The sequence below is a fragment of the Lissotriton helveticus genome, chromosome 4_1 (assembly GCF_964261635.1).
Source record: "Lissotriton helveticus chromosome 4_1, aLisHel1.1, whole genome shotgun sequence".
NCBI classification, from domain to species: Eukaryota; Metazoa; Chordata; class Amphibia; order Caudata; family Salamandridae; genus Lissotriton; species Lissotriton helveticus.
This window is the reverse complement of record NC_136063.1, coordinates 810,028,082-810,100,170: the sequence shown is the minus strand read 5'-3', so window position 1 is coordinate 810,100,170 and position 72,089 is coordinate 810,028,082.

Genomic DNA, 72,089 nt, shown 5'->3' with positions numbered 1-72,089 from the left:
ATGGCGCTGCCAAACGTGTAGTAGGCCCCCTAGTCCCTCACCCAAGATGGCGCCCAAAAAGCGTGAGTGTCTGAGTTGCTCTCAAAACAGCGGGTGGTGTAGTCAAGATTTTAAGATGCGGGTATGCGGACCGAGGTCAGATTATTTTAATGCTAAGTGCAAGGGTTTAAAAACAATTTCGATATTCCTAACACTTTTAAAATACAAATTCTGTTAAAATACACACAGCATTTTGGAAGACCTTCCTCTCCCCAATAGAGCTGTTAGCGCTGTGGTAAATTAAATTTACTTATTACCTCATTTCTGAATTTCTATGCTTAATAAATCATAATTTCTTGTCAATGCAAAGCGAGGAGTCCGTGGTGCTCAAATGAAGGAGGAGAAGACCAATAACTCGAGTTAAGGGGAGCGCTTCCAGCACCAAGCGGGCACAGGAGCAATCTCTCAAGTCCCTCTCTTGAAGTGGGGGGTGTCTTTATTTTCAACAGCAGAATATTTATACAGTCTTGGTCACGAGGCAAAATAGAGGAACAAACAGGTCGTGGCAGATAGAGGAACAAAGATCAGCAAGAGGAGCAGAGTGTGAAGAAATGGGGGCGTGTTTTAGGCTTCGTGAGGGGACTTGCGATGTGAAATAGTCTGACAGTTGGAAGGGGGAGGCTTCCTCATTTGGGGTTTGTGCTCGTGCTTCATGTCAGAAACATGAACCATCTCTGCGGGGGGGGGGCAGGAACTCATGTACTGGTTTCCCGGACTTGGCAGAAACCACAGAGACAGATGGTGAAAATGAGGAAGGCAAGGTGCAGGGGTGTCGTGCTCAGGGTCTTGGGACACCAAAGGGTGAATTAAAAACAAAATGGTGCCGGCTTTTAATGTGGGCAATTATTAATCGCGCAAAGGGGATCGCGCAAAGGGGCATAATTAGATCGCGCAGAGGGCAGCGAAGGGGCATAATTATAGATTTTATTTCCACATTCCCTCCTTGCCCCAGAGTGTACCTACATTATATCTCAATTTGCATGAGATCATTTATACATTCTTGTAACATGATTCTTTCCCTTTCTCTCTGCTGGACAAGTGGTTTAGGAATACATTTTGCAGCGCATAGACCGCACAGGGCAGGACCACATTGGATGCAAAGGCAGCATCCAGGTATTATCAGGAATATTATACCTGCTGCTGACAGCAGTTGCCATCCCCAGGACGATATTATCTTCCAGAACCAGTCAGACCACGTCCAAGTGCCAGGTTCTTGATGTAAACTTACGGCTATCTTGTGTAATTTTGTTATGGCCGTGTATACAGATGGGGAATTATCAGGAATAAATATACAGCAGCTAGAGCCTATAATTTTACAGGCTCCGCCTCTGTCAGCCAAGATGATGTCAAGGACAAGGCGATTTTGGAGAGTAACCAATCGTATGGCAGACTGCTCCTGGGTTAAGCTCCCCAGGGCAGACGCCGTCTGGTTTACAACAGCCTCTAAGGTCCTTGTCAACCTGCGTATAAGCTTGCTGTTCTGTACAGGGCCAACAAAGAAGAAGAAACCTTTGTTAAAATCTGTATACTGTTCCCATGAGGTTTCCGTTCGGTCAACCAAGGAGGTATCGATCGTTCTTTTATGTCTGACATGGGGCACTAGGAGGTCTCGGTGGTAAGTGGATGGGGCCACAAAGACAGGGGGTAACAGGAATGCTATATAGCAAGTTCCCCCCCAGTTCAAGGGCAGCTGCACATAGGCCGTTTGGCCACAGATGAAATAAGTATGGCGAGATGCTAGAAATGAGGACTTTCCTCTGTCTTCAAAACTTATAGTGGTATGACAGTCACTGTGTCCTAATGGAACAGAGCCATTTTTCTGGATGCACAGGTGTCCTTTTACTGGTGAGACCGAGATGGAAGCGGGACCAGCATTCTTTTTAGGTTTGGTATTTAACATCTTGTAGGACATGGTCATGTTCCCTTGCTTGTATTCTTCACTTTCTAGGACTGTACCGGTCGCCTGAGGATCTCCCTCCTTATTAGGGTAACAGGCAGTATTGAGTACCTTGTTTAAATCCCCCCAAGGCCACCCATTCTTGCATGAATTATTTCCGTCAGGGCAGGAGGTGGGGGTAGTATCGTCAGCTGTTATTAGGGCGAACCAGGCTTCACAAGTTCCATTATAAGAGAATGGGAAAGGAAAAAGAGGCATCCCTCCCTTTTTCTGATGAGGTGGGATGCGGCCACATATCCAACAATTGGTGTTATTACTGGCCTGCTGAATGTGGTGTAGCATCTGTATGAAGGTATTGTTTCGCAAGGCTAGTCTATGGGCTTGTTCATGAGGGGGTAGGTCGTGATAGGTGTGTTCCTGAGTGCTGTTGGGTATATGAGAGGTGTGTTGTGTTGGAGGAAAAACAGTGTGGAGAATCCAACCAAGACACGTCATAACTGCCATGAGGAAAAATAATACTGTCAAACATATAATAGGACCATTATGTCTTTTTCTAGAGTTCATTTTTTTTTCTCCCACATAGTCAAGGTGTTAAAATCCATTCCCATGCTCCAACCCCTTCACCACTGGACCGACGCCCAATGGACTTAATTAGCCAGAGTCCGAATGGCAGACCTTAACTTTGATTTGTAATCCTGTTGTGGGGTTAGTTCCAAAGGCAATAAAGATTGTTCAGTCACAATGTCAGTGGGATTGGCAGGGCCATCAGCAACAGTGTCTTTTTGTCCAAAATGTTTCCGGCAGTGGCTTGCGTGGAGCCAGCCCTTCCTGCCCTCGACCATCACTGCTGTCTGTGTTGTTAGTAGTACGAGTCTTGGCTTCTTCCACCTTGGCTGGAGGGGACTGGTCCGGTCGAAGTTCCTCACGAGGACCCAGTCCCCGGGTCGGATGGCGTGTTCTTCCGGGTTGGTTTTGTCAGGGAAGGTGGCAGCAACCTGAGAACGACAAGATTGGAGTGCAGACATCAAGGAAGCCAGGTAGTCAGTCAGCATAGTACTGTCAACATCAGTTATTCTTTTAGGCCTTGGCGTACCCCACATATTTGGTGGTCTGCCAAAGACCACTTCATATGGAGATAAGCCAGTTCTGGAATGGGCTACCATACGCATGTAGAAGAGGGCAACCGGTAAGGCTACCATCCAGTCCACGCCTTTGTCAGTGCATATCTTGGCCAATTTTGTCTTCAAAGTTTGGTTGTGCCTTTCTACTAGACCTGCTGCCTGAGGATGTCTTACACAGTGAAACTTCCAAGTGTACCCTAACAGAAGAGACACTTGCTTCATGAGTTCAGAGGAAAAAGGTTGGCCGTTATCTGAGTAGATGACACGGGGCAACCCGTACCTCGGGAAAAACTCTCTAACTAATTGTTTAGCAGTTGTCGTTGCAGTGTAATCTGGGACGGGATAGGCTTCTGTCCATCTGGTCAGAGCCCACACTACAACTAGCACATACTTGTGACCTCTACATCTCTCCATCTGGATATAGTCCATCTGGAGAACTTCAAATGGATGGTCAGGGGGTTGGAATCCTCCCTGTTCCACCTTTGTGCCTTTTCCTGGGTTGAACTGATTACAAATCATGCACGTTTTAACTTTTTGTTTGGCTGCAGCTCTCAAATGTTTGTTGTGCCATATATTCTGTATGCTGTCTAACATTGCTTTTTCTCCCAGATGTGCTGGTCCATGTATGGTGTTTACCATAACCTGTACCATGGCATCCGGTAGAAACCATACTGCTCTTTCAGGTGTCATCCAGCCTTGATCTGTAAGGACCCCTCCTTTTTCCTTCCATTCTAGCAGTTCCTGTGGTGTGGCGTGACTTTGGACATCCTGGATGCCAGAAAAGGGGTCTCGTATTGTATATTGGCAGTGTGGTATACTTAATTCTGTGTTTGCTGCTAACTTGGCTGCACTGTCTGCAGAATCATTTCCTTTTGATATTTCATCTGTTCCTTTTGTGTGCGCTTTACATTTGAGCACTGCGATTTTCTCTGGTAACTGACTGGCCTCTAAGAGGGCAGTGATGAGTGTAGCATGCTGTATTCTGGACCCATGTGATGTGAGAAATCCTCTCTCTTTCCATAATGTACCGAAGTTGTGTACAACTCCAAAGGCATATTGTGAATCAGTGTAGATGTTAACTGACTTTCCTTTTGCTAAGTGACATGCTCGTGTTAGGGCTATGAGTTCTGCTGCCTGTGCCGACAGTATCTCTATCTTGTGTGCTTCTAAAGTGTCTGTACCATTTGTGGCGGCATAGGCTGCTGCTAATTCTCCTGTGGGGAGTCTCATACATGAACCATCAACAAAGAGTGTCATTTCTGCCTTAGCAAGGGGAGTATCTTGTAAATCTGGTCTTGGTTTGGTCACTAAATCAATTATGTCAATACAATCGTGAATTTCTTCAGTAGGAGAGGTCAGTGGCAACAGTGTTGCTGGGTTTAAAATGTTGCAGCGTCTAATCTCAATGTGTGGCTGAAAAAGTGTCATCTCATATCCGGTGAGTCTGGCTATTGTCAGATGCTGTGTTTGTGTTCTGTTTAACAGAAGTTCTACAGCGTGTGGGACCTGAACTATCAGATGATGTCCCAATACAATAGAATCGCTTTGTCTAATAGCTTGTGCAGTAGCTGCTACTGATTTTAGACATGCAGGCAATGCTTGTGCTACTGGATCTAATGTGCTTGAAAAATAACCACATGGTTTATGTTTGTCTGCTTGAAGTTGGGTCAGAACTGATAGTGCTGTACCTGAGTTTTCTGTTACAAATAATGGAAAATCTTTGGTGTAATTAGGTGTTGCCAGCACTGGGGCTTGACACATAGCTTTTTTAAGAGACTGAAAGGCTTGCGTGTGTTCATCTGTCCAGGGTAATTGTGGAGTAGCGCCAGCTTCGAGTGTTGTCAGCTGCACTAACGGTTTGGAAATGAGTGCAAATTGTGGGATCCACTGTCTACAATATGAGGTGAGACCAACAAAGGCTCGAACTTATTTCTGTGTTGTTGGTTGTGGTATTTGTTGTATGAGTTGGATGCGTTCCTGTGTAAGCTGCCTACCCTCTTTGACAGCAAGTGCCCTAAGTATGCCACTTGCTGTAAACAAAATTGGAGCTTACCAGGGGAAACTTTATGGCCATTTGCAGCTAGGAATTCTAGTACTAGTAGTGATGCTTCAGCACATGCTGCGTCAGATCTGGCCGTAATGAGGATATCATCAACATATTGTAGTATGGCTGTATCCGTGGGCATTTGAACAGTATCTAGTTGTCTTTTTAATGCTTGGCTATATACGCTTGGACTCTCTGTGAAACCTTGAGGAGCTCTTGTGAATTGGAAACTTCGTCCTTGTAAGGAGAAGCCAAAAAGGTATTGACTGTCTGGGTGAATAGGTATGCTAAAGAATGCGTTTTTCAAGTCAATGACTGAAAAATGCGTTGCTTCCGCATCTATGGCTGTGAGTAGGGTGGAGATGTCTGGAATCACAGGGTGTTGTGGAACGACACATTAATTGAGCTCTCTCAAATCCACCGCTAGTCTGTAGACAGGTGGTGTTCCTGGTTCCACTTTTTTATGAACTGGTAAAACAGGGGAATTGCAAATGTTAGAAGTTGTTTCCTTAATCACACCTGACTGTATTAGGTCCTGAATAATTAACATTAATGCTTGTTCAGCCTGAGGTGGAATTTTGTATTGCCTTATGCGTGATAGTTGGGCTCCCTCTTTCAGTGTAACCTTGTGAGGTGTTATTTCCATACATCCTACTGTGGTGGAATCAGTGGCCCACAGGGTGTGTGGCAAATCTTTCAAACGCTCATCTAATTCTCTACTTGTGTAGTGGCCCTTGAAATCTCGCAGAAATAGTCTGACATCTGTAGGTGAGCAAACAATGACAGCTCCTAATTCTTTCAATGTTTTTATACCAAGCAAGTTTTCTGGACATGATTTAGTCAATATAAGATCTGTAGTTGTCATGAGGGGACCAACCTGCAAGGGCAGTGGCTTTGACGTGACGTTTGTCACAGGTTGTCCCGAGAAACCCAGAGAAATACTTTTTGAACCCGAGAGAGGGACCTCTTGATGGCTTATTGTTGTTTTACTGGCCCCAGTGTCTAGTAGAAACTTCCTATCCTCCCCAAGAAGTCGGACCTCTATAAATGGACCTGTCTGATCTACTGGAATGGGGATTAGGGGCAGTTTGTCATCTTCTCTCTCTGGGCAACATCATGAGAAATCTGGGTAATATTCAGTGTAGGCACGGTCTATAATATTCATTTGGGCCATTTGTGTTGTCAGTGGAACTGAAGGTGTTGAACTGTCTAGGGAACCCTTCTGTTTTGGCTGATATGGGCGTGGCTGGGTCTTACCAGTAGCCAAATTGTGCTTTAAGACAGGGCAATCTTTAACGAAGTGTCCCATCTTTTTGCAATAATTACAAGTGCTTTTTATATTTCTCTGGCTACTTGGTGTCTGTTGACGCCGGGGTGCAGTTTGGGCTACTAATGCTTTCATCTTTGTGTCTTTCATACGTTTCTTATCATTTTCTTCTTCATCCCTAATGCGATTCTGGTGATATTGTAGCATTTGTAACACCTGTGGAAGTGTATGTGCTTGCCAGGTACTTTCTACTTTTAGTACTCTGTCCTTAATGGCTGGCAAGGCGTTATCTACTAATTTGGAAACAAACAGATGCGGGTAAGCTTCACTTGTCGGCGTAAGGCCGCTATTTACCGCAAAACACTTTTCAAGTCTAGTGTAATAATCTCCTATGTCTTCACCATGTTTCTGTTTGCAGGAGGAAATGGCATCCCAGTCCTCCTTTTTCACTGTTAGTAACTGTGGTAGCACCTTTAAAATAGTGCCAGGAAGTGCTTTTAGTCTGTCTCCTATACCTTGACCTGCTACTCTAGTATTTTCGTCATTCTGAAGTTCAGTCCATCTAATGTGTTCACCTGCTACTTCCCAATCTTTTTCTCTTAGTTTGTCATATATATACCTGATGGCAACAATAATTTCAGAATTGCTGTGATATCAGAAAGAGTATATGTTCCCATCATTAATACATCTCCTAATTCCTTAATGAATCCAGCAGGATCCTTTGAGTGGGAGGGAACCATCTCTTTCATCCTTAGTAACTCAAGTTTTGTCAAGGGCACATAAATGAAGACGCGTTGTAGCGCTCCATTTGTGTCAGCTCTGGGGTGGACCTCTCTCATGGGGAACTGGCGTGTTTGAGGAAGTCTATTAGTTGATCCACACGTATTATGGGGAGATCTATATCCAGTCACTTTCTGGTATTTCTGTCTGAAATCTATAAATGTGTTGAGAAAACTGAACTATTGTGGAGGAACATGTTATCAGCGCAGTCAGACAGAAAATCTTCGAGTCTTGGATCATGTTTAAAATGAGTGTCATTGAGTGTGATGAGATGTTGCACCATGTAGAGACTTGGTAATCTTTGATATGAGCGTGGTAATGCTAGAAAAAGCTGGGCTATGAGATCATTGTCATATATCTTATATTGAGAGACCCATAGGGTCGCAGTTCTGGCTATTTCCTCCTCCTCTGGTGTAAGCGGAGGTTCCTGGTCTAACCAGTAGTCTAATGCATTGAATGTATTTTCAAATAACTCATCTGGAGATGACCGTTCAGAGTGACCTTGGAGGAATGTAGGCGGGGGTGTTCGTGAATTAGGGGCGGAAGAACGAACGGGTAGGACTTTTTCAGTAGGTTCAGTAATTTCCTCCTCAAGTTTCTTATTCTCTTCATTTGTTTGCAAGTTTTGTGGAATACGGGTCACATTACGGGTGAACCTGTCTAGTGCATCATTTATAAGTTCTAGACTAGTGTGGTCGGATGCGGAATCTAATAAGTCAAAAAGTGAAACTGGTACATTTCTTTCCTCTGCTTGTATGTGTTTTATGAAACAGCAAAGGAGGAACCTATACATGTGCATTTTTACAGGTTGTGATCTTCTTGTAGTCATAGCGTTAATGGCTCGTGAGTTCTCTCCAGTACGAAGAAACTCAGAGGCCGCTTGAAGAAACGTGTCAATTGCTGGTAGATGTCTTATTTCTTCCCAGGAGTCATGAAGTATTTTACTTATTCGGCCCACCTCCCCTGTGTTGCTGGGAGTCGGGTCATAGGGGCAGTCGGGAATTGTTTTACCTGGGTCTGGACCTACGGCACCCCCTTCTGGAGTGAGAGGTGATGCGTTATGTTGTGAAAGGGGTGGCGGAGGCAGAGGGTGTTGAATGACTGGAACTTCATAGGGTGGTGGAGTATCTAAGAGAAAATTAGTAAAAGTATCCTCTGGTAGTGGGGCTGTAGGCTGTGCTGATGCAATGTTAAGGTTTTCAGGTGCTGATGGCAATACAGGATAAAAACCAGTCGAAATGGCTGATTGTTCCCTTTTATTCCTTTCACTAACTACTTCTTTCCCTATTTCTTGTAACTGTTCTTTCTTGTCCTCCTCTGACATTCTCTTACCCTTTTCAACTTCATGCAATTCCTTCTGTTGCCTCCTATGGGCTTCTTTTCTCCATAATTCTACTGAGTCACTCTGTGACTGGCGGACTCTCTTTTTCTTCCATAACTGTTCCTCTAATTTCATAATACACTCCGTATCAAAACTACCATTTTCAGGCCATCTATATCTGAGTTCTAGGACTTTAGTATATTCTACCCATAGATCACAATAAATAAGTGCACCGACACCATGTTTTGCATACATGAAGTGTCCTGGAGTATCCCGAGGAGGAAGGGGAATTTCCTTCTCAAGAATATTCCTTTTGGTTGCCATCTTACGTATTTTCGAGAAAATAGGCATGATGGCAAGACTTTCAAAGATTTTAGAAGTGAGAAAAACACAAACAGAACAAATATCTTTACCGTACCCACGAAAGAGGTGAGTCCGTCTTTTATACTAGTTTAGTAGTCCTCACAAAATAAGTGAGAAACCAACAAAAAACATGTATCTTTACCGTGCCCACAAGGTAGTGAGTCCGTCTTTTATACTAGTTTTAGTAGTCCTCACCAAAGATAGGTGAGAAACCAACAAAACGCGTATCTTTACCGCCCCCACAAAAGCTGTGGGTTCGTTTTTATACTTTTCAGCAGTACTCACCGAAAAATAACTGGAAGGCCTCTTGAAGATTTTGGGAAAACGCGGCGCGCAGTTTCAAGGTGGGATTTGTAGAACCTCGGACTCGTCTGCTTCGCAGGTTGGGCTTTGGTTCAGGACGTTCCGCTATTTCCTCACCGCCTCGTGTGGATGCTGGGCCACAGTCGGTCCCCCTCTTCGCCTCGAGGGAGTTAGCGGGAATTCCCCGCGTTGTGCACTTTTGAAGTCCGTCAACGGTCAGGAGGGGACAGTACCGGGTCCAATATCGCCGGCGCATGGGGGAAAGGGAAGGTCCCTATTCCGGGCGCCAATTAATGTGGTAAATTAAATTAACTTATTACCTCATTTCTGAATTTCTATGCTTAATAAATCATAATTTCTTGTCAATGCAAAGCGAGGAGTCCGTGGTGCTCAAATGAAGGAGGAGAAGACCAATAACTCGAGTTAAGGGGAGCGCTTCCAGCACCAAGCGGGCACAGGAGCAATCTCTCAAGTCCCTCTCTTGAAGTGGGGGGTGTCTTTATTTTCAACAGCAGAATATTTATACAGTCTTGGTCACGAGGCAAAATAGAGGAACAAACAGGTTGTGGCAGATAGAGGAACAAAGATCAGCAAGAGGGGCAGAGTGTGAATAAATGGGGGCGTGTTTTAGGCTTCGTGAGGGGACTTGCGATGTGAAATAGTCTGACAGTTGGAAGGGGGAGGCTTCCTCATTTGGGGTTTGTGCTCGTGCTTCATGTCAGAAACATGAACCATCTCTGCGGGGGGGGGGGGCAGGAACTCATGTACTGGTTTCCCGGACTTGGCAGAAACCACAGAGACAGATGGTGAAAATGAGGAAGGCCAGGTGCAGGGGTGTCGTGCTCGTGCTCGGGGTCTTGGGACACCAAAGGGTGAATTAAAAACAAAATGGTGCCGGCTTTTAATGTGGGCAATTATTAATCGCGCAAAGGGGATCGCGCAAAGGGGCATGATTAGATCGCGCAGAGGGCAGCGAAGGGGCATAATTATATATTTTATTTCCACAGCGCGCTGTAATTACCAATCTATGTAGTGTAGAGTTACTGACATTTTCACTAGGTCCTAAGGAATTGCCGCTAGATCCACCTGACTAAAAGGCTAGAAACATGTTGACCACACGAGACTGAGCGCAACTCCCTGCAGCATTATTTCTGATAGTTGCCACTCCATTTTTTAACCAGGGTGGAAGGCAGGATCATTAAAATAATCTACCTGACTCTTTCATTTCCCTGCTTTAACTCACACGGTTGAGTTGACCAACACTCTTGTACTGCTACACTTTCCAAGGCCCCTTACACCCACCTCACCATACGGCAAGGAATAAAAGATCTCTGCCAAAGAGCCCCTGCATAGGGTGCCCATTGAGAATTGCAGCACCGACCTGACGAGGAGCATGCCCGATGATGAAGCATGACACCCAGTGGGCTGGATGTGTGAGGGCCCTCATTCCAAAAGGAAGGACATCCCGTTCCCTCTTTTCCTAGACACAATCTTTCTCTATTTTGGGATCTCGCCTGTCCCATTCCCTGCCTCTATTTCCCCTCCAAATAGGAACTGCATACTTATTTTTTTGTAGGCACTTTCTAAAAGTGCCATGCTAAAACAGTAATGTTAAATCCAACTTTATCATTAAAAAGGATTTATCTTTAGCATTCAAAAGATGTGTCACTATTCCTTTCTAATCAGGAACTACAGCTTAAAAGTGTATTAAGGAATTCCTAATACTTGCCTATGAGACGAGTAGGTCTCACAGTAGTGATAAACAAATGTGGCTGTTTGTCACTTCCAGGACATGTACAACTTAAAAGTAAATGTTCTACCTTTTATCTACACAGCTCCCTGCCCTAGGTCTACCTAGGACCTACCTTATGGGTGACTTATGTGTAATAAAAGGTAATTTTAAGGCTTGGCAAGTGGTTTTAAATGCCAAGTTGAAGTGGCAGTAAACTGCACACACAAACCAGTTTGAAAGGCTACTTGTATGCATGCCAAAACCAGTGCTTCAAGGCCCACTAGTAGCATTTAGATCACAGGCCCTGGGTATATAGTATACCACTTTTTAAGGGACTTTTAGGTAAATTAAATATGTCATTCATGTACACACCAATATCATCATGTTTAGAGGAGAAAGGCTAGATGTTGTAAAGTGCTCAGAGTCCTAAGGCCAACAAAAAGATTCAGCAAAAAGAGGAGGTAAGCAGGCAAAACATTTCTGGGAAGAACGTTCTAAGGATGACAGGTCTAACATGAGACCCCCCCCAGCTGAAAGTGGGGTGATCTACCAAACCTCTAGGAGTTCTCATCAGTAGGGGGGAAGAACCTAGATAGACCATCAACATGGGTGTGGTCTACCCCATGTCTATGTTCCACCCTGAAGTCCTTGCCATGTGGGGAAGTGGACCACCTCAACAATTCTGGATTTTCACCCCTAATTTGAATGAGCCTGCTGAGGGGCCTGTGGTCGATATAGAAAACAGTTGGTCCTAGACTCATTTACCATGCAGTTGAGTCATAGTTACGTTCCTGATTTGAAATACACATTCGATATGCATATGATTAGCATAAAGTCATAGGTACATACAAAGTTCTCAAATTTGCGCACCCTCAAAAAATGATGGCACCCATAACTTCTTTGAAAAGCTAACAGTTTTTATTTCACAGACACTTTTCGGCAAACAAATTACCATATTCTATAGCAAGATGAGAGGTTGCTCCAAAGGAGAGTGAAAAATGAAACGTGCTCATGTGTGAGACAGATAAGGTGAAAAAGAGGGGTATCAAAGTAAAGATACATTCAAGAATACTGATTGCAATTATTATACACAATGAAAAACTGGGTATAGGTAACATTAAGACCAGTTAATCAGGGCCTGCCCCTCATGGGTCATTCCTGTTGTGGTTTTATGATTTTTCAGAGAGATATCATCTGTAGGTTGGGTAGGGTAAGGGTGGTATTAGGTACAGGCCCACTTGGGAAATAATGTCCATGTTTTGACCCTGGCGCGTGAGGGTAAGTTATAGCCTCAGCTCACGGGTCTTCCTCAGGACAAGGGGAAGGGAGACAACCTATATGTAGCTGCCTGTGGGGTGGCCTGATCACAGTTCCCGATGGTGGGTAGTCGCACAATAGTTGCTGTGTAATGCAGGGTATCCCTTAACCTTGAATTATCAAGTCTGCCAAAATAACAGAGGAGAGTTGACTTCATCGCGGGTGAATCAATCACCCAAAAACGGTCTTGTTCCTAAAGTTTTCCGAGCAGCCCGGGGGAATGCATGCCTTAATCGAGGGGCCTGTGGTCAGTCAGAATTAGGAAATGAGTGCAAAAAACGTATGGCCTCAGCTTTTTCAGTGCCCAGACAACAGCAAAAGCTTCTCTTTCTATTGCACTTCACCTCTGTTTCCTGGGGAATAACCTGGAGATGAAGGCTGCAGGTTGTTCTAGGACACCCGTCTCATTTAGCTGTGATACAACTACCCCTATGCAATGTTCTGAAGCATATGTTTGAACAATAAACTCCTAGGAGAAGACAGGGGCCTTGAGCACAGGGGCTCTGCATTTGGCCTGCTAAAGGCTCTGACCAAATCACATTTCTAGGCTGATTTTTAGAAGTCGGCTCTGTCAAGCGGGCAATATTGGTGCCATATTCCTTGATATACATCCTGCAGTCCCTTACCCACAAGGTGTTGCAAGTACACAACAGATGCCTGCCCTGTCTGGTACTTACTGGCCTTTTAAGCCAGGCCTACCCATTGCAGAGCCTGAAACACTTCCTGGAGGTGAAAAACATGGTATTTCCAACTGCTACGAAAGACATCTATGTCAACCAGATAGATGGCTGAGTATGCATCCATACCAGCAAGGGCCTGGTTCACTGCTGCTGCAAGGTTGCAGGGGCATTTTTTATACCAAAGGGCATCACAAAAAATTGTTGGTTGCCCTCTGGAGTAGAGAAGACTGACATCCCTTGGCACCTTCTGTTAGGGCGATCTGTCAGTACCCTGATGTAAGATCAAAGGTACTTAAGTACTGGGCAGCTCCTAACCTGTCAGTAAGCTCATTAGCCTGGGGATTGGATGAGCATCTGTCTTTGTCACTGAGTTTAGCCCTCTGTAATCCACACAGAATCTCAGCTCTGGTGTTATAGCCTGGTGAGGCAGTTTTTGGTCCCAGAATCACAGTACTGGACCAGGGGCAACTGGAGGGTTTTATCAACCCCAACTTCAGTATTTTAGAGACTTCACTCTTAATGCTGCCCTCACCTTATCAGACAACCTGTATGATTTATTCTTCACATCCACATCATTGGGACACAGGTGGGTAGTCCCAGGAGTAAGGGAGAACAGAGAGGAGTACTATCTCAATACTTGATGGCAGTTTCTCTGCTGTTCAGGTGATATTAGACTGGGGAAGGATTACTCTCTCCACAGACCCATCTTTCTCCTTGGAGTCTAAGAGGTCAGGGAGAGGTTAACAATCTTCCTTCTCTTCTCCATCTGTTACCAAGAGCATGGTGAGCTCAGACCTTTCAAAGTGGGGTTTGAGGTGATTGATATGGAGCACCATGTGGGGTTGCCTGGGCGCCTTGAGTTCCACCAGGTAGGTGGCCTGAACCTTCCTCTCAATCACCTGATAGGGCCCAGTCCAATGGTCCTGGAGGGCCCTGGGTTCCATAGGTTCCATAACTCACACTTTCTACCCAGGCCGTGATTCCACAGTGGTAGAAGTTTGGTCAGACCAATCTTTCATCACAGCCTGACTGGCTTCTAAGTTGTCTGAAGCTTGCTTCCACAAGTTAGGCATTTGGCTCCTGACAGCCAGCATGTAGCTCACTATATCCTGGGGAATTTTCCCGGAAGCTTGCTCCCACCCTTCCTTGACCAAACGCAAAGGTCCTCTGACTGGGAGTCCATACAGAAGCTCAAACGGGCTGAAGCCCTCTCCCTTCTGTGGCACCTCTTTGTATGAAAATAACAGGCATGGCAGGAGAAAGTCCCACATATTCCTCAGGGCCTAGGCAAGTCTCTGTTATGCCCTTCAGAGTCTTGTTGAATCTGTCTACAAGCCCATTTGTTTGTGGATGGTAAGGAGTAGAGAACTTGTAGGTTACCCTACACTCTTTCCAAATTGACTGAATGTATGCAGACATGAAGTTTGTGCCACTGTCAGACACAAATTCCTTGGGAAAACCCACTCAGTTAAAAATCCCCATTCGGGACTTTGCCACTGCAAGTGCTGTCATGGCCCTCAAAGTGATTGCCTATGGGTACCTAGTGGCATGATCCACCAGAACCAGGATTAACCTATTGCCTGATGTAGTCTGGGGATCAATAGATCCATTAATGTTTAAAGGATGTGTAAAAAGTCAGGCAAGGGTTAAGGGAAGCGTTTAGCCTCTGCCATGACTTCCCACTGTCCTGGCAGGTTACATAAGTCCTACAGAATGCAACTGAGAAATTCTTGATTCTAGGCCAAGAAAAGTGTGGGCCACGCCTTGTAAAGGTCTTGTCTTGGTCCAGGTGTCCTAAAAGAGGAATATATTGAGCCAGCTCCAGTAGGAAGGCCCTGTAGTGTTGGAGGACCACCCGAGCCCTTGTTGTCCCATGCACAGCTGCCTTAGGCTCACTGTAAAGGAGGTTGTCCTCCCAGTAAATGTGATGACTACTAGAAGCGTCACCTGCTGCTTTGGCTTCAGCCTGTTGCCTCAGTCAGTGATGGACACTCCCTTTGTGCCCTATAGAACTCCTACTTGGTAGGTCCTCCTTCTATATGCCATCCAGCAACTGTACACAGGTCACCAAAGGAAGCAATGCCCTCCTCATAGACCTCCAGTGCAACCGCCACATTTTCCCCATACATACCACTGGTAATATATTCAGGGGATGCTTTTCCACACCCTCTGCCTTTCCCATTCTGAGAAGCTGGCTGAGCCATTATTCCAGGCTCCAGCCCTTTTGACTCCCATCCTGGCCAGTCATGGACCTTGTCACAGCACAGATCCAGTCAAGTAAGCCCAACATCTCCACGTGAGTCTTCGGCTCCACCTCCTTCTAGGTGGTGTGCTCAATGTCATTACCCAACAAACAGTCCATAGGCATGGCAGGTCTCAAAACAACCTGCAGTAGGCCTGACCCACTCAAATGGAACAAGGGCCACTAAATAGTGACCCTCTCTGTTGTCAGCCAGCACCACTTGGTTGAATGCATTGGGAATCACTTACACTGGGGACACCAGCTGGCACCTGTAACCATCAGAGCCTCAACACCATGCTCATTGATGGTGGCCCGTTGCCTTTACGTTTTAGTATTTGAGGGCAAATGGATCTTAGGAACCATCTCACTGTCGCCCAGGGCACTAGGGTGAACTCACTACCTCACTACCCCCTCCCCCAATTAACTGAAGCAAACTCTTCCCTCAGCACTTGTCCTAGCTAACCCTGGAGGAATATTTCCTCCAGTGGGAGGTGGACCCTTTTTGGACACTTGGGGTCCCCTTTGTAGTGCCCATATTCCAAGCACTCATAGCACTTGGGAGTCTTGGGCTGCTGACTTGTATCAGTGTAGTTTTTCTTCAGGTGGCAAGATTTGGAATGAGACCTTTTCCCCTGTGAGTCGCTGTGGGGGCCTTTAGAGAACTGTGTCTTTGAATCTCCACCTCTTCTAATGGTGGGAAGCAAGACCACCCTTTAGAAGGGCCCTCTAGATGCCTTTGTGGACACTCTTGTGCTGACCCAGATGTCCAGCTCCTCAGTAGGTATCCTGGGGTTGGTTAACTTGATATCAACTGGGTCTTGGTGCCGTTCTGAAAAGTAAATATGAAGTATATGCTTCTTTAAAATTAAGTTGTACAGCCCAGAATAATCATCAACCTTGCTACCTCTCAGCCAGTCCTTCAGTGCCTTGATGGCATCATCCAGGAAATGCATCCATGTTTGAGATGAGATCTTATGGCTGCCACTGAATCTGAGCCTATACCTCTCAGGGGTCAGTCCAAACGTTTTGACTAGGATGGCCTTCAATGCAGTGTGAACAGCAAAACAAACAAGATGATGGACGGAATGTTGCACAATGGCAAAACATTCACCCCCAGTCACAGATCTGGGTTTAATCCATCGTTATTTTGCTCACCAAGCCACCCCAGTTCAGACATGGCCATATGCAAATCCGTCTTGACCCTGTGCCTCATGAGAACAGTCCAGCTCGAACTGCCAAGCCATGTCTTCCTTGGACCGGAATCAAGCATCCTAGGACCGGTTTCTGGCTATCAGCAGTCTTCATCCAGGATAGCTTGACTCCAGTGGCCTAGTGAGCACGGGACCCACGTCTGGGCATACCCTTCCCACATAGGGTGAACAGCAAAACAAACAAGATGATGGACGGAATGTTGCACAATGGCAAAACATTCACCCCCAGTCACAGATCCGGGTTTAATCCATCGTTATTTTGCTCACCAAGCCACCCCAGTTCAGACATGGCCATATGCAAATCAGTCTTGACCCTGTGCCTCATGGGAACAGTCCAGCCCGAACTGCCAAGCCATGTCTTCCTTGGACCGGAATCAAGCATCCTAGGACCGGTTTCTGGCTATCAGCCGTCTTCAGCCAGGATAGCTTGACTCCAGTGGCCTAGTGAGCACGGGACCCACGTCTGGGCATACCCTTCCCACATAGGGTGAACAGCAAAACAAACAAGATCATGGACGGAATGTTGCACAATGGCAAAACATTCCCCCCCAGTCACAGATCTGGGTTTAATTCAACGTTATTTTGCTCACCAAGCCACCCCAGTTCAGACATGGCCATATGCAAATAAGTCTTGACCCTGTGCCTCATGGGAACAGTCCAGACCGAACTGCCAAGCCATGTCTTCCTTGGACCGAATCAAGCATCCTATGACCGGTTTCTGGCTATCAGCCATCTTCAGCCAGGATAGCTTGACTCCAGTGGCCTAGTGAGCACGGGACCCACGTCTGGGCATACCCTTCCCACATAGGGTGAACAGCAAAACAAACAAGATGATGGACGGAATGTTGCACAATGGCAAAACAATCACCCCCAGTCACAGATCTGGGTTTAATCCATTGTTATTTTGCTCACTAAGCCACCCCAGTTCAGACATGGCCAAAGGCAAATCAGTCTGGACCCTGTGCCTCATGGGAACAGTCCAGCCCGAACTGCCAGGCCATGTCTTCCTTGGACCGCAATCAAGCATCCTAGGACCAGTTTCTGGCTATCAGCCGTCTTTAGCCAGGATAGCTTGACTCCAGTGGCCTAGTGAGCACGGGACCCACGTCTGGGCATACCCTTCCCAAATAGGGTGAACAGCAAAACAAACAAGATGATGGACGGAATGTTGCACAATGGCAAAACATTCACCCCCAGTCACAGATCTGGGTTTAATCCTTCGTTATTTTGCTCACCAAGCCACCCCAGTTCAGACATGGTCATATGCAAATCAGTCTTGACCCTGTGCCTCATAGGAACAGTCCAGCCCGAACTGCCAAGCCATGTCATCCTTGGACCGGAATCAAGCATCCTAGGACCGGTTTCTGGCTATCCGCCGTCTTCAGCCAGGATAGCTTGAATCCAGTGGCCTAGTGAGCACGGGACGCACGTCTGGGCATACCCTTCCCACATAGGGTGAACAGCAAAACAAACAAGATGATGGACGGAATGTTGCACAATGGCAAAACTTTCACCCCCAGTCACAGATCTGGGTTTAATCCAACGTTATTTTGCTCACCAAGCCACCCCAGTTCAGACATGGCCATATGCAAATCAGTCTTGACCCTGTGCCTCATGGGAACAGTCCAGCCCGAACTGCCAAGCCATGTCCTCCTTGGACCGGAATCAAGCATCCTAGGACCAGTTTCTGGCTATCAGCCAGGATAGCTTGACTCCAATGGCCTAGTGAGCACGGGACCCACGTCTGGGCATACCCTTCCCACATAGGGTGAACAGCAAAAAAAACAAGATGATGGACGGAATGTTGCACAATGGCAAAACATTCACCCCCAGTCACAGATCTGGGTTTAATCCAACGTTACTTTGCTCACCAAGCCACCCCAGTTCAGACATGGCCATATGCAAATCAGTCTTGACCCTGTGCCTCATGGGAACAGTCCAGACCGAACTGCCAAGCCATGTCTTCCTTGGACCGGAATCAAGCATCCTATGACCGGTTTCTGGCTATCAGCCGTCTTCAGCCAGGATAGCTTGACTCCAGTGGCCTAGTGAGCACGGGACCCACGTCTGGGCAAACCCTTCCCACATCGGGTGAACAGCAAAACAAACAAGATGATGGACGGAATGTTGCACAATGGCAAAACAATCACCCCCTGTAACAGATCTGGGTTTAATCCATCATTATTTTGCTCACCTAGCCACCCCAGTTCAGACATGGCCATGTGCAAATCAGTCTTGACCCTGTGCCTCATGGGAACAGTCCAGCCCGAACTGCCAAGCCATGTCTTCCTTGGACCGGAATCAAGCATCCTAGGAACGGTTTCTGGCTATCAGCCGTCTTCAGCCAGGATAGCTTGACTTCAGTGGCCTAGTGAGCACGGGACCCACATCTGGGCATACCCTTCCCACATAGGGTGAACAGCAAAACAAACAAGATGATGGACGGAATGTTGCACAATGGCAAAACACCCCAGTCACAGATCTGGGTTTAATCCATCGTTATTCTGCTCACCAAGCCACCCCAGTTCAGACATGGCCATATGCAAATCAGTCTTGATCCTGTGCCTCATGGGAACAGTCCAGCCCGAACTGCCAAGCCATGTCGTCCTTGGACCGGAATCAAGCATCCTAGGACCGGTTTCTGGCTATCAGCCGTCTTCAGCCAGGATAGTTTGACTCCAGTGGCCTAGTGAGCACGGGACCCACGTCTGGGCATACCCTTCCCACATAGGGTGAACAGCATAACAAACAAGATGATGGACGGAATGTTGCACAATGGCAAAACATTCACCCCCAGTCACAGATCTGGGTTTAATCCATTGTTATTTTGCTCACCAAGCCACCCCAGTTCAGACATGGCCATGTGCAAATCAGTCTTGATCCTGTGCCTCATGGGAACAGTCCAGCCCGAACTGCCAAGCCATGTCTCACTTGGACCAGAATCAAGCATCCTAGGACCGGTTTCTGGCTATCAGCCGTCTTCAGCCAGGATAGCTTGACTCCAGTGGCCTAGTGAGCACGGGACCCTTGTCTGGGCATACCGTTCCCACATAGGGTGAACAGCAAAACCAACAAGATGATGGACGGAATGTTGCACAATGGCAAAACATTCACCCCAGTCACAGATCTGGGTTTAATCCCTCGTTATTTTGCTCACCAAGCCACCCCAGTTCAGACATGGCCATATGCAAATCAGCCTTGACCCTGTGCCTCATGGGAACAGTCCAGCCCGAACTGCCAAGCCATGTCTTCCTTGGACCGGAATCAAGCATCCTAGGACCGGTTTCTGGCTATCAGCCGTCTTCAGCCAGGATAGCTTGACTCCAGTGGCCTAGTGAGCACGGGACCCACGTCTGGGCATACCCTTCCCACATAGGGTGAACAGCAAAATAAACAAGATGATGGACGGAATGTTGCACAATGGCAAAACATTCACCCTCAGTCACAGATCTGGGTTTAATCCATCGTTATTTTGCTCACCAAGCCACCCCAGTTCAGACATGACCATATGCAAATCAGTCTTGACCCTGTGCCTCATGGGAACAGTCCAGCCCGAACTGCCAAGCCATGTCTTCCTTGGACCGGAATCGAGCATCCTAGGACCGGTTTCTGGCTATCTGCCGTCTTCAGCCAGGATAGCTTGACTCCAGTGGTCTAGTGAGCACAGGACTGTGAACAGCAAAGCAAACAAGATGATGGACGGAATGTTGCACAATGGCAAAACATTCACCCCCGGTCACAGATCTGGGTTTAATCCATCGTTATTTTGCTCACCAAGCCACCCCAGTTCAGACATGGCCATATGCAAATCAGTCTTGACCCTGTGCAGTGTAGCATGTGTGGTCCTCTACCTCTCGTGTAAGGAGTGTGTCCCTACTGACTGTGGGCTTAACCCTCCATAAACTACCACCCCAAAACTCCTCTGGTACTCTGTGAACTCACAGAGACATTTCATAGGCTGTGGACCTTTTATCTGTGTCATCTCCACCACATAACTGGGCACAAAAGCCTTGGGTATCAAGACTCTGGACTCACCAGTGGACACTGCAGGTATGTTGCCACCATTGCTCTTGCTAGGAGTTCTAACTTTACTACTCCTAAACTGAGAACAATCCTAACTTCAAGACTTTCGGTATTCACAGAAGGCATTTAGGAGTCCTAAAGATAGGAGTCCTAACTTCTGTGTATACAGAAATGAGTAAGTGCCTTCTGTGAATACCAACATGAGTAAGCGCCTTCTGTGAATACCAAAATGGTAGTACGTTTAGAATTTTGTCTTAAGTTAGTTCTGTGAATCGGGCCCAGAGTGTCTACTCCCAGTATAGGGAAGGGGAGATGGGAACTTGGCGAAGTGGGGTATTTGCCCGATTTGAGTAGCATGACTATTTGGGCTTCTCGCATGGACTTTGCAAGTATCTCCAGTAACCTTGGGAGCAGCGTTTCTGCAAATGTCTGATAATATTCTACTGGGAGGTCATCTGGCCCAGGGGCCTTACCAAGTCTCGCAGCGCTTCTTGGAAGTCTTCGACGCTAATCTCCCGACCCCAGAGTATTGCTCTGTTAGTCCGTGAGGCACGGTATGGGTATTCCATTCAAAAACTGCTCTATAGCCGCCCTTTCAGTCTTTTGGCCTCTTTTGTATAGGGCTGCCAGATGTGAGTGTAGCCCTGAGTTTATGGCGGTCTGTGTGTGGGTAAGGGACCCATTTGTCGGGCTTATCGCTAACATGATAGGGGGTGGGCGCTCCCTCTTAAGGAGCCATGCTACCAACTTACCGGACTTGTCACCTTCTCTATGTAGGAGCTGCCGGTATTCCAGTTTCACCAAGCTGTCCAGCCTGTCCCATATTTCTCCTACTCAGCGATAAGCGATCAGTAATTCCTTGTCTGCGGCTCCCGGATTGGGGCCTCTATTTTGTAAAGTGGTCAAGGTATTCTCAGCTGCCATAAGGTCTTTCTCCAATTGCTGTTTCATTCCACCCACCTTTGAAAAGCATTCTCCATGCAGCTACACTTTAAACGCATCCCACTCCATCCCTCAGGTGTCTGTGGACAACTCATTACTGTCGAGGTAGTTAGTGATTGAGACACAAGCCATCCATCTCTAGTCTGCGTATTTGAGGTAAGGCTGTCATGGTCTCCCCGCCAGAGCAGTCTTCGGATCAAAATCAGGTAACTGAACTGTTTCCCACCACTCACAGGGTAAACACATCATAAACAAACCGTGCTTTCCCAATCCGTTCCTAACATTTTAATACCCACTTAAAGATCAAAACTAAACTTATTGGACATACAGCCTACTAATCTAACAATATAAAGAATTGCCTCAAATGAATTATACAATACTCTTCCACTGCTTCTCTCAACATTCGCATTCACTCACAACCAGTCGCGCCACACTCACTCTACAACTATCCCTGCGAGAAAATGCAGGGGGGTGCCCCCACCGTCCACCGGTGGTGACCAGCCGGCACTCCCATGCATCTATCGCTGCTTCACTCACTCAATCACTCACATCACTATATCACACAATTCTCACCTAACAAAATGTCCCAATGTCCATACAAATCTTAGGAACTCAAAAGGTAAAAGAAATAGAGAACATTTTGAAAAAAAGGGGGGGAGAGGGGGACGGCGTGAGGGGGAAAATGGGTAGAGGATAAGACATATGAGCTGGGCACTTGTAGTGTAGGGCTGTAAGGGGAGAGTTAGGATGAGCAGATAGGAGAAAACAAGAGAGAGAAGGAATAGGGCGGCCCGCAAACCCCTGATTTCAGGCCAATATGCCGGGGTTGTGTGGCATTGCAAATCTGCACTAGGAATTCTAGGTGAGCATTAGGTGAATTTTCTGAGGGGGTTCTTCTTTGTTATGGGTCCTCAGATTTGTCTCCTTCGTCGGTCCGCCCCGTGAGCGCTATGTGGTTCTAGCTGGGATAACAGAGGCCTCCGGTCTGTGTAGAATATTCACATATTAGTGGTTTGGGGGTGTCTTCCCTTATGTCCCCAGTACTGGCTTCAAAACTGGCTGCTGTCACCACCCCCACCAGTGGTCTGGCCTCCTCTCGTTCCATCTGCAGCAGTGCTTGACTTACTCAGGCGGCTTGGCAACCCTCGCTGTCCGAGCCGGTATGTTCAAGGTCCAGTGAGCCGTCTTGTTGCACCACCACTCTTTGGGTGGACTGTGAGGTTTGTTTATTTCAGGGACCATGCTTCTGTGGCTTGCACATTGCCCAAGGCTCCGGAGGTAGTCTGCTGGAGCCCCTTGAGGCTGGTATCCGGTCATCTTATCTCCCCTCCAGCCAGACCCGGGCTGCCTCAGGAGTATTGAAGTAGTTGGCTTTTACTTGGTGAATTACTCTTAATTTGGCAGGGTATAGCAACATATACTGCAGGTTCATTGCCCTAAGTTTCTGCTTCATGCCTCCAAAGGAGATTCTTAGTTGCTGCGCCATACACGAGTAGTCTGGAAAAATTTGGATGGTGTGGATTCAAAGGTCAGATCACCCCTACGTCTAGCCTCTCAAAGGATGTGATCACGGTACCTATAATAGAGGATCTTAGCAATGAGGTTGCGAGGTGCGGCTCCCGCCAGTGGAGGGGGACCCAGCACCTGGTGCACCCAAGCTATTAGAAAGCAGGGTGAGAGTGGCTTTGAAGGAGCACTGTCTTGATCCAGTTTTCCAGGAATTGTTCAAGCTTAGAGCCCTCCACGCCCTCCTGGAAGCCCACGAAGTGTAAGTTACATCTGCGGGAGCAACCCTCTCTGTCCTCGGCTTTAAGCTCCAGCATGGGTGTTTTTGAGGTTAATTCCACTAGAGCTGCTTTTAGAGAGGAGACCTCTGTCTCCAGCGTCTACACCTTTTGGTCTGTGGCTAGGGACCTTTCCGCCAATGCTCACAGGTCGACCTGGACAAGGCCCACATCCAATGATACTGCCTCTATCTTCAATGGAACCAGTAGGCTGAAGGCCACTATAGCAACGAGGATCTGGGTGCCGAGGGCTCACCAGCGGGGCCTGCCGTCGTGGGAGTGGATGCCCCCGGAAGCTCTGAGAGTATTGTTGGGACCTGGGCCATAAATTGGTCCAGTTTGTGTGCTGGACCCCTCTCTGAGGCCTACTTTTCCATATGCTTGTGTTCCTCTGTTGCAGGATTGTGGGCTCAGGTCCCCCTGAGTCTATTTCTTTTCCAGTTTCCAACTCCCAGAGTTAGCACGTTGAACTCGCTGACTATTGTGGCCAGTGCTTGTCGAAAGTTAATGCTCACAGAGGGTGAGCCGCACGCAATCTCTGCGAGACGGTGTCAGGCCCGCCACCCACCCGGGCTGCTAATCCAGAGCTCCCAGCCCATCACCCGGGCCACCATCTTACCCTGAGGGACCCAGAGGTTGTCAGCCTGCCACACATGTTCACCCGTGACAAGAGGGCTCAGGGGGCTACGGGTCTTTCGTCCCTGCCTGCAGGCTCAGCCGTCTCCTCCAAATGTCCGCAGTGAAATGTCCCCAGATATGATCATCTGGGGGGACCGCTTTGGACTAATCTCCTGAAATGACCAGGTGGGCAAGGAGGGGGAGCACGAATGTCATTCTGCCCACCTAACGGCCGGCCCTCTTAATTCATATACGCTGCCCGGGGGCTGCCGCTCCCATATTGTCCAACTGTCTCGGGTGTCCTTACCCACACTTCTTGCCTGGCGCAGCACTCCCTCCACTCGCCGCCCAGGACCAAGCGGTCACATGAGCCACATCAAGGGGCACTCTTCAACTCTATTTCTGTGCTGTCTGTCGTCTGGTGAGGCCAGCCCCCGGCGGGTCCACACTTTAGTCTGCTGACTCAGGGGCCTCCATCGTCCACGTTGAGTGCCTCAGGCCCGACACATGCTGTTGCTTCCACCTACTGGTGGTGGGTGGATGGTCATCTCCGGTGGGGGGGAGGAGCACCAGGGCCCCCCATCGCCATCCGGTTCACTCCTGAGGGCGTCTTTCACCACTGTAGACTCAGGGCCCCACAGTTCTACCAGCTGCTTTGCCCCCTTTACCCCCACAGCACTGCTCCCTCCTGGGGCTTGCAGGTCACAGCCCACTTGCTTCCGCTGTCCTTCTGCCAGCATCCCCCAACTCACTCTTGGCGTCCTTTTGCCCATCGCCACCCTAGACCTTTGCAGTTTGACGTGCGCAGCCCCTGATCAGGCCCATGGCCTCAACGCTTGGCGCCGGTGAGGCTGGTCTGCCGCATGGCCCAAGCTCGCAGGCCCCTCAGATCCCGGCAAGATGCCCAACCCAGGGCTGTAGTCTCTGGTCCACCGGACCGCTCAACATGTGCTCTATCACCACTTGCCCCTCACTGACCTACTGTTTCGGGCACAGGCTTCGGCTGCGTCCGTCAAACACCAGGGCGCCGGCCGTTGCAATCAACTGCAGGCCCTCTGTACAAATAACCGGCCTCTCCTCCACTGTCTTCCACTATGGGCCACTCTGAGTGCTCATTCAGGGTTCTGCTGGGCCAGTATCTACCCCCGATGTCCACAACACAAACTAGCAGCACCCGGGTTCAGATTAAAATGGATGTCAGGCAGGCCCGCCACAGAGCTCGTTACGAAGCGTCCGTCGCAGCCGCCATCTTGACCATGCCCCCAAGGACCTCTGAAACACAAGCATGCACAGGAAAGTCCACTGATGCAGAACTTTGAAATTGCCTATTTAAAGAGCTTGATGATGTCTTTGGCACTTCATCATCCAGGAAACCCATATTACTTTTGAGATGGGCAATTAAGTCAGGCAAACTTTCCTTCAAAAATATTGTCACCCTGATATCCTCTGCACTTACAACTTCCACCTCACAGTCAGAAGAGACATAGTACAAAAGAGGGTGCTTATCATGCCTTTTTCCTTTACCAGGGGGAAGCTCAACCAGGGCTTCCTTAATAAGGTGATTGATCCGAGCCTCCTCCCCCGCTTTGCATCTCTTGAAAGGTGGGCAGGAAGAAGAAGACTGTGATGAGGAAGAGGGCGCAACGTGATGCCTCCTCCTTGAATTATTTCCCATGTTGAAGCATTCAATAAACAGAACAACAGGGATCCAGCTGCTCGACACAGCAATCTACTGAATAATACAAAAGCACAAGTGCACACAGCCAAAGAAATTCGCTATGTGGACTACTACTCTCAGTTCTCTCACAAACTGCCGGGAGAAACCGAGAACAGCTGACGCATGCACATCAAAAACCCAAGCCGTGCACGCACTGTGGCACCTCGAACCAGGAAGGAGTAATGGCGCCTTTCCTCTGTGTCCTCCTTTCACTGCCTTCCCCGTCTCCCTCCAAGTCCTACAGGCAGGGAGACAGATTTCCGAACTGGTCGGTTCACCCCACCCTGCTGGAAAAAACAGCCTGCATGAACACACTGGCAACTCGAGACCCACAGGAGCCACCCTTCACTTCCTCGTCTTTTGCATCACTGTGGGAGACAGAAAAAAGAGCAGATTGGATGCTGGGTAGGTTGTGCCTATGTAATCCCCAGCAGGAGAGGGAGAGACGATAACTACGGGCATTTCTCTGTTCTTTTTTCTGTATAGGAGATGGTAACATCTCAATAGTGATGTGGAGGACGAGGGCAAGGGGGATCTGGGGTAATGTTATGTTTTAGAAAAGGAACAGTTGTCCATTGCTTAGCTGAGAAGGTGACACACTTACGATGCTTACCTCCTGGTACTAATAAACTACTTTTTCAAAACTTTTTAAATGTTTCCAAATGATTAAAAGGTTAACCAGTAAAGGCAAAACAGTAGTCTTTTTAAGGTCAGTCAACACAAAATGCAAGATCAGCATATGACCTCATTGGCGTAAAATAATCCCTTATTAGCATGAAATCTTGGTGGTCATCTAAAAACCAGGTATCTAGCTACAGACTTGAATGTCAAAGCAAATGCAAAGTGCCGAGGGGATAAGCTGGCACACTTATGATGCTTGTCCATGGATAATAATAAACTACAGGTTATACCTGAACTTCATCTTCATTGATCTTGCCAAGACTGTTGCCCATTACAAGTTTTTTCAAGGATTAAGGGAGAAGCTTGAAACAGAAGGGCAAGGAGGTAGAGGAATAACTAAATGCTCAAAACTGAATTAACTAAACTGGTAATGGACAAAGCAAAGTGATATGCATAAAGGACATCAGGAGGAATCTGATGAGGAATTTATGTTACAGAGGTCGTGGAGTAAATAGCACTTCACCAATTATTTAACTAACAGGCTATTGGGAATATATACACAATGCCAAGTTCACCAGTGTCTTGGTACCTAGGACAAATGGAAATATTCAATTAGAAGACTAGGATGACGTTGCTACCAGAGAATTCCCCATGGTGTTCGGCCTGCAGGAAGATATATATACTTCAAAACCTGGCTATGCTTCTTATAAACGTGTTAGTGGCATCCAAATTCTATTCTATAGCTCTTTTCATTATTCTAGTATGCGTATAGGAATAGGTCGACACACTGGTAAACAGCTCTGCAAAGAATGTCTTCGAGCCAGCTATGATGTCCCTTGGTGCCCCAGCCTCTGTTCTGTTCTCCGTTCATTATTTATACTCAAAGGTAGGGTGCGGGCGAGCCACTTAAGGCTTAAGCCAAGGGCCTGGCTACAGTTCAGTTTGAGGTCCTCTTGGACCCTCAAGCCCAAAACGAACCGAGCCGACCTACTGCCCACCCTCTTACCTTGGTGTGGAGTCTTGCACTGTTGCCCTGCCACAGAAAAGAGAGGCACTGACATCAGCGTGTAGGGAGAAGCGGGTTTCTCTTTTTAAATCTCAAGGGCATATTTGCAAGCAACGTGGTGCAAGAGCGCCACAACTCAATAATGAGATTTATGACACAACGCAAGGCAACCTTGCTTGGACCTGAGTGGCTTCATAATTCTCGAGTAAACCAATGCAGCCTAAATCGCTGCATTGCCTTACTCTGTGCCAGGTAGGCATTCCATGTGCATTGTGTGGGTGTTGCCACACAATTCCCATAGCTTTTGACTGATTCCTAGATTTATCAGAACCGGTAAACCTAGAAAGGCTCCAAAAAGATACGTCTTCTCAGGAAGTAGCTTCCTCTTATATGTGCTGCAATTCTGCACAAATTTGCCTGTCATGATTAGCTCTTCCTGCACAAAAATAGTACTGTAGGCAGCACAGGCCTTGGTGCAAAGGTGCCTGTGTTGGCTTTAGGCAGCCAAAATGGTACCAGCACAGGGACAAGGACAGGACTAAGTTGTATTCTTTTAAATATGGCGCATTCCTGCCCTTTTCCTGTGATGCAGCTTGCATATGCCCATCTATTTCAAGGCAGCAGTAAAAACTCTTTCTCAAACCACATTCCAGGGCACAGCCCATCACCTTCTTCATAAAGCTACTCTGGGTGACTGAGGTTCCACAGACCCTGATTATATGCATCGAAGTGGAAAACGTGCATTCTCAGCTTATCTTTCCTGGGGAACCAAAGACAGCTTTAAGAAGTGCAATGTTTTTTCTATAAATCCCAGTAACTCTTTTCCCTCTATTACTTCGATGAAGCAGCAATATTGCGCTTCAAAATACACATCTTGGCATATATACGGTGTGAAAGTTCAGTAAGAAACTAAGGGCCATATCTATGACCCGACTTGCATTGCTCTTGCACCGCGCAATATGATGCAAGAGCGACGCAAACCTTAAGTCAGATTTGTTTAAGCCACGCAAAGCCACTTTGCATGGCTTTGAGTGGCTCCAAAAATATGGAGTAAAGCAACGCAGTGATAATTGGTGCATTGCATTACGCTAACCTGGGTAGGCATTCCATGGGCATTGCGTGTGTGTTCCAATGCATCTCCAATGGTTTTTGATGCATTCCCAAATTTACAAGAACTTGTAAACGTGGGAATGCTCCAAAAAGAATCACATCCAGGCATAACAAGGAGAAAATGTTGGTATTTCTCCACGTTACTTGCTTTTTCTTAGGAGCATATTATCAACAGATTGTGATAATTATCGCAAAGCGCGCTTAGCACGTTTTTTATTATCGCTGGCTATCGCTGGATTCCATCGCCAAGGTAGCGCGGTATTAACAACGCTTTGCGCCAAGGCGATATGAAATCCAGCCTTAGCCGTGAGTACATGCTTTATCATGAGAAAACAAGTGATTATTTTCCTGCGATACTTAAAACCTTGCTAATAGGCAGGTTTGGACTTAGCCTTGCAATCCACCTCCCATATAAAAGATGACTAAGTCGTATTTTTAGCAGGAGTTAAAAACCTATGATAAAAGGGGCTTAGTGCGGCTTTCATTCTCGCATCGCGGGTCTGGTGCAGCCTTGGTAATATCCCAAAGCTGTCTTAGCGAGTGTTTGTCATGGAGTTGTGTGAAGGAACGCCCACTTTGCATATCATTAGCGATAAATATCAGTGATATGCAAAGTGGCAAAAAAACGGCTGCTAACTCAAGGTAACAAGGCCTAATGCTTGTTAGCAAGTCCTTGTTAATAGTGCGATAGAAAAATCGCCGCTTTTTCAGCGATATGTGCCGAAAAAGCACCGATACTTCTCTTGATAATATGCCCCCAAATGTGCTGCATTTCGCAGCACACATAGAAAGTAGAAAATGCATGTCAGGATTGTTTTTGTGCAGGAAGTTGTCCATTTCTGCATAAAAACAATCCTGCATGCAACACAGGCACCCGTGCACCATGGGGCAAGGGTACCTACATGTGTTGGAGCAAGGCAGCCTAGTGTGTTCTAGTACATCGGAAAAGGTCAGGAATGCACCATATGCCTTAAATATTGTGCATTCCTGCCCTTTCCCAGCGACGCAGCGTAGCAAAGTTACTTGTTGTGCTGCATTCCGCCACTGTTTCATAAATATGCCACTAAATCTGCATGCTTCTGGGAGGCCGATCTGGTTACATAAGGACCTTTTATTGAGAGACAAAGCTTTTGTTCTGGGTGCTTGGCTTCGCAGTTCACAGACCTTTTTAGCTCCTTCACCCACCCACAAGACATTTTGATAAAAAATAAAACTGACAGCACTTGATTTGGTCGGCTAACTTTTTATTACGACACTTACTTAAATTGGTAATTTTATTCAATAAGGGGTGAAAGGCTGAAAAAAACGGACTTTGTGTAAAGTAATCTGATGTCGCTGGGGGAAGTTTGCTCTATATAAAACTACATAAAAAAAAATATCTCATTTACCATGACATTTATTTAAGAGTGTACTGATATTGCATCTCAAAGAACTGAACTCAAAACATTAACCTCCGTAGTACAATGGCCAAAAGATACCGATCCAGTGACTGAAATTGCACAATCTGAAACCAGGAAAACTGTGCTCAATCGCAGCTTCCCCACTGGATAAACTGTTGTGATCCTCAGCAATTACTTTGTTTCATGGTGCCTCCATGTCCTGCATCATCCTGTCGGAGTGCAACTTCATTTTTGGTTTCTGAGGCTTATAGACAGCTTAATGGAAGTAGGCCTCCATCTTCCCCTCCCTTTATTCCAACCCAAACCCAAATTGTAGAACCTGCAGAGGGAGCCCATGAAGCAAGGCTGGCCGTGCCATCACCACAGACGGAGAAGATCATTAAGCATTCGAGTAATCTGGAAGATTGTGGCACGATCTGCCAGTATGGAAGAGGATCCCCTCTAGTAATAATATGGCAATTACTTTACCTGGGGCTGCCACTTTCCCGGTGATCTCACTAGCCCAGACTCGCATGCCCTCCTCCACACATGTTCCAACGATAACATCTCTAACAGACATGGGGGAGGAACTCCATCCACCACCTTGCATAAACTATCCTATCCAATCTCGGGGCACAGATGTGGACAATGGGCCTATCCTGGGGGTTATGAGCTGGAATATAGCGGGTATTGCTAGGAACTTAGATCTTCCTGAATGGCACTCGCAAGTAGAACAGCATTCCATTTGCATATTACAGGAAACTTGGAGCCTTGAACCTGTACACAAAGCTGGCTATTCTACATATTTCTTGCCCGCTCTGTTGTCGCCCTCAGGGAGGGGCCGGCCCTCGGGGGGACTTCTCATATGGGTGGACATTTCCCTGGGGTGTAGCATTACTCAGAAGCATAGTGCTTCACTGGATATCCTCAGAATCTCACTGAAAGGCCCAGGTAGTGGGCGGCCCCTTGAAATTCTAAATGTGTATGCTAGAGGCGGATGTATGACGTTACAACGCATACTATTACAATGCATGCTTTTACAACGCATTTTTTACAACGCATAGTATACTACAACGCAATACTTTACAATGAATACTATTACAACGCAATATAGAGTAAGTAATAGAAAAGTACTATTACAACGAAATCCGTTACAACGCATACTTTTACAACGCATTTAAATGATTTTTTTATTTATGATATATAAAATCTGGAACGGGATGCAGGGAAATTAGGGGTTTTGGGTGGGGAAGTGTTTTAAAATGTTGTGAAAAACTGCACGGAAATGCTCAGAAATTAACGAATTTTTCAAAATAAATACTCGAGTAATAAAATTAATACTCGAGTAACAAATGTTTTTATTTTTTATTTAAGATATATAAAATCTGGCACGGGATGCAGGGAAATTAGGGGTTTTGGGTGGGGAAGTGTTTTAAAATTTGGTGAAAAACTGCACGGAAATGCTCAGAAATGAACGAATTTTTTTAAAAATACTCGAGTAACAAAATTAATACTCGAGTAACAAATTTAGTACTCGCATTTATAAAAATTCACAAATTTCACAGAGAGAAAAATTATCTTTTCTTAAAAACATAGAAACGATTGTTAAATAAAGGACAAACAAACATTTTATATAAACAGAAATATATTGCATATATAGAACCGCCATTTTAAGTACTGAGGTTTAAAAAGAAGTCCATCAACCATTTCCATGACATTAAAGATAAACAGTAGTCTCAAAATGGATGCCAAAACGGAACGAAAGTATCAAAACATCACTTCAAAACTAAACATTTTAAATTATACGTTTCCACATTATATGTCTTAAATTAAAATTAGAAAACTAACGGTGTAAAGTAAAAAATTAATGATGCTACTGACAAAAAGATATAAATAGGAGCAAGACACCATTTTAAATTCAGTTGATTATCAACTCCCAGAGTAAACAGACATCAAAAGGTGACTCTCTGACCTCTTCAACGAGATATCAGCTATAGGCAACTTTAAAGCGTTTATTCAAAGACATTCAAGTAAGTAATGAAAACAAAGTAAACAAATGTTTATGTAGAACATTTAAGCAGCAATAAATTATATATTTTTATTTTATAAATACTATTAATAATACTACATTAACCTTTAAGTAATAAAATACCTGAATATATTTAAAAATATCTCTAAATAATCCAATTAAAATATAAATGTAATTGTTTTAAACTCGTTCAAAATATTTCAACAGATAGTATTCTTTTGAGAAAAATAATATAAATTATTTTTAGAAACGATAAATATTTATTTCTTCCTAAAACAGTTCCCCGAACAAGTGAGACCAATAAACAAGCTTTCTGTAAAAAAAGCTATTTTTCTACATATCAACATAACTCAGCACGAGTTAAAATAAGGTACTTTTTTTAACTATTTACCAAAACACATGAGAAATTATTTTACATAATTTCTTAATTATTAATCCATAGCTATATTTTATTTTTTTCACACAGAAAAACCAACTTGGTTTAAGAAGAAAGCCATTCATTTTCGAAATAGAAACAAATACATTTAAAGAAGGTATTTTTTTACGTTTGAAAAAAGTATACAATACAGAAATCAAGAGACGAATTATCACTTGTCAGTTATCATTATATCACAATTAATCGATTTTTAATTTTCTAAAAAATTTTAAATACATTTTAGATACTCAAATTTATCTTTTGAAGCCCTTCAATCGTGAAAAAAGGGAGAATATCACTCCACAAAGAAACCCAAAGAAAATCATCAAAAAGACTAAATTTATTAGTAAGGTAAGTGCTGGATAGTGTAAATATGCTACTTACTATTACTTTTCTAAGTCTTGAAAAATACATCAGTAGAGTAATTACTGGATAGATTTTAGTTTTAATTTACTATTATAACTCCATGAAAGTGCAGTAGTAGGGTAAGTGCTGGATAGTGTAATGGTACCATCTTACTAATCTAACTCCATGAAAGTGCATTAGTAGTGTAAGTGCTGGATAGAGTAGGGATTCCACTTACTATTCTAAATCCAATAAAGTGCAGCACTAGGGTAAGTGCTGGATAGTGTAGGTGTGCCACTTACTATTCTAACTCCATGAAAGTGCTTCAGTAGGGTAAGTGCTGGATAGTGTAAGGGTGCTATTTACTATTCAAACTCCATGAAAGTGCATCAGTAGGGTAAGTGCTGGATAGTGTAGATGTGTCACTTACTATTGTAACTCCATGAAAGTGCATCAGTAGGGTAAGTGCTGGATAGTTTAAATGTGCCACTTACTAATCTAACTCCATGAAAGTGCACCAGTAGTGTAAGTGTTGGATAGTGTAGGGGTGCCACTTACTGTTCTAACTCTAAGAAAGTGCAGCAGTAGGGTAAGTGCTGGATTGTGTAAGTATTCCACTTACTATTCTAACTTCATGAAAGTGCATCAGTAGGGTAAGTGCTGGATAGTGTAGGGGTGCCACTTACTATTCTAACTCCATGAAAGTGCATCAGTAGGATAAGTGCTGGATAGTGTAGGTGTGCTAGTTACTATTCTAATTCCAGGAAAGTGCATCAGTAGGGTAAGTGCTGGATAGTGTAGGGGTGCCACTTACTAATGTAACTCCATGAAAGTGCATCAGTAGGTTAAGTGCTGGATAGTGTAGGTGTGTCACTTACTATTCTAACTCCATGAAAGTGCATAAGTAGGGTAAGTGCTGGATAGTGTAGGGGTGCCACTTACTATTCTAACTCCATGAAAGTGCATCAGTAGGGTAAGTGCTGGATAGTGTAGGGGTGCCACTTACTATTCTAACTCCATGAAAGTGCCTCAGTAGGGTAAGTGCTGGATAGTGTAGGGGTGCCACTTACTATTCTAACTCCATGAAAGTGCATCAGTAGGGTAAGTGCTGGATAGTGTAGGGGTACCACTTACTATTCTAATTCCATGAAAGTGCATCAATAGGGTAAGTGCTGGATAGTGTAGGTGTGCCAATGAGTACTCTAATTCCAGAAAGATGATGCTGTTTTAAAATATTTAAACAGTTTAATTCCTTTTCTTATATAAAATTGAAAAACAATCGTTTTGAAAATTGTCACACCCTCAAAAACTTCTAAAAAGCAAATTACTTGAAACGTTTATAATACATTTACAACATTCTCCAAATGTTTTTATAGAGCTCAGCGTGAAAAGCAAAAGTTGAAAAAGCAATCAACAAGAATCCCAATCAAAAAGAAGTTAGAAGACCAGGAAGAGAAGCAAGAGAAGCAAGAAGCAAACTCCAAAAACCAAAAGTAATTTATAAAAATAAACACATCTAAACCACACAATAAGTACCAAAAGTTGATTTATCAACTTTATAAAAAACAAACAAATAGCGTCAGTAGAGTAAGTGCTGGATAATATAAATGAGCCACTTCCAATTCTTACACCATGAAAGTGCATCAGTAGGGTAAGTGCTGGATAGTGTAGGGGTGCCACTTACTAATCTAACTCCATGAAAGTGCATCAGTAGGGTAAGTGCTGGATAGTTTCGGGGTGCCACTTACTATTTTAACTCCATGAAAGTGCATCAGTAGAGTAAGTGCTGGATAGTGTAGGGGTGCCACTTACTATTCTAACTCCATGAAAGTGCATCAGTATGGTAAGTGCTGGATAGTGTAAGTGTGTCACTTACTATTCTAACTCCATGAAAGTGCATCAGTAGGGTAAGTGCTGGATAGTTTCGGGGTGCCACTTACTATTCTAACTCCATGAAAGTGCATCAGTAGGGTAAGTGCTGGATAGTGTAGGGGTGCCCCTTACTATTCTAACTCCATGAAAGGTCATCAGTAGGGTAAGTGCTGGATAGTGTAGGGGTGCCACTTACTATTCTAACTCCATGAAAGTGCATCAGTAGGGTAAGTGCTGGATAGTGTAGGGGTTCCACTTACTATTCTAACTCCATGTAAGTGCTTCAGTAGGGTAAGTGCTGGATAGTGTAAGGGTGCTATTTACTATTCTAACTCCATGAAAGTGCATCAGTAGAGTAAGTGCTGGATAGTGTAGGGGTGCCACTTACTATTCTAACTCCATGAAAGTGCATCAGTATGGTAAGTGCTGGATAGTGTAAGTGTGTCACTTACTATTCTAACTCCATGAAAGTGCATCAGTAGGGTAAGTGATGGATAGTTTCTGGGTGCCACTTACTATTCTAACTCCATGAAAGTGCATCAGTAGGGTAAGTGCTGGATAGTGTAGGGGTGCCCCTTACTATTCTAACTCCATGAAAGGGCATCAGTAGGGTAAGTGCTGGATAGTGTAGGGGTGCCACTTACTATTCTAACTCCATGAAAGTGCATCAGTAGGGTAAGTGCTGGATAGTGTAGGGGTTCCACTTACTATTCTAACTCCATGTAAGTGCTTCAGTAGGGTAAGTGCTGGATAGTGTAAGGGTGCTATTTACTATTCTAACTCCATGAAAGTGCTTCAGTAGGGTAAGTGCTGGATAGTGTAAGGGTGCTATTTACTATTCTAACTCCATGAAAGTGCATCAGTAGGGTAAGTGCTGGATATTGTAGCGGTTCCATTTACTAAACTAACTCCATGAAAGTGCATCAGTAGGGTAAGTGCTGGATAGTGTAGAGGTGCCACTGACTATACTAACTCCAATAAAGTGCATCAGTAGATTAAGTGTTGGATAGTATAGGTGTGCCAATGAGTACTCTAATTCCAGAATTATGAAGCAGTTGTAAAATATTTAAACAGTGTAAATACATTTTTTAAATAAAATTGAAAAACATTCATTTTGAAAATGTACACACTTTCAAAAACTTTACTTGAAACATTTATAATACATTTACAACATTCTCCAAATGTTTTTTTAGAGCTCAGCGTGAAAAGCAAAAGTTGAAAAAGCAATCAACAAGAATCCCAATCAAAAAGAATTAAGAAGACCAGGAAGAAAAGCAAGAAGCAAACTCCAAAAACCAAAGGTAATTTATAAAAATAAACACATCTAAACCACACAATAAGTACCAAAAGTAGATGTATCAACTTTATAAAAAACAAACAAATAGCGTCAGTAGAGTAAGTGCTGGATAATATAAATGAGCCACTTCCAATTCTTACACCATGAAAGTGCATCAGTAGGGTAAGTGCTGGATAGTGTAGGGGTGCCACTTACTAATCTAACTCCATGAAAGTACATCAGTAGGGTAAGTGCTGGATAGTGTAGGTGTGCCACTTACTATTCTAACTCCATGAAAGTGCCTCAGTAGGGTAAGTGCTGGATAGTGTAAGGGTGCCACTTACTATTCTAACTCCATGAAAGTGCATCAGTATGGTAAGTGCTGGATAGTGTAAGTGTGTCACTTACTATTCTAACTCCATGAAAGTGCATCAGTAGGGTAAGTGCTGGATAGTTTCGGGGTGCCACTTACTATTCTAACTCCATGAAAGTGCATCAGTAGGGTAATTGCTGGATAGTGTAAGGGTGCTACTTACTATTCAAACTCCATGAAAGTGCATCAGTAGGGTAAGTGCTGGATAGTGTAGGTGTGCCATTTACTATTCTAACTGCACGAAAGTGCCTCAGTAGGGTAAGTGCTGGATAGTGTAGGTGTGCCACTTACTATTCTAACTCCATGAAAGTGCATCAGTAGGGTAAGTGCTGGATAGTGTAAGTGTGCCACTTACTATTCTAACTCCATGAAAGTGCATCAGTAGGGTAAGTGCTGGATAGTGTAGGTGTGCCATTTACTATTCTAACTGCATGAAAGTGCCTCAGTAGGGTAAGTGCTGGATAGTGTAGGTGTGCCACTTACTATTCTAACTCCATGAAAGTGCATCAGTAGGTTAAGTGCTGGATAGTGTAGGTGTGCCACTTACTATTCTAACTCCATGAAAGTGCATCAGTATGTTAAGTGCTGGATTGTGTAAGTGTTCCACTTACTATTCTAACTCCATGAAAGTGCATCAGTAGGGTAAGTGCTGGATTGTGTAGGGGTGCCACTTACTATTCTAACTCCATGAAAGTGCATCAGTAGGATAAGTGCTGGATAGTGTAGGTGTGCTAGTTAATATTCTAATTCCATGAAAGTGCATCAGTAGGGTAAGTGCTGGATAGTGTAGGGGTGCCACTTACTAATCTAACTCCATGAAAGTGCATCAGTAGGGTAAGTGCTGGATAGTGTAGGTGTGTCACTTACTATTCTAACTCCATGAAAGTGCATCAGTAGGTTAAGTGCTGGATAGTGTAGGGGTTTTATTTACTAATCTAACTCCATGAAAGTGCATCAGTAGGGTAAGTGCTGCATAGTGTAAAAGTCCCACTTCCTATTCTAACTCCTAAAACTTGTATGAATATGAAAAAAGTTGTACATTTCTAAAAGATAAAACAAAAACATAGAAAAACATAGTAATTTCTTTTTCTATTTTCATTTTTTCTACAGATAATGTCAAGCCAGGCCACAGCATCTTACATTAACCACTTGGATGCTAAGCACCTTTATGAACTTCAATGTAATTTCAATTGAAGTCAATGGAAACTCCATGACGAGCTGAGCTCGTCATGAGCGTCGAAGGGGTTAAATCCAGGAAAGGAAACAGACTTCTCCAACATTGTGGATATATATATTGTAATGAAAGGATAAGTGAACCAAGGAGACATTGGAGGTGTGTGCAATATTATTCTTCCCGTTGCAGCGGCAGAGCGGTTACTGTTGGTGACAACATAATAAAAACAACTGAACATAACCACTCTGCCTCTGCAATGGAGATAGAAATACGTGAAACCATAAATGAAATGAAAGATATTGCATCCACCTCCAATGAAACTCCTGGTTCAATTTTAAGAGAGGTTACACAGCATGTCCCTGGTCCTATTGCTTGTAATATGCCTAATATACCCAATTTGCGTAGAATTATCCAACGTAAAAAGCAGGCTAGTAACACTCACACAGTTACCCCTCAAACTTTTGCAGACATAAATATTCCTCATGACCTTACTCTATCTTTCTCTAATGAACCTTTCTTACTCTATGACAACCAAAACCCTCTTAAACGTATTTTAATATTTAGCACTCCCCGCAACCTTTTTAAGTTAGAGAATACTGAAATTTGGATGATGGATGGGACGTTTAAATGTACGCCCCATCCATTCACCCAAATTTACAGCATTCATGCACAAATTAGCAAAAATGTAGTTCCCTTAGTGTATAGTTTACTACCAGATAAGCAATCTGCAACCTACACTGAATTTTTGTCAGTGATTAAAGAGAAAACATCCGGAAAAAGTCCTCGGAAAATCATTATAGATTTCGAATTGACTATGATCAATGTGATCAACAAATTGTACGTGGATACCCAAATTCAGGGATGTTTTTTTCATTTTTCCCAGGCATATTGGCGTAAATTACAAAAAACATCCCTAGTTACAGATTACTGCTCAAATAGTGAACTACAATTTGAATTAAAAAAATTAACAGCACTTTGTTTTGTACCTCCTGAAAGTGTAGACGAGTACTACACTGCAATTTCTGAATCAGAATATTATGTCGAAAATGAAGAAAAATTGGCACCCTTGTTAAATTACTTTGAGGATACATGGATTGGGCATCTAAGCAGATCAGGTTGCAGGAGGAAGCCACGTTTCCATGTGGAGTGGTGGAACTGCTACTCAACCTGCTTAGAAGGAGGTGCAAAAACAAACAATGCCATAGAGGGATGGCACAACTCCTTCAGTCATTCAATTGGGAAACATCATCCAAATTTCTACTCTTTTTTGAAAACTTTGAAGAAGGAGCAAAGTTTTCAAGAAATGAGACTTGCACAACATTAACAGGTAGCCTAAATCCACGACCATCTAAGCAAGCTAAGGAAATGTCCGAGAGACTATTGGGAGTACTTCAACAATTTTCGTTGAGTGTGGCATTAGACTATCTTGAAAATGTTGCTAACATATTACATTTTTAATCAATTCTCACAAAACTTACTTTCCTGCTTTGACCTTCAATTATTTTTTATACATTTAATTTAATTGGCATTTTTTTAAAACCTTTTTTCAAAAAAAAAATTGTCGGGTCCCCTTACCTTATGAAGTCTTCTTTTTTTCTATTCCACCATTTTTTAATGAAGACAAATCCATTAGTAAATTTTTCCTTTTAAAAACCCTTACAATCCAAAGATAAGTCACTCTTCACCTTCTTTTATTTCCAAATAAGATTATGATATCCATTGCATTTAAAATGGAATATTATTTTTTTGAAAACATTTTGAACGATCTTTTAAATATAATCTTTCCTTTCTCACCACTTATTTTTTCCAAAGTGATGCTTTTTACGACATTACATTTTTTATATTAAACTGGTTATTTAATGCAAGTTTTTTGTACAGTATTTGACATACGTTTAGAAATTGTCAAATATAAAAGATTTTGGTAATCTCCTAAAGTTATTACTTTAAAATTACCAAAACTAATCTGAATATTTATCAATTACTAAATATCAGATCGTTACTTTATCTTAATCTTATTTATTAATGGATAAAATAACGCATTTCCTGATTAATGCATTCTACTTCTCAAAAAAAAATTTTTTGAATGCCATAAAATACCATCATTTTCCTAACTTAGTAGCTCAAATTTTTAATATATTTTCTGTACTTTTTCAAACAGAAAATATTCGTTCTTTAAAACAAATCCGTCTTCGTTGTACGAATCTTTAACATTCTTCTTTTTTACAAAGATCCCATGCTGCAAAATTTAAGGTTTCCAACCTGTAAATTAATTTTTTCAGTTATCAAACATCACATCCTAACTATTTTTTTTCTCACTAACTAAATCATATCGTATCTCATTCCAATTATTCCAATAAACAACATGCAAAGAAATGTCTTTGAATTTCAGAACCAATAAAAAATAAACCAATGCAACAAAACAAAGAGCCAAAACGAAAAGTCGAACAATTAAAGCAAAATTCATCTCCCTTCTTTTTTTCTCTTGCAATTCAAAGAAACAGTTTAATTTTTCAACTACCTAATGAGAAGCAATCATTTTGGAAAAACAGCCAAACTATCCTATTTCACTTCTTCTTATCTTCAAACGCAAAACAGTTCTATCTCAACGCAAAACATTAAACGTTCAAAATGTTTTCAATTAATTAAACATTTAAAAAATTTTCATTCATTTGACATTACATTATTCGTTACATAACCCGACGTAGACATATACAAGTAATATGTTCGGCAACATGCTGTAACCAAACTCTAAACATCTTATTATAACTACCGCAACCTCACCTTATCCTTTCATTACAATATATATATATACATATTTTTTTTTTTATGTAAATAAAGTTTTGTAAGTTTCCTACCTGAGCGCAGATCAGCTTCCAGCTGCTTCCAGCAATCAATGCTGTCAAAGATGGCCGCTAACGTCGACGTCAACGTAACGACGTGATCAAAATCTACCAAGATAAACAACGGACTATTTAATAAACATTTATATTTAAAATATATTAATTTATTATAAATGTTATTTTTTATCTTTAAATTATTTAAAAATATGGAGAATGTTAATAAAAATGTATATTTTTAAAAATATTTTTAAAATAAAATTAAACCAAAAAAAAAGAAAACGTCATTGTCTTTATACTTTTATACTTCATTAAATTTACTTTAAAAATAATGTATTGACTACCATAAATTATGTTTTTATTCTCTTACCTGTATGCTGGTCTTGTTTCCATCTTCTCTCTCCTCCTTCTGATCTTTTTTGACCTTACTATTCCATTGCGTGGGTTACTATGGAGCGGTCATTGTAATAAACGAAGGACTAAACCTTCCATTGGAATGAATGTTAAACCGTGGGAAAATTTTCAATAATGTTTGTTAATATATTTATATCTTTTTTAAAAAAAATGATATATATTTAAAATAAATAATTTATATATAAATATCATTTTTATTAATAATATTTTCCTTCATATAATTAATATTTATTAATCTTTAATTTATTTAACATTTAATTTTACTTTTTCATTTTTAAAAAATTAGTCACTACATATAGTTAAAACATTTACATTTTCTTAAAAGATACCTGAGTATTAATTCTTGTAATTAAAATCATTTTTCTAAAATTTATCCAACATTAATTTTAATTAATTAATTAATTAAATTTAAATTTAAAATAGTCACTACATATATTTAAAACATTTACATTTTCTTAAAAGACACCTGAGTATTAATTTTTGTAATTAAAATCATTTTTCTAACATTTAACCAACATTAATTTTAATTATTTAATTAATTAAAAATAATTAAAAGACATATTTAAAACATTTACATTTTCTTAAAAGATACCTGAGTATTAATTTTTGTAATTAAAATCATTAATTAAATAAAAAATATTTACTACATATAGTTTAAACATTTACATTTTCTTAAAAGATACCTGAGTATTAATTTTTGTAATTAAAATCATTTTTCTAACATTTATCCACCATTAAATTTAATTAATTAATTAATTAAAATTAAATTTAAAATATAATTTTTTATAAAATATATTTACGATGTAAAAGCTTGCGTTGTAACAGCATTTGCGTTGTAAAAGCATGCGTTGTAATAGTATTTGCGTTGTAATAGTTGCGTTGTAATAGTACTGCGTTGTAATAGTTGCGTTGTAAAGGTAGTTTCCCCTAGAGGCACTAGAGGTAGCTCCCTTTCCCCCACTGTAGCCATGCTCGAGAGAATCTTAGACGATTGCGGCGAGGGTGCACAAGTTATGATTGCAGGGGATTTTAACTGCACGTTTGAACCCTTAGCGGTAGAGGATATTTTGGGTGTTTCTGAGGATGATCTGAGGAGGGGTATACCAATTCTGGCTGTTGAGCCAATAAAGAGATGGTCCCAGAGGGTGATCCAATTAAATGCTATGACTTTAGAATATGGCCTGCGAGCCGTAAATGGAAGAACCATGTCTGACCCCTCGGGCACTCATACATATAACAGGGTAAATCATACCTCCAGGATTGATTACATCCTCCTCGATCTAAATCTCTGGCAGTATGTCATGGATATGGTTGTAACACCCACTACAGATAGTGATCATAACTTCCTCTCACTAAGTCTAAAGCACCTATGGCTAAGTATCCCAACTTTACCGTCTGGTAATAGGACAACTTCGAGTATTACCCTGTCTAACTGTGGTAGGCGTCTTAAATGGCGGAAAGTGGCCCTAGATGAATTAAAACTTCAGGCCATAGATCAACTCCTGGAAGCCTCTTTAAGTGAGATGGCAACATTCTCCTTAGAAGATTCTGGTATACCCAGAACTACGCCATTGTTCCAGGAGACTATAAACTCGATAGGTAATTTGTTTATGGTACAAATGCATGGAGGTAGGTCAGCTGGTCATCAGAAGCCAAAAGCAAAGCGGGGGTGGTATACACCTAAATGTAGAGAGAAGAAAGCGTGTCTCATTAAAGCTGTTAAGGCAAAGTCACAGCCCCTTGTTCTACAAGCCAGAGCAGAATATAAACAAGTGATTAAAAGTGCTAAAAAGGAGTGGGAGGATGCCTATTGGCAAACCCTAAGAGAGGCAAACGCTGGGCGGGATGCAGCCCGCTTTTGGAGCACCATAAGGGCAAGGAACAGGCCTGACAGTGAACTTATAACCTGTAACATAACTGGGCAGGCCTAGTTCGAGCATTTTTCTCATCTATACTCATGCCAACAAAGGGCCCTTGCCTCTCCTGCGCCCTATAGATCTCTATTATCCACTGGAGTTGAAACGTTGGCCCCATTTACACTTAAGGAGGTGGAATATGCTATCAGTTGCATTGTGCCCCAGAAGGCAGCTGGTCCAGATGGAATTCCGGGGGATTTGCTCCGTTCCAACCAGCAGAAATGGGGGAAGTTTATCCACACCTTACTCACTGCGATTGACAAAGGTGCCGCCATCCCCGACTCTGGGATGGGGGCAGAGGTTGTCCCTATTTTTAAAAAAGGCCGGAGGGAAGACCCTGCCAACTACCGACCAATAAGCTTACTGGACTCAACCCAGAAGGTCGTGGGTAAGGTGGTGCTGGAAAGAATCCTACAATGGGCAAATGAAAATGAGATCCTTTCAGATTACCAGGCTGGCTTTAGGGCTGGCACTAGCACGATAGAGCAGGTCTTCAGGCTCCTATTATTATATTGGAAGGTGGTGGTTATAGGCAGAGGCAGCCTTTATTTGGCATTCATTGACCTGAAGACTGCCTTTGACCTCGTGCCCAGAGACCAATTATGGGGCGTGTTGGCGGATATGGGGATCCCCCCAAATATTCTGTCGATCTTAGTGCGATTGCATGATGGTAATTTCGCTCAGGTGCGATGGGGCACTGATGGGCAGAAAACTAGTAGGATACCGGTGGGGAAAGGGGTACGCCAGGGATGTGTTCTCGCCCCCTCCCTTTTTTCACTTTATGTGAATGGGGTTGTGGAGCACTTACTTAAACATCCTTCAGATGCACCGTCCCTGGCAGAGGAGAAAATTCCCACTCTTCTTTTTGCCGATGACACGCTATTAATTTCAAAAACTTCGGCGGGTCTTCAGGGCCTTTTAGTTAATTTTCAGACCTTTTGTGACCAACGGGGCCTAGTAATCAACACAGACAAAACGAAGTATTTGGTTTTAAATCCCCCCCAAAAATTAGGTCGTCCTCCTGTACTTAATAAAACCCCTTTGGAAAGGGTCACCGTTTTTGATTACTTAGGCATCCGAATTACGGATACTATGCAGGGGACCCCCCATCTGCTGAAAATGTTGCTCAATCATAAAAGGGTCACAGGGGCACTTGCTAAAGAACAGCGATCTTCTTCAAATAAGCCCATCGCCCCTGTCATGGACATTTATAAGGCGAAGGGTGTTAGTTCCGCCTTGTATGGCGCAGAACTCTGGGGTACTTTTAACACCAATCTTCTAACTAGGTCTGAGAACAAGTTCCTGAAAGGTATTATGTCCCTCCCACAGAGCACACCTACGCTACCCTTCTTGCTGGACCTTGGATGCCAACAAATTAGCGATGTTGCAAGACTACGACCATTACTTCTTTGGGCTAGGATGTGGCGTGTCCCTGAACTTGCAAAATACGCTAAAGGCCTAGCAGAGGTGATGTCACTGGCGGGGTGGCATAGGATCAGATTGCTAACCGATGTTAAGGCTTTGCTTGGTAAATTGGGACTCAGGGACGCCTGGGAAAGTCGGTCCTCCCCCCCGAAAGCTGTCTTAAAAACTTTGTATTGGAATTGGGTCAGCAACAGAACTTTTATGGACCCATCTCTTGGTAGGCTCACAGAGGAATTTTTAATTCACAAGGACTCACCTTATCGGGAGTCTTATCTGGATATGGTTTGGAAACCCTATGATAGGGCCCTGTATTTTAGATTTAGAGCGGGGTCTCTTCCTGTACGTGCCCTAACAGCCCATTGGAACCCACCGTATTAGTCAATTGCATCTTGTCCCTTCTGCGACACTATTACGGAGTCAGTAGAACACTTTTTGTTTGTCTGCCCGGCCTATGCACGCCCGAGGCAACTGTGGCTCAAACCTGTATGTAGGGCCATGGATACTAGACACTCTTCTGTGGCATTTCGAATATCAATATCAGATACTCGGCCCATGCATGTCTTCGGCCTTGCAAAATTTTTGTCATGGGCATGGTCCATTAGGACAAAACGGCTATTAATTACTGTTTAATTGATCAATTTGTAATCCTATGACCGATTGATAAATGGTTATTTCTTTTAAAGTTTATTGGGATCCTGTTTTTATGCTATGGAATTTGGCCATTTTTAAATTCATATTTGTTATAATGTTTTTTAATGAATGTACATTTTTTCTAAATGGACCCATGTTGCATTTTTCATGTGCTGCTTTTATGATGTAACAATCGAAAATAAAACCGTTGAACTGAACTGAACCTGTCGGAGTGTACCTTGTAATACATCAGTTCAACATGAGTGATATACAAAACCCCCTGTTGTGCATTGGGTAATAGACTATAAAACTGTTTCATCTATAAAAACAGCTTGAGCCATATAGGGCTCATGACATCCTATCTGCCTCTTGGTTCACCAATTGCACTAATTGCATCAGAATGGCAAGCGCTGTTCATGAATGTTTCTAAATTAGTTTTTCAAAGCCGGCATTTATAATAAATGGCACTCAGTACAGGGCTATATTCAAAGTTACTAATGTGAAATACTCCTGGGTTACAAAGAGATACACTTAAAAAAAAATTAAGTGTTTATCTTGTGTTACTATTACTTTCCTTGCATGATTTCTTTGTCAAATATGCTAAAAGTTCTATTTATATGGGGAAATGTACAAACGGAGATATCATGACCTGTACATTTCCTCCTATCTCTGGGAAAAAATGTATACATTGGTGCTATTCACCATGACTGGAAGATTTCTTTCTGTCCAGTGATAGGAGTATGTGTTTTCACTTCCCTTACTTGAGGTAGAGTAGACACACAACTCTAATTATGACCAAACAATTATTACTAGTAAATGTCTGGATGTGTTTAGGATGTAAGCTTATAGGCACAGATCTAAAGAGTGTAGACTGATATCTCTGCTAATCCTATCCAGAACCAGGAATAGAAGAAAAAAAGAAAAACCCAATTTCCAGAGGAAATTCACTCATAACTGAAAAACATCAGTTCCAGAAGCTAATAAATATAGCCCACATAATGAGCACTGACATATTTCCCTTGTACTGTGCGACTTTTTTTCTGGTTGCCAGACACAAGCCCCAAAATCCAGGATGCAGCCCACACAACTGAAGAGGAAAAGGAACCTCACTGAGTAGGAACTTGTAATTAACTTTGTGCCGAATCACTACAGGGAGCTACCTGGCCTTCCTTCAACCACTATTGGTGGAACAAAGAATGTGGCCATGTAGCAGGAGCTCACAGACTTTGTCAATGCATCGTAAATGGAGGAACGAACCATGATGGAATTTGAAAACAAATGGCAAGATGTGTGGATTTAAAGGAAAAGGGGATGAAGGAGACGTTTCCCAGGATGCTAATGGCAAAGCCTTTCCCTGGTGGCGGAACGTAATCCCACCTTCATGCCACCCTTCTAAACCAAGATATTCTGTCCATGATGCAGCCTGGAGGTGTGCATGGCGGAAGAGTAAAAAAGGAAATGGCAAGATGAGACGAGGTTGGTGAAACTGATAGTTTCCAGAATACATTGTGGCAAAGCCTACTCCATGTGACAGACTTGGAATTAGCCTCAGTATCACCCATCTGTCACCTCTCTCAATGAATTTATCATCTTCAGAATGTACTCTGATTTGCTGTGTGGCCTGCCTGTTCAAGGTCAGGTAAGCTCAACACACCTCTATCTTACAACATCATTGTCACTGCCCCCTAATGTCACAATGTCCTTAAACTGCATATATCCTTCCATTCACAGATAGACACACATCCCTTTGCATGTTAATAACAGAAAGATTTACTCTACGTTTAGAGTGAAAACTCATGCACAACACTTGGCTTCTTCTAAATTTAAGTTCTGCGATCTCTACTTCTAGTGCATTATTATATGTGACAACTACAGCAGAAGTAAATACTGCTGTGGAACAGTGGCAACCAGGCCGGGAATATAAATGTACCCCTACCACCCGGTCAACTATGCCTAAATGCTGTCAGTGTTACAAATAAACTCTTGGAAAGTGTATATATATGATTGTGGTAGCTTAAAACAGATAACAGTGCATCTTGGGCTGTGATGGGATAGTATGCTCATCACAAACTTACATTGTAAGTCAATATACCTCAAATAGGCTCATTAATATTATGTCATTGGCATGATACCCCTGCAGCCACCTGCTGTATTGACTGTGCTGACATGTTGGCTGACCTCATACACCAGATGGATGGCAGGACTTAATAAGTCTTCCCCCATGTCAACCAAGAATTGACTATGCATATCTCCTCTGCATGTGTGCATAGTGGAAATATGTTTTACTTACACAATATTCAGTATGTTTCATTAACATGTGTAAAGGATGAACCTGTAGGTATGATGCCTGTCACAAAACATAATATTTAATTGCAGTGCTTCATTGGTAAGAATTTGTCTCCTGTCACGCACTCAATCTGCCCAGGTGTCCACTGCAGCCAGTCATCTAGGGGTATGCCCTGTGTTACTGAAATGAGTACTCTCTTGTTAGAAATGGGGGTATCTAGTTGGCAATGGCTTGCACCTTTGTCCAAATAGGGACCTTTGCTTCTAGTCAGGGAAATGGGGATTCACTCCTAAAATAACCCCTGCTCACCCCCTTGGTAGCGTGGCATGAGCAGACAGGCTTATCTCAGAGGCAGTGTGTAAAGCATTTGTGAACACATACAGTAATAGAGTGAAAACACTACAAATGGACACTACACCAGTTTAGAAAAATAGGCAATCTTTACAAGACCAAACGACAAAAATCCACAAGACAGTATTAAGAATATGACTTTAAAATGGTAGAAATAGCTTGGTTCAATGTAGATGGTAATTGCGACCCTTTACTCTCAAAGTACCTTGGATGTGTCACACAAAACAAACAAAAGGGTTGCAGGGAAGGTGATGCGTCAGTTCCTTGCTCTAGAGAGTTGATGCATAGGTTCCTTACCGGAGAGGAGGTGATGCGTCGGTTTCTTACTGCGATCCAGTTACGATGCGACAAGATGGCGCCTCGATGCGATGCAATGATCCGGTGCGATGCAACAAAATGGCATCTTTGATGCGATGTGACAACTTGGAAGTGATGTGTGCACGCTGACGGCCGTGTAGCGAAAGCGATGGACTTTGGAGCCGCGACAGGCCCTGCGACATGCTTCTCTGGTGATGCGACAGAAACCTCTGCGGCGGTGGCACGCTTCTTCGGTGATGCAACACCCTTCGTCTGCGATGCCACGGCAAACAGATGCATGCATGCTTCTTCAGTGATGCGACAGCAGCTGCTGCGGCTGCGACACGCTTCATCCTCGTTGTGTCGCGCTTCCAGCTCCCTGTGTCACGCAGTCTCCAGAGGGCCCAAAATAACAGCAGGCACCTAACTGCAGGTAGAATTCCCAGCAAGGGAAATCAGGGGGAGCTGGTGTTGTAGTCTTTGTTGTCCTGAGACTTCAGAACAGGAGGCAAGCTCAACTTTAATCCCTTGGAGATCTTCCTCAAGATAGTAAAGGTACACACAAAGTACCTTTTCTCCTTTCCTGGGCAATAAGTAACCACTGCAGGCCAACCCCAAACAGCAAACAGCACAGGAGCAGTATCCTTCTTCAGCTTCATTAGTTTGTCTACATGGCAAAGGGTTCATCTTGATTCCCAGAAGTGATCTTAAGTTCTGGGGCCTGGGCCCTAATATTTATGCTGCAAAATGCTTTGTTGTCTGAAGGCAGAGAGTGTCTGTTACTAGTCAAAACCAGTTATGTCCTCCTGGGTGCACCTTCCAGGCATGAGGTGGAGACAGAACTGTTTGAGAGCAGACCTGGCCCAGGTAGCTGAAAGGAAATCTCATCCCCCTACTCTCTATTCTACGAGGGCTCAGGTCAGTGAAAGGAAATCTCCACCCCCTACTCTCTAGTCTATGAGGGCTCAGGGCAGTGAAAGGAAATCTTCTCCCCTTACACTCTATTCAATGCATGTCCTATTCAGCCCAGCCCTGACCCATCAGACTGCTAGAGCCAAGGCCCTCTTCAGCCCCCTGTCATTCACAAACTAGACATGGAATACACAAACCCAACAGAGACATACTGGATGGTTAGGCAGGAAAACACCTACTTTCTAAAAGTGGTATTTTCAAACACAGAATGTAAAAATCACCTTCACTAAAAGATGTATTTTAACATTCTGAGTTCAGGCATACTAAACTCGAATTTCTACCTTGTTCCCTGGGTCAATCAGGATTATAAGATGTTTTAATCAAACTGCCCATTCTGGCCAATGGGAACAAGTAGGCTTGCAATAGTGAAAAACGAAATTGGCTGTAAATCACTATCTGGACATGCCATAAACATCAGGGCATGTCCTACCTTTTACATGCAATGCACCCTGCCAATGGGGGTACCTTGGGCCTAACTAAGGGGTGACTAACATGTAAAAAAGGGAAGGTTTAGTGACTGGCAAGTATGTGCACTTGCCAAGTCGACATGGCAGTTCCAGAAATCTCTGGCAGTATGTCATGGATATGGTTGTAACACCCACTACAGATAGTGATCATAACGTCCTCTCACTAAGTCTAAAGCACCTATGGCTAAGTATCCCAACTTTACCGTCTGGTAATAGGACAACTTCGAGTGTTACCCTGTCTAACTGTGGTAGGCGTCTTAAATGGCGGAAAGTGGCCCTAGATGAATTAAAACTTCAGGCCATAGATCAACTCCTGGAAGCCTCTTTAAGTGAGATGGCAACATTCTCCTTAGAAGATTCTGGTATATCCAGAACTACGCCATTGTTCCAGGAGACTATAAACTCGATAGGTAATTTGTTTATGGTACAAATGCATGGAGGTAGGTCAGCTGGTCATCAGAAGCCAAAAGCAAAGCGGGGGTGGTATACACCTAAATGTAGAGAGAAGAAAGCGTGTCTCATTAAAGCTGTTAAGGCAAAGTCACAGCCCCTTGTTCTACAAGCCAGAGCAGAATATAAACAAGTGATTAAAAGTGCTAAAAAGGAGTGGGAGGATGCCTATTGGCAAACCCTAAGAGAGGCAAACGCTGGGCGGGATGCAGCCCGCTTTTGGAGCACCATAAGGGCAAGGAACAGGCCTGACAGTGAACTTATAACCTGTAACATAACTGGGCAGGCCTAGTTCGAGCATTTTTCTCATCTATACTCATGCCAACAAAGGGCCCTTGCCTCTCCTGCGCCCTATAGATCTCTATTATCCACTGGAGTTGAAACGTTGGCCCCATTTACACTTAAGGAGGTGGAATATGCTATCAGTTGCATTGTGCCCCAGAAGGCAGCTGGTCCAGACAGAATTGCGGGGGATTAGCTCCGTTCCAACCTGCAGAAATGGGGGAAGTTCATCCACACCTTACTCACTGCGATTGACAAAGGTGCCGCCATCCCCGACTCTTGGAAGGGGGCAGAGGTTGTCCCTATTTTTAAAAAAGGCCGGAGGGAAGACCCTGCCAACTACCGACCAATAAGCTTACTGGACTCAACCCAGAAGGTCGTGGGTAAGGTGGTGCTGGAAAGAATCCTCCAATGGGCTAATGAAAATGAGATCCATTCAGATTACCAGGCTGGCTTTAGGGCTGGCACTGGCACGATAGAGCAGGTCTTCAGGCTCCTATTATTATATTGGAAGGTGGTGGTTATAGGCAGAGGCAGCCTTTATTTGGCATTCATTGACCTGAAGACTGCCTTTGACCTCATGCCCAGAGACCAATTATGGGGCGTGTTGGCGGATATGGGGATCCCCACAAATATTCTGTCGATCTTAGTGCGATTGCATGATGGTAATTTCGCTCAGGTGCGATGGGGCACTGATGGGCAGAAAACTAGTAGGATACCGGTGGGGAAAGGGGTACGCCAGGGATGTGTTCTCGCCCCCTCCCTTTTTTCACTTTATGTGAATGGGATTGTGGAGCACTTACTTAAACATCCTTCAGATGCACCGTCCCTGGCAGGGGAGAAAATTCCCACTCTTCTTTTTGCCGATGACACGCTATTAATTTCAAAAACTTCGGCGGGTCTTCAGGGCCTTTTAGTTAATTTTCAGACCTTTTGTGACCAACGGGGCCTAGTAATCAACACAGACAAAACGAAGTATTTGGTTTTAAATCCCCCCAAAAAATTAGGTCGTCCTCCTGTACTTAATAAAACCCCTTTGGAAAGGGTCACCGTTTTTGATTACTTAGGCATCCGAATTACGGATACTATGCAGTGGACACCCCATCTGCTGAAAATGTTGCTCAATCATAAAAGGGTCACAGGGCCACTTGCTAAAGAACAGCGATCTTCTTCAACTAAGCCCATCGCCCCTGTCATGGACATTTAGAAGGCGAAGGGTTTTAGTTCCGCCCTGTATGGCGCAGAACTCTGGGGTACTTTTAACACCGATCTTCTAACTAGGTCTGAGAACAAGTTCCTGAAAGGTATTATGTCCCTCCCACAGAGCACACCTACGCTACCCCTCTTGCTGGACCTTGGATGCCAACAAATTAGCGATGTTGCAAGACTACGACCATTACTTCTTTGGGCTAGGATGTGGCGTGTCCCTGAACTTGCAAAATACGCTAAAGGCCTAGCGGAGGTGATGTCACTGGCGGGGTGGCATAGGATAAGATGGCTAATCGATGTTAAGGCTTTGCTTGGTAAATTGGGACTCAGCGACGCCTGGGAAAGTCGGTCCTCCCCCCCGAAAGCTGTCTTAAAAACTTTGTATTGGAATTGGGTCAGCAACAGAACTTTTATGGACCCATCTCTTGGTAGGCTCACAGAGGAATTTTTAATTCACAAGGACTCACCTTATCGGGAGCCTTATCTGGATGTGGTTTGGAAACCCTATGATAGGGCCCTGTATTTTAGATTTAGAGCGGGGTCTCTTCCTGTACGTGCCCTAACAGCCCATTGGAACCCACCGTATCAGTCAATTGCATCTTGTCCCTTCTGCGACACTATTACGGAGTCAGTAGAACACTTTTTGTTTGTCTGCCCGGCCTATGCACGCCCGAGGCAACTGTGGCTCAAACCTGTATGTAGGGCCATGGATACTAGACACTCTTCTGTGGCCTTTCGAATTTTAATATCAGATACTCGGCCCATGTATGTCTTCGGCCTTGCAAAATTTTTGTCATGGGCATGGTCCTTAGGACAAAACGGCTATTAATTACAGTTTAATTGATTAATTTTTAATCCTATGACCGATTGATAAATGGTTATTTCTTTTAAAGTTTATTGGGATCCTGTTTTTATGCTATGGAATTTGGCCATTTTTAAATTCATATTTGTTATAATGTTTTTTAATGAATGTTCATTTTTTCTAAATGGACCCATGTTGCATTTTTCATGTGCTGCTTTTATGATGTAACAATCGAAAATAAAGCCGTTGAACTGAACTGAACCTGTCGGAGTGTACCTTGTAATACATCAGTTCAACATGAGTGATATACAAAATCCCCTGTTGTGCATTGGGTAATAGACTATAAAACTGTTTCATCTATAATAACAGCTTGAGCCATATAGGGCTCATGACATCCTATCTGCCTCTTGGTTCACCAATTGCACTAATTGCATCAGAATGGCAAGCGCTGTTCATGAATGTTTCTAAATTAGTTTTTCAAAGCCGGCATTTATAATAAATGGCACTCAGTACAGGGCTATATTCAAAGTTACTAATTTGAAATACTCCTGGGTTACAAAGAGATACACTTAAAAAAAATTAAGTGTTTATCCTGTGTTAATATTACTTTCCTTGCATGATTTCTTTGTCAAATATGCTAAAAGTTCTATTTATATGGGGAAATGTACAAACGGAGATATCATGACATGTACATTTCCTCCTATCTCTGGGAAAAAATGTATACATTGGTGCTATTCACCATGACTGGAAGATTTCTTTCTGTCCAGTGATAGGAGTATGTGTTTTCACTTCCCTTACTTGAGGTAGAGTAGACACACAACTCTAATTATGACCAAACAATTATTACTAGTAAATGTCTGGATGTGTTTAGGATGTAAGCTTATAGGCACAGATCTAAAGAGTGTAGACTGATATCTCTGCTAATCCTATCCAGAACCAGGAATAGAAGAGAAAAAGAAAAACCCAATTTCCAGAGGAAATTCACTCATAACTGAAAAACATCAGTTCCAGAAGCTAATAAATATAGCCCACATAATGAGCACTGACATATTTCCCTTGTACTGTGCGACCTTTTTTCTGGTTGCCAGACGCAAGCCCCAAAATCCCGGATGCAGCCCACACAACTGAAGAGGAAAAGGAACCTCACTCAGTAGGAACTTGTAATTAACTTTGTGCCAAATCACTACAGGGAGCTACCTGACCTTCCTTCAACCACCATTGGTGGAACAAAGAATGTGGCCATGTAGCAGGAGCTCTCAGACTTTGTCAATGCATCGTAAATGGAGGAACGAACCATGATGGAATTTGAAAACAAATGGCAAGATGTGTGGATTTAAAGGAAAAGGGGATGAAGGAGACGTTTTCCAGGATGCTAATGGCAAAGCCTTTCCCTGGTGGCGGAACGTAATCCCACCTTCATGCCACCCTTCTAAACCAAGATATTCTGTCCATGATGCAGCCTGGAGGTGTGCATGGCGGAAGAGTAAAAAAGGAAATGGCAAGATGAGACGAGGTTGGTGAAACTGATAGTTTCCAAAATACATTGTGGCAAAGCCTACTCCATGTGACAGACTTGGAATCACCCATCTGTCACCTCTCTCAATGAATTTATCATCTTCAGAATGTACTCTGATTTGCTGTGTGGCCTTCCTGTTCAAGGTCAGGTAAGCTCAACACACCTCTATCTTACAACATCATTGTCACTGCCCCCTAATGTCACAATGTCCTTAAACTGCATATATCCTTCCATTCACAGATAGACACACATCCCTTTGCATGTTACTAACAGAAAGATTTACTCTACGTTTAGAGTAAAAACTCATGCACAACACTTGGCTTCTTCTAAATTTAAGTTCTGCGATCTCTACTTCTAGTGCATTATTATATGTGACAACTACAGCAGAAGTAAATACTGCTGTGGAACAGTGGCAACCAGGCCGGGAATATAAATGTACCCCTACCACCCGGTCAACTATGCCTAAATGCTGTCAGTGTTACAAATAAACTCTTGGAAAGTATATATATATGATTATTGTAGCTTAAAACAGATAACAGTGCATCTTGGGCTGTGATGGGGTAGTATGCTCATCACAAACTTACATTATAAGTCAATATACCTCAAATAGGCTCATTTATATTATGTCATTGGCATGATACCCCTGCAGCCACCTGCTGTATTGACTGTGCTGACATGTCGGCTGACCTCATACACCAGATGGATGGCAGGACTTAATAAGTCTTCCCCCATGTCAACCAAGAATTGACTATGCATATCTCCTCTGCATGTGTGCATAGTGGAAATATGTTTTTACTTACACAATATTCAGTATGTTTCATTAACATGTGTAAAGGATGAACCTGTAGGTATGATGCCTGTTACAAAACATAATATTTAATTGCAGTGCTTCATTGGTAAGAATTTGTCTCCTGTCACGCACTCAATCTGCCCAGGTGTCCACTGCAGCCAGTCATCTAGGGGTATGCCCTGTGTTACTGAAATGAGTACTCTCTTGTTAGAAATGGGGGTATCTAGTTGGCAATGGCTTGCACCTTTGTCCAAATAGGGACCTTTGCTTCTAGTCAGGGAAATGGGGATTCACTCCTAAAATAACCCCTGCTCACCCCCTTGGTAGCGTGGCATGAGCAGACAGGCTTATCTCAGAGGCAGTGTGTAAAGCATTTGTGAACACATACAGTAATACAGTGAAAACACTACAAATGGACACTACACCAGTTTAGAAAAATAGGCAATCTTTACTAGACTTAACACAAGACCAAACGACAAAAATCCACAAGACAGTATTAAGAATATGACTTTAAAATGGTAGAAATAGCTTAGTTCAATGTAGATGGTAATTACGACCCTTTACTCTCAAAGTACCTTGGATGTGTCACACAAAACAAACAAAAGGGTTGCAGGGAAGGTGATGCGTCAGTTCCTTGCTCTGGAGAGTTGATGCATAGGTTCCTTACTGGAGAGGAGGTGATGCGTCGGTTTCTTACTGCGATCCAGTTACGATGCGACAAGATGGCGCCTCGATGCGATGCAATGATCCGGTGCGATGCAACAAAATGGCATCTTGGATGCGATGTGACAACTTGGAAGTGATGCGTGCACGCTGACGGCCGTGTAGCGAAAGCGATGGACTTTGGAGCCGCGACAGGCCCTGCGACATGCTTCTCTGGTGATGCGAAAGAAACCTCTGCGGCGGTGGCACGCTTCTTCGGTGATGCAACACCCTTCGTCTGCGATGCCACGGCAAACAGATGCATGCATGCTTCTTCAGTGATGCGACAGCAGCTGCTGTGGCTGCGACACGCTTCATCCTCGTTGTGTCGCGCTTCCAGCTCCCTGTGTCACGCAGTCTCCAGAGGGCCCAAAATAACAGCAGGCACCTAACTGCAGGTAGAATTCCCAGCTAGGGAAATCAGGGGGAGCTGGTGTTGTAGTCTTTGTTGTCCTGAGACTTCAGAACAGGAGGCAAGCTCAACTTTAATCCCTTGGAGATCTTCCTCAAGATAGTAAAGGTACACACAAAGTTCCTTTTCTCCTTTCCTGGGCAATAAGTAACCACTGCAGGCCAACCCCAAACAGCAAACAGCACAGGAGCAGTATCCTCCTTCAGCTTCATTGGTTTGTCTACATGGCAAAGGGTTCATCTTGATTCCCAGAAGTGATCTTAAGTTCTGGGGCCTGGGCCCTAATATTTATGCTGCAAAATGCTTTGTTGTCTGAAGGCAGAGAGTGTCTGTTACTAGTCAAAACCAGTTATGTCCTCCTGGGTGCAGCTTCCACGCATGAGGTGGAGACAGAACTGTTTGAGAGCAGACCTGGCCCAGGTAGATGAAAGGAAATCTCATCCCCCTACTCTCTATTCTACGAGGGCTCAGGTCAGTGAAAGGAAATCTCCACCCCCTACTCTCTAGTCTATGAGGGCTCAGGGCAGTGAAAGGAAATCTCCTCCCCTTACTCTCTATTCAATGCATGTCCTATTCAGCCCAGCCCTGACCCATCAGACTGCTAGAGCCAAGGCCCTCTTCAGCCCCCTGTCATTCACAAACTAGACATGGAATACACAAACCCAACAGAGACATACTGGATGGTTAGGCAGGAAAACACCTACTTTCTAAAAGTGGTATTTTCAATCACAGAATGTAAAAATCACCTTCACTAAAAGATGTATTTTAACATTCTGAGTTCAAGCATACTAAACTCGAATTTCTACCTTGTTCCCTGGGTCAATCCGGAATCTAAGATGTTTTAATCAAACTGCCCATTCTGGCCAATGGGAACAAGTAGGCTTGCAATAGTGAAAAACGAAATTGGCTGTAATTCACTATCTGGACATGCCATAAACATCAGGGCATGTCCTACCTTTTACATGCAATGCACCCTGCCAATGGGGGTACCTTGGGCCTAACTTAGGGGTGACTAACATGTAAAAAAGGGAAGGTTTAGTGACTGGCAAGTGTGTGCACTTGCCAAGTCGACATGGCAGTTCCAGACTGCACACAGGCTCTGCAATGGCAGGCCTGAGCAATATTTTACCAGCTGCTTCTCTGGGTGGTACAACCAGTGCTGCAAACCCACCAACAGTATTTGATTTAGAGGCCCTGGGCACACATGGTGCACTGATCTAGGGTCTGACAAGTAAATCAAATAAGCCAATCATGGGTTCACTAATCCATTACAAAAATTTACAATAGGGAGCATATGCACTTTAGCGCTGATCAGCAGTGGTAAAGTGACCAGAGTCATAACACCACCAACAACAGGTCAGAGAAAATACAGGAGGAAGGCGAAAAGTTCAGGGATGACCTTGCAAAAAGGGCCAAGTCCAACATCTCTCATCTCATATAAATGTCTGCCTATAATTGACAACATTCTGGCAGTAGCTGTTACTCTGGCAATGACTCTGTGTTATGATATTTCTATACTTTGAATGTGTAGCAGTTAACATCTGCAGTGTTACAACAGCCCCTGGTGGTAACACTATGCCCTATATAACAGATCACATCAGGGGACAAGCTGCAAGCTGCAGTGTGACCCTCGTCCATTCACCTGTGAGGTAATGTTGTGACCATCATCCAATAAATACTATCTATTACAATTTGAGGCTCATTCCACTGTTTTCATTTCAAACAATTTGTTTGTTGTAACACTTTTCTCCTTAAGAGGGATGGGTATTGCCAGACGTGGGTCCCTTGCTCACTAAGCCACTGTATTCAAGCTAGCTTGGCTGAAGAAGGGTGACATACCCTGAAACTGGTCCTATGATGCTTGTTTCCAGTCCAGGGAGGACCTGGCCTGGCAGTTCGGTCTGGACTCTTCCCATGAGGCACAGCTTCAAGACTGATTTACATATGGCTGGGTCCAAACTGGGTTGGCGTAGTGGGTAAAAGCGCAATGGATTTAACCCAGATCTTTTGACTGGGGGAGAATGTTTGCATTGTCAGCATTCCGTCCATCATTTGTTTGCTGTAACACTTTTCACCCTAAGTGGGATGGTTATGCCCAGACGTGGGTTCCTTGCTCACTGTGCCACTGGATTCAAGCTAGTCTGGCTGAAGTAGGGTGACATACCCTGAAACCGGTCCCAGGATGCTTGTTTCCGGTCCAGGGAGGACCTGGCCTGGCAGTTCGGTCTGGACTATTCCCATGGGCACAGGGTCAAGACTGATTTTGTAGTAAGTACCGTAGACTTATTAGTTTTATGAAGGAGATTTATTCTTGACAGGAGATACAGCGCGGCAGTCAGGAAGGCTCAAAGCATCAGCACAACTGCCAAACTCAAAACAGAACATTCTACCTGGAACTACTTAGAACACAACAACACAAGGGGTTCTAAGTACGGATGCTGGGACAGCCAGGCACCCTACATAGTGAACCGCTACATTATCTCCTTTCCCCAAAAGTTTAATAACAATTAAACAGACAAGAGAACCGCTGAGCAAAGAAGAAGCGAAAAAAAATAAAAGAACAAAAGAATAGATAAAAACAAAAAGAGAACTATTTAAGGAAAACAAGGATGGACAGAAAAAGAACAGGATAGAAAAGAGAACTAAGGATGACATCATTGGAACCTCATAAGAACATACTCTAAAAATTGACATCCAAAAACTAAGGATGGCATCATTGGGATCTATAATAACAACAATGTAATTGACATCATAAGAATGACATCATCGGAATCTCAAAGGACCTTTGTGAACTCGCATGCTCCTACGAAGAAGTGGACAGCTCTCATCCTTCCCTTTGGAAGCTGAGTCAGAGTTAACATTTATGTCTTCACGAAACCCATTGACATCAGACCCATTGTCAAGAACCTGATGATCCTTCATTTTAAACACTCTGAAAATGTTCCACCAGTTTTTGTAATTAACTCTAATGGCATTGCCACACACCATGTCAACTATGCAAGGATCTGAAAACTTGATACGTCCCTTGGGTGTGTGAACCCCCCCACCCCCTTTTAATACGCTCCACATCACCCTCACAAATTTTGAGATGAACAGTTTTCTTCCTTTCGTCAAAATAGTTTTTCTGCTTTTCCTAAGCCTTGTTAACATTCAATCTGACAAACTCATCCACATCGTCCACAACATTCATCTTCACCCACTTGGACATCCAACCTGGGCAAATTTTTGAGGAAGGTTTCCTCCCCCTCAACAGTTCAAAAAGGGAAACTCTTGTGGAAGAATGTGGAGTTGTGCGGTAAAACCAAAGCATGGAACGCACCACATTTTCCACCACACACTTGCTTGTGATGGCCCAGTGGAGACAATTGTTCAAAACCCTATTAATTCGCTCAATGAGCCCGTTGGCTTGGGGATGATAAAGGGAACTTTTGTCGTGCACAATTCCCCCTTGTTTGAGAAAACTTTGGAATTCAGAACTGACAAACTGTACACCATTGTCGGAGATGATAGAAGAGGGAAAGCCTTCTCTCAGGAAAACGTCTTTCATAAAATGAATAATGTTTGTAGAGGTAGGTTCACTCATGAACCGAATTTCAGCCCATTTGGAGGAGTAGTCGATAGCAACCACAGCAAAATGAGAAGACAGGGGAAGTAGATTAAAAGGGCCAATTAGATCAATGCCAATTTTTTCCCACGGTCTACCCTGGAAATCAACCGGTTGCATGGGCGGAGTCCTCACTTTGAAACTTTTTTCTGAACTTCCACAAACCACACATTTATCAATGAGATCATCAATACCCATGTCCATTTGTGGCTGCCAGAACACCTCTCTCAATCTGCGTTTAGTTATAGTCTTTCCTAAATGCCCTTCATGTGCATCATTAAGCAAACGTGTCCTTAAACTTTCAGGAGGAATCAGCCTCCCTCCTCGTAGGAGAATACCATCTTCTACAGTGAGTTCATGGGATATTTTTACAATGGTTTGGACAGGGAACAGAGACTGCCCTTATATCAGTCATCGAAGAAGCGAGGTGCATCTTGGATTCAGGAGGATCAGTGGTAGTGATCCCCCTGGATCTAAGTGCAGCTTTCGATACGGTTAATCGCCGTATCGTGATCCAGCGCCTATCTAACATCGGAGTCTCAGGTACTGCCCTGGCTTGGTTAACATCATTTCTCAACAACCAGACTTTCCAAGTCTGGGAGGGCAGTGCACGGTCCAAATTGATTCCCCTCCAGTGTGGTGTTTCGCAGGGCTCCTCGTTGAGCCCTACTTTGTTCAACGTATACATGTCCCCATTGGAAGAGGTGGTTGGGTCAACAACCACCTTGGGGTCAAAATAATTAGTTACACGGACGACACACAACTTATCGTATCACTTACTCAATTGGACCAGAGCTCTGAAAATCTTCACTCCTGTCTTTCAGAAATACACGCCTGGATGAGCAAGTCCTCACTTAAATTGAATGGCTCCAAAACTGAGCTTATGCTCCTGGAGCATAAGCTGACATCGCTACCCGATGCCATCTGGCCCGTCTGTATGGGTGCTCCCCTCCCCAAAAAGTGAAATTAAGAGCCTAGGGGTCTGGCTTGAACTGGACCTCTCATTCAGAACTCAAGCCAAAAAAGGCAGCCATCTGTTTTGGCCTTCTTCGTTCAGCTCGGAAGGTTCTTCCCCTTCTCCCCCTCCCCTCGAAGAAACTTCTTATCCAAGGGCTGATCTCGTCAAGGCTTGATTACAGTAATGCCCTATACTTGGGTGCCCCAGAAGCGACGATCAATAAACTTCAAGTCATTCAAAATTCCGCAGCTAGGCTGCTCACAGGTACCCCGGCTAGGTCCTCAGCCAAACTGGCCCTTAGATCTCTCCATTGGCTGCCTATTCGTGAGAGGATAAAGTTTAAATCCCTGTGTATTGTCCATAAATCCCTACAAGGCAAGGGACCATCTATCATTAAGAACTAACAGCCTGATTCATCAAGGGGCCGTTTTGCGTGGCCCTAATAGCGAATCATAGCGACTCGCTATTGAGGACACGCAAAACGGTATTCATGTAGGAATTGCTAAATAAATAGCGATTCCTACATGTTCTCTATTTGCGAGTAGCAATTTGCTACTCGCAAAAAAAGGAATAACTCCCCATTCATTCCTATGGGCCAGTATCCCTTATTTGCGAGTAGCAATTTGCTACTCGCAAATCAGATAGCGATTTTAAGGGTGCCAGGGGTGTCCAAAGGACACCCTGAAGCACCCCTAAAATGCACATTTGAACAGGTGTTGCGCACACACATGTCCAAAGGACATGTGTGTGTGTAACATGCAAAAGAAAAAAATGCACTAAAGTGCTTTTTACACTATTTACGCAATTTACCACCAAGTCAGACCTGGTGGTAAATTGAGACCAAATATAGCGATTTCGCTATTTCTATTTGGTTGATGAATTGCATTTAAGGAATCTCCATTAGAGATTCCTTAAATCCAATTCCTCGCAAATATGCGAATTCTTAAATAGCGATTTTTGCATTTGGGATGATGAATACCAAATGCAAAAATCGCACTCGCAAAGGGCCAGATTCTCAGAATCTGGCCCTTTGCGAGCGCAAATCAGCTTGATGAATCAGGCTGTTAGTGTCTCCTTACAAAGCCAATAGACCCCTTCGCTCCGACTGTAAATGTCTGACCAGAATTCCCAGAGTAAGAAGAGCGCGCACTGAAGGTCGTCGATTTGCCGTTAACGCAGCGACTCTGTGGAACTCCCTCCCGCTGATTATGCGAGCTGAACCAAGCCATTTGCGATTTCGGAAGCTCTTGAAAACCTTCCTCTTTCCCAAGGTCCCCTAACTTAGCATTCTCTACTCAGTAGCCTCTGCTCTACAGCGCTGGGACGCCTCCGGGTAACCACGCGCTCTATAAATCTGCTTCACTTCACAGGGGCGGGTTTAAGCCCCCAACACTGTAAACATTAAATCTCAGCTGCGCGAACACTGCTGCGCAGTGTAACGCTAGGCCGAGACCTAAAAAGGAAAAAAAGGAAGGGCACTTGCACATCCTTGTATTGAGCCATATCACCTATCCCTAAAGACCCAACAGACGTTCTGCCCAAGTAGGTGACAGAATGTGGTATTAACTCCCAAAGAGGCAGAAATCACATTGGACACCAGCGATTTTCTTTAAAGAATGAAGTGGGGCCCAAACCTTCTTGGCGTGGGATGGTACCTCTCACCGCTAAAGTTGACAAAGGCCTTCTTGCTCCAAGACCTACAGCTTGAATATAGCAGCCATCATAGTGGCAAGTAAGAGGAAAACTTGATTACTTTGGGTGCTGTTGGGGCATATGGACTGGCAGAGAGGTGGTAAGCCTCCCCAAGATGCCTCTGCCAGGTGGCAGAAAGGCTATCTGGTGCCTGAGAAAGATCCGACTGCCAAGACAGGCCATCACACAACATCATCCCCTTTTTGGACACCAATCCCTGATGTCTAGTTGGCTTTTTGCCTCTTGGGCAGGAAAATAATAGATTACTACAACATCTTGCCCCTAAGGGTGAAGTAAGACTCTCTGGTGCCCAGGATAAGAGCTGCGATATTTTGCCAGGATGGCAATCCCAGAACCCCATCCTGTTTTTCACTGTTTTTCTCTGACGGTTTGGTGGGATTTCTAACCTCCCTGGGAAGGACAGTGTGATTAGGTAGGCTGTTAGTTGAGAGGGGCAAAAACCTATCTCAAATAATAATTAAAGTCCATGTCAGGATGAACCTCTAAAGTCACTAATACGCCTCAGCTTAACCCTATGGTAGCTTGGCCCAAAGCAGTCAGGCCTAACTTAGAGGCAATGTGTAAAGAATTTATGCAGCACTCATATAGTAATAAGGTGAGAACAAAACAAGAAGGAACCCAATTTAGAAAAATAGAGGATCTTTCATTAAATGAAATGATAGCAATTCAATTAAAAAAAGTCTTTATTGCGATTATTCATCTTAAAAGACAGACAGTCAAGCAGGCATAAAATTAACTACTGCCAAATATATACCTTAACACGTCATGCAGCAAGCTTACAAATTTCTCAGTTGGGTTAAAAAAAAAAAATACCTATATATACATATTAAAAACAGATCCTAAAACTTGATTAAATATAGCTCACGCACAAGACTTTATACACATCATAAAAACACATACAAATACATAATTCATTCGATAACCCAGGGGGAAATATCTTAACTGTTAGGGCTCCCCATTTTTCATCTGTAGAACCCATGCTCAGCTCAGGAACTTTACTATTCCTATTATGGCGATCTCATTGGAGCCAGATTTCAACAGCCTCTTAGCAACCATCGCCAAGCCAGTTCCTAAGGACCGACATACGGGTTTTAGCCACAAGCTACGGGGTTTATTATACACCGGACAGACAAATAAAAGGTGATCAATGTCTTCAATGTGATCCGGGCAAATTTGGCACATCATCAAGTCCTGGTTGCCACTTACATGTGAACTTCCTGACCGCAGTGTCCCAACTCTGAATTGGTGATAAAGCTTGCGGTCTAATGGCTTTGATATGAGGTCCCATTAACTTTTCAGGCAAGGTTCGTCTTTTAGCTCTAGAAAGTCTCTGAATAGGGTTGGGCTAATAGCAGAGGAGAACTTCCTTATTTTGACTAACTCCCAATAGGCTGCTCGATAGGATTCTTTGGAGGGAAATTCCGCTGATTTGTGGCTCTCCCAGAGTTCCCTCATCCCCATATCAAGTAACAATGACTTTATACCAATCAGCCACAGGATTCTATGCATACGATCCAATCCTCTAACTTCGGACAACGCCCTAGCAAAGAGGTGGAGCTCTGGAGTAATCCAAAGACGCCTCCAAAGGCCAATGGCCTATAACGGGCGATGTCCTCAATACTGTGGCAGCCTAGGTCAAACAGCAGTGGGATACGGGGGGATTATTGGGAAAAGCCCACAACTGATCTCATGAATTTATTTTGGGCTGTGGACAGCTGGGTCAGGTTACAGAAACCCCAAATTTCAGCACAATATAGCATAGCGGGAATAATTTTAGTCGAGTAAATTTTGACCACTGGAGCTATGGGCTTAGTTTGTGATAGCCTGTGTTCCTTGATCAATGCTCCAGCTAATTGGATATGCTTCAGTGCGAGAATCTTAACTTGGGGATCCCAACTCAGCTTATTGCCAAAAGTGACACCCAAATAGGTAAAGACGTTAGTCTGCTCCAAAGGTTTCCCACCCATAAAAACACATGCTTTGACGGGCTTTGACCTATGGAGCACCATAAACTTAGTCTTTCCTACGTTAACCATAAGCTCATGTTCGCGGCAAAACTCCTCAAAACGAGACAATGCTAACTGCAACCCCTGTCTCGTCTTGGATAATATCAGTGTGTCATCCGCGAACATGAGCAGGGGCACCTTTTGGCCAGCGAGCATAGGCGTGTCCGTTGATTGGTCAACAAAGTACTGCACCACCCCGTTGATAAATAGGGAAAATAGGGTTGGTGCCAGTACACACCTTTGCCGGAAGCCCTTTCCTACCTCAAATTTCTCTGTAACCTCGCCCGGTTTCCCCCAACGAACCTGAGAATACTTTGATTCGTCGAGTCTAACCAGGAGAGAGACTAACTCTTTGGGCATCCCCAGACGCAAAAGGACCTCCCATAATTTTTGTCTTGGGACTAGGTCAAAGGCGGATTTTAAATCCACAAAGGCAGCAAAGAGCATTCCCCTGCCCAATAAGACCTCCTTCCAATATAATAAGACAAATCTAAAGGCCTGGTCCAATGTCTCCATGTGGCACCGAAACCCCGCCTGTAAAGGGGATAGAATGTCATTTTCAAGCATCCAGCCCTGGATCCTACCCAATATTACACGTGCAGTTATCTTTTGAATTGCGTCAATTAAGCTGATGGGCCTATAATTGGCCGGGGCGGAACGATCTCCCTTCTTATAAATAGGGATGATTTCCACTCCGAACCATGAAACAGGAATTGGGGCTCCACCAGCTATTGAATTAATTAGATTAGTAATGTAGGGTACCCATAAATCTAGATCCTGTTTAAATAAATCGGCTGGAATGCAGTCTGGCCCGGGTGCCTTACCACTTAGGATAGACTTAAGTACTGTTTCTACCTCTTTTGTGTTGAATAGTAGGGGGACATCAATTTGCATTTGGGGGGCAACCCCTATCCTCTCAGAGGCCAGTAAAAAGTGTGTTTCAAAGAAGGCAACCCATTGCTGCGGTTCGACATTATTAGTCGGGATTATTGACCGCTGCCCATTCCCCCATTTGATGAGTTCACAGAATTTAGTCATATTCCTGCCTCTACAAGCTGACAACAGACAACACCAGTGTTCCTCGTCCAATTCTTTCTTTGCATGTCTGATAGCCATTTTATAAGTTACTCTACACTGCTTAATAACACCGTAGATCCTTGATTTAATGGCTACCACCAAAGCTTTGTGGGCTAGCCTACAAGTGTTATTATACCACAAATTGGGTTTAGTCTTACTAATCTTTTTAGCAGGTCGAGCGAGCGTTTATAAAAAACATTTTTAGACTGCAAAAAAGGTCACCATGGATTCCCCCTAGTTTAACATTAAGAACCTCCTGGGAGCCACATTCGGAAAGTTCCCTTAGGGATCCTGACACTAAGGCCCTAATCTCTGCCACATTCCCTTCATCCATCACTACCTTGGTTCACCGTACCCTTCTTAAGTCATTTGCAATAGTTACTATATTGGGGCAGATGACACCTTCCATCAATACGGGACCACAAAAACTCCTGTCATGAAGTTTAAGAACCAGCGGATTATGATCGCTTTCTGGGCGACATTGTACTTCCATGTCTAAAACTAATGCCCATGTCTCCACATTCACAAGGATGTAGTCAATGCGGCTTTTGGATCTGCCATTATCAAAAGTCGGCGCACCCTTGGCATCGGATTTAATTCTACCATTAACCGCCCTTAAGCCTCGCTCCAAGCATAACCCTTTCATCTGAAGTGCAGCCTCGGTCCACTTTCTAATAGGCTCCAGATCCAATTGCGGGATCCCTGAGAGTACATCAATCTCTTCACTAAGCCTGCCATCTTCTGTGTCTAGTGGTTCAAAGCAGGTGTTGAAATCACCTGCGATAATTAGGTTATCGTTAGTTGCCACTAGGGACAAATGGCTCTCTAAAGCCATTATGACCTGGGAGCCCCTTCCACCCGATTGACCCATGGCATAGACGTTATAAACGATTAGATCAAGTCCACTCACTGATCTGACCCTTATTGCCAGCATATCTGGGCTGTCGATGCTGACCTCCTCCACACTTATCCCCTCAGATTATTTCACCCAGCAGGTCAATCCACCCACTGCTCTACCCCTGTGTCCCCTTATTGCTGGTTTAAAAAAAATCAGGAAACCAACATGAAAGACCCCGTCAGTGGCCCATGTTTCCTGAAATGCCCAGATATCAGATTCTTCTTTGAAGGTACGAAACCTTAGATTCCAACTCTGCTATATTCCAAGATGAAATAGTCATGGAAGCTCTTAACGTTGCCGGGCCACCACACCTGGTGGGTGCCTCAACAATTTTTGTGCTAGAGTTTAGATCGGGTGGATCTGATGTCATTACGGGACCTGTTGGAACATACTTCTCCATTTCGGTTTCCATAGGGCACCCTGTTATAAGGGGATCTGTGTCAGCCCTCGTTTCAACCCCTCTGGCTGATCCCGACTGTTCATCCAATCCCGGTCAATCAATATCTTCGAGTGAGGATAAAACCTCATAACGATTATTGATCTGAATGGGATTGGAATTCCAGATGTCAAAATCCTGAGGTACACAAAAATCCCTATTTTTCTGTCTCATGTGCTGTTTGTAGAAGAAAGCAAGGGGGAGCAATCTAATCGCATCTGCAGTAAAGGGTGAGTGTCCTGCTAACTCGAAAATGTGGTGGACCAAAGCAGGTGACATGAAGCTTAAAACCACAGTCGCCTGACATGGATTTGGTTGAGTGTCCGACCCATTGTATGCTTCTAGCCATTTTAAATTCGTAAAAAAGGGTCTCCCCAATACCAGTTCTCTTACTCAAATAATGTAATGCCTTATTTCTAAGAGTTGACCAGTGCTCGTTTGACCCCGGGGTGAGAGGGGGGATGTTTGCTAAAATGACTGTATATGGGGTTGCTTCTGGAGGGAGGTGAAGAAAACTGCTCTTATCTTGTCCACCCTCCTTACTAATTTCCATCTGCCTCCAGTTTCCCACAGCCCCGGCAGGCAGCTGCTGAGGGACAGGCTTGGCATTACTGATGCCAATGTGGGTTGCACCTTTAGGCTTCTCTACTGTTTGCACCTTTTCCACTATTATCTGTGCATTAACCAATGTGCCCTCTTGTTCCTTGTGAATTTCCCCCACTCTAATTGGGGCAACCCCTTCTGTTACCCAGGGATTTGCCTGTACAGAAATCTCTTGGGTGGAGCTTGACAAAGCATCTTCTATCTTTTTAAGCCTAGTGTCAATAGAGTTTAGTTTTTCCATTAAGGGGTTGATAAGGACAACTAGTTGTTCTTTTAATAGGGTGCAAAAATCAGATTGGTTTGGCAAAGAATTAGCATTGGTAGAGGAAATAATATCTACAGTGGTACTACTTGGCTTACCGAATACAAAAGCCCCACTTGGTTTACTAGTATCTAGCTGTGGCTGTTGTTTATTTAAACCACACCCCTTCCTTTTTTATTTGGAGGATCCGAGCCAGTACGAGCAAGGGCCTTCTTTCCTCTAGTTGTTACCATGACCGGGCTCCCAACACTACTATGTGACTGTGAGGTAACCAAATTAGGACTACTAGGCGGCAAACATAATGGCCTTGAGGGAGACCCATCATTTGTGGGAACAGTATCAGAATTAAGCTGAATGGCTGGCAACTGTGCACCAGGCAGGGACCCCCCCCCTGAAAAAATTGGTTCAAGTGACAGTCTACGCTCAGTTGCCTCAATTTCGTGAATTAAAACAGATTCGGCTCTTAATAAAAAGGCATCAAGGGCCCCCACCACCCTATCCTTTTACTCATAATAATCAAATAAGTATGTTAGCCCTCAGCGGCCCGCAGGCGACGCCCGTGCGCGTCCTGCGTCGCTCGAACTCTGTCATCCTTTAATGCGCCACCTGGCGCAAAATCGGCGCATGGGCAGCGTCAGCCGCGGGGAGCGTTGGGAGATGTGGTCTTCCCCCTCGGCGGCCGCGCACAGAAGGCGGGATGCAGTGGCAGCGGGGGAGACCAACAGGAAGCAGTTGTGCGTGTCCTCGCGCCCCTCAGAGCCCCAAACGCCTCACAGTGACCACAGGAATAATGGCGGCAGAAAGTCCCAGGTGAGCACAGATTCCTTTTTGCAGAGGATCTTTTAATAAATGAAATGATAGCAAAATGACAAAAATCAGTAGAACTGAAGTTGTGAATGTTCAAATGTAAGGATTCAAAATAAGTGCACAAGGCAAGAAGCGCCAACTGTTGATATCTGGATGAACTGGACCGGGACATATTATGACAAGTTCAGACCAACTCTGAGAGAGCATGTGCCAGATACAGTACCAGGTTCATTCGGCTTCAAATGTTACCTTCTGTCCTTGTTGAAAGGACTGTCAAGCATAATTCTGCAGGGTTCTGCGTCACCCTGTGCCCCTCTGTGTTGGACCTGGTGAGGTTTTCAGTTGAGAGCTGTATGTCTCTGTGGGGCTGTCTATCACGCAGAGTTAGATCTGGTGAAGCCTTTTTGAGGAGGTGTGGGGCTCTGCGTGGTTTGGAGCATGCTGCATCGGATCCAGTGAGTCATTCAGTTTGGAGCAGCAAGGCTCTGTGGGGCTCTGTGTCAGTCTTCATCGGATCCAGTGAAGCCTTTGGCGAGGAGCTGTGTGGTGTTGCGCTGTGTAGCTCTATGTCACTTGGCATTGTGCTGTGTTGGATTTAGTCAAACCTTCAGTGAGGCAGGGGGCACTCTAGGTACAACCAAGGCTCCAGGACCTTTAAGGGAGCACTTGGGGGTTAGGAGTCACTTCCAAAGAGGGCAGCAGAGGGGACTAGGTCAGGTCCAGTTGGGTCTGGTCAGCTGGGAATTTGGAAAGGCCTCTGGAAGCTTGTTGTGTCCTTGTAGCTCAAACAAGAGGTCAGCCAAGACACATTTGGAGTCACAACTGGGTTCTATATTCAGGAAGGCAAGCAAGTCCAGTCTTCCTTGAGGATATCAAGACAGCAAGGCAGTTCATCTTCTGATCTTCAAATATCCAGGAGTGCTCTGAGGAGAGGTTCTGGTGTTGCCACCTTTATGCCTAGTGCCAGCCTATGGGTGGGGGACACCCCTTTGTCTAACTCTAACATTGGTTCTGGTCAGTTCCTTCCTTTCCCTTGGGATTGGCTCCAGCCTGGATAGTGCAGGAAGGCCCATGTGTGAGCTGCATCTGCCAATGACAGGATAGGTATCATCTGAAGTCAGAAAGGGTCTCTATATAGTTTCCAGGTTACTCTTTGAAGTACAATCAGGCTACGGGATTGCTCCTCCACAGTCACCCTATCAAAGAGACCCACACCTCCTCACATCCTGGTCTTTTGTCTACTGCCTGTGAGCAATACACATCACACCACAGGAAAGCCAGTAACAGTGAGGTGACCCTTGACACTGACAGAAAAATACATTTGCCTTACCTAGGAAAAATAGTAGTTTAAAATAAATCATGCTTGCCTATTTTTAATTCCTATTACAATTGGCCTTTAAATCATTTTTCTAGCTAGTCCCAAACTGAAGTTATGTTATGTTAATGTTATGGTGATTTGTATAGCGCACGGCTGCCCCAGCCAAGGGGCGTCCCGGCGCTGCGAACAGACAGTTTACAGGGAGATAGAGGCGCAGAAAGAAACAGTTATTGAAAGAGATGGGTTTTGACAGCCTTTCTGAAGGCTAAAAGGTCCTGTATACCACGGATCTATCTATATATATAAAACCAAATGTATGCCTGTCTGTCTATCTGTTTGTCCTTTATGCATTACTTCACCATTCATCCGATCGCCATGAAACTTTGGGAAGTTGTTTAGTACACTCCCGCAAAGCGTTCTGGCATATGCATTACTACACCATTCATCCGATCGCCATGAAACTTTGGGAAGTTGTTGAGTAGACTCCCGCAAAGGTTTCTGGCATAACATTTTTTTTAAATATCGCCCCCCCAGGGCCCTCATAATCTTTCGAATACTGATGTACGCACCAGACGGAAAAACAACAAATTGTGTATCCACAAGCACTCGAATAAATAAATAGAATTAAAACACCATTCATCCGATCGCCAGGAAACTTTGGGAAGTTGTTGAGTACACTCCCGCGAAGGTTTCTGGCATGATGTCTTTAAAAATATCGGCCCCCCCAGGACCCTCATAATCTTTCGAATACTGATGTACACACCAGACGGAAAAACAAAAAATTGTGTATCCAGAAGCACTCGAATAAATAAATAGAATTAAACGACACTTTGAAATGTTTTCCATATTAAAATGAATACGTTTCAATAAAAATTACACAATGTAAATGGAATGTTATCATGACGAGTTTCCTTGAATTTCCTTTCTTCGGAGATCGCAGCAACGCGCGACGGGTAAGCTAGTACATTATAACGAGTTTTACTGTAATCAAGTATTTTTTCACTGGTGAGCCAGCATTGCTGGAGTGAAAAACGTCTTTGTAGGTTATTCGTTTTATTTATTTTTTATTTTAAAGGTTTTATATAGCGCTGGCTAGACCCGGAGGTATCAGAGCGCTTTACATGAGTATCAGTCCATAGTTGCAGGTTACACGGTTACAAAGGTTACCCAGTTATTAGAGCATGGCAACATAATTACATATAAGGTCGAGATAAACATGAAGGACATATAAGTAAGGGAAAAAGCAGGCAAGGGGAGAGCTGCAGGGGAGGAGGTAGGAGCAGGGGAAGTAGGAAAACTGAAAGTAGACCTTTTCGTAAAACCGACGGCCAGGAACACTCTCCTACATTTTCGAAGTTTCCATCCCAGGAATCAGAGACAAAGCATCCCATTCTCTCAATTTTTGAGAGTGAGGAGGAATTGTACTAACCTCCAAGACTTTGACATACAGGCAGCAGAGATGAAACGAAAATTCTTAGACCGAGGCTATCCACACAGATTAGTACGAGATTCGTACAAAAGAGCCCGTTATTACGATAGAGACTGTTTGTTGAGAACTAAACCAAAGACAGAAGCGAACAAACTAGTTTGCATCACACGTCATTCAACAGTAAATGCCAAAGTGAAACAAGTCATTAACTCCTCATGGCATATCCTGAATAGTAATGGAGCAATTAAATTAGAAAAACCTCTCTTTGCCCATAGGCGAAATAAAAACATCAAAGATCACATCGTCCATTCAAGAATGAAAAGTCCCATAGATTCTCAGTACTTGGTACAGAAATCTCTCACTGGAGACAACCCTGTAAAAGGCACGTTCCCTTGCTCAAGCTGCAAATCTTGTGCAAATATTCATAAAGGAGTCACCTTTACTCACAACGGATACACAACTAGTGCCAAAGGGATGTTCAATTGCAGAACTTCAAACGTCATATATTATTTGGAATGCCCATGCCCGCAGGGGTATGTGGGCGAAACATCTCGTGCAATTCAGACACGACTGACCGAACATCGTTCAGCGGTCAGAACCAAAAAAGTTACTGCACCAATTGTGAAGCATTTCCTAGACCATGGCCATGGTCCTAATGATTTCACTTGGCGCATATTAGAAAAAATTAATACATCTGATGACAAAGGAGGTGAGGCAATACGCAAGAAACGCGAAGTCTTCTGGATTTTTTCTCTCAACACATTTCGTGAGGGGTTGAACAGCGAAATCCCATGGGAGAACGCGATTTTTAAAATATACAGCTATAGAAGAACATCGCGATAGGGGGATACATAAATATATGCTCCTTTGAAGTCAGCTAAAAATCGGTTAAAATATATTTTCCTATCGCTGTATTGACCTCTTTTCATATTCATTTTTATTTTTACTCTTTACATTGGCGAGTAGCGCCTAATGCAGTATCTGCATAGAAGCGCTTAACTGATGATAAAATGTTATTTGCGGACTAATAAATAGTTATAGTTCGTGACAATTTGTTTATGTAAATACGGCATAGTCTTTTCTCGCGTTTCATTATTTCTGGCTACGTCAGGACTAGTGCAATTACTCGCACCGGTGCAAACATAAATACGCGCGAACCCGGCCCAATCTTCATTTTATCCCGGAACCACGTCCGAGTCAGACGTTCGCCTCCACGCGGCCTCAATCAAAGGATCTAAGGTATGCACTTTGCAGACACCGGCTATTACAAATCACACGCCTTGACTCAGTAGTCGGGTGCTCGGATTTTGTCTTTGACATCGTAGTGTTATTTGTTATCTGGCAGGAATCCGGCAAGCTGCATTAACCGAAATAACACGGTTGAACCTCATCACGCCAGACCGCGTAGAATTAAAGAGCCGACAGCATAGGTACGTTATGTGTAAACATTACCTAAAACGTAGATAGGACAGTTTTACGATAAGCCCATATTTAGTATAATAGTAATCAGGCTTTTGTTTTATTTATGCAGGCTTGATAACGCGTATTGCCATCAAGTGCATATCGAGTGTCAAACTGTGATTGATTTAACAACACATACGCCCTTTCTTTGACGAATAGCCCGGTAAGAATTTAACAGGGTTCATCATAGAAATTCTGTCGCCCTTAGACATAAACAATTCACTGATTTTCTTGTATTTTAATTTTGTCATTTCTAGATAATGCCGGTATTCTAAGGCTCCAGAAGTTAATATAGAATAAATAAAGTGTAGAGGCGACGCATTCTAAAGCTCTATTACGGGTAAGAAGCTCACCTAGGACTACATATTTCTTTGAGAGCTTGGATGTATCGGACACAGTCACCATTATAGTGTGTCGTGAATGTATATTTTATATTATTTTTCAGGCAGGCCACTTACCTTGACGACAAAGACTGAAATATCCAAATACTCGTTTTTAAACATAAGAACCGCAGATTCCTCAGATTAGGTCAGTTATTCTCTTTTCAATTAAAGTTACCTTTTCAGAATTAAATTAATCAGTGATAGCCCTGTATACCTGTAATAGTAAATGTTTTCTTTATTAACAACATTACAGAATCACTTTTAAATCAGACACGTGAATTCTGGTTCTAAGAATTGTATGGAACCCCACTAGCGTCGAATTCCTTACCATTGTGTTAAGTCAATTTTTACTTTAGGTAAGTGAAACTAGATAC